Genomic DNA, 67177 nt, shown 5'->3' on the forward strand with positions numbered 1-67177 from the left:
TTCTCAAGTCTAAGTGAACCAAGGTTCTGCTACCTTATAGAAAGCCTTTGCTGAAATTTTCTGACTCAAGTGAGAAGGAAACACAGAACACGCAACAAACCCGCTTAGGAATTTATTATGGGGGGAATATGCAAACCTGGGGGGAGGCGGTGTGCAGAGAGAGGGCTTGAAGATGGCGAATCCAGCTTTTAAGTGTTGCCTAGCACATATGCACAGAGAGATGATGCAGGTATGTCATACGCAGATGACGGAGCTTAAGCATGTGCACAGGGGCTCATGCAGCTGCATCAGACATAGGTGATACTACCATGCTGCACATGGGGCACGCAGGGTCCTTTAAGATCCCTGGGGCTATTAGGCACATCTGCCTGAGGGCTTGTCTGCACTTGAGCATGGCCCTAGAACCAGAAAGTGTCAGCCATACTGTGTGGCTGAATCATTGCATTCGCCACAGTTCCTGGAGGGTAGATGCAGACGGGGAACAAAAGCTCTAGGGACTGCAAAGGGAAGCTGAGTCTCAGCTTGCTAGCTCAAGATGTGGGGAACCCTGGGAGTAACGAATTAAATAAAAATGCTGCAGGTTCCTGAGTGGGGTCAGGCAGCAGGCAGGGGTCTGGGAGCAGACAGTCCCATGCAAAGACAGCAGAGTTCCCCAAGTAGCTGCAGCACGCCACGAAGAGAGACAGACAGATGGGCATGCCATGAGACCATGACGTGGGACTCTGAAGGCAGCGGGTAAGAGACAGACAGATAGGCACGCCACGCAGAGTGAGGTTGGATATTTATTTAGTGGGTTATGGAGGGGAAAAGAAGGGGAGAAAAGCAGAGAGGCAGAGAGAAAGAGAGAGAGAGAGAGAGAGAGAGAGAGAGAGAAGGAGAGAGAGAAGGAAGAGACAGAAGCTGCCTGTTACGAGCTGGAAGACTTCAGCTCCAGGTTCTTCTCAAGTAATGCCTATGAGGACTCTGTGCTTTTCTCTCCAGAGAGCTATGAGTAACCAGACCAAACAAGAGGGTTGTTTTTATAATGATTCTTTACTGGCAACTTCAATATCCAAGGTATAAATGGGGTTTAAAATCTTAATAGGCATGGGAGATTAATAATGGGCTACACACAGGCCATTCAATATCACAATTATTAATCCTACTAAACCTAATACATAAAACCAATTCATAACCTTAATCTAACTTACCACTTATCCATAAAACACTCTTTAACCTTAATACAACTTATCCATTACCTATCTATAAAGCACTTCTTAAACTTAATACAACTTATCTATTACCTATCTATAAAACTTTTTAACCTTAATACAACTTATCCATTAACATTTCTCAATCTTATCAATTATCCATAAGATATCTCTTAACATTTCACACACTAAACTCACACATCTATGCTTTTCTCTTAACACCTTATACACACATTAAATAGCATATGACCTGGTATTCTTCAGCTGGGAACTGGATAGCGAGGCTCTACTCGTGACCCCGTAGTCTGCGCTCAGGAGATAAGATTCCGATGTCCTGTTCCAGGCTGGTATCGGGTGCTGGATCAATCCTTGACCACATAGTCTCTGGCCTGGTGCTAGTCTATCTCAGAATATAGGGCCTTTGGACTCGGCTTTTTGGGTGACCGAGTCTCGGGAGACAAGGCTTTTAGTTCTCTACTCTAGAGATAGCAAAGTGGTTGGTCTGCTTCTTGAGTCAGATGATGAAGCTTTGCTCTCGGGATGGGAAAGCGTTCTGTCTGCGTTTGGAAAGGCAGAGTATCTTGTCTGTTCTTGGGAGACAGACCTTCAGTGTCCACTCACAAGAAATGAGGCTTTGCATTTGGGATGCAAGGCGTTAAATGTTCTCTTAATACTTCACCTTAGTAATTTTCTACACCACACACAAGAAGAAATGCTGTTACATTACACCAAGTTGCATTCATTCTTATTCTATAAATTTCCTGTTCTATCTACACTGCAGATTCCCCTTTATTTATTCATTCAGAGGAATCTGTTTCCATGCTCATTACACTGCCTCTTCAAGAGGGAGATGGAAAAGGAAGAGACTCGGGGGGCTGCAAGCAGGAAGGAAAATCTACCTGCCTCAGCAGATGTGGGAGGGAGTGGGCAGGGCTTGTCACTTAAAGGGACAGGACAGATCATTACACTGGGGGCTCTCTGATATCAGGAACCTAACAATGATGTTGCCAAACTGAGTAAAATTTACTACTGAAGACTGATCTTCACTACTCTGAAGAGAGCATAGAGAGCAGTGACCTGAAGGGGCCTAAGCCCTTGGGGCCTCAGATTCCTAGTACACAGACTTCCTATATGTCAGGTTTGGGGCCAAGGGTAGTGAAAGAAAGTCTAGAAAATTTGGAAAAAGAAAAGATGTCTAACTGGACTTAACTCCCTAGGTCCAAACGAGAAGCAGAAGGAAAGAGCAAAGAAGGCAAGACCGTTGATGGATGGAGATTGAGACAGAGACCCACATTGGAGCACTGGACTGAGCCTCCAAGGTCTAAATGAGGAGCAGAAGGAGGGAGAACATGAACAAGAAAGGCAGGACCGTGAGGAGTGCGTTCACCCACTGATACAAGGGGACTGATCTAATGAGAGTTCACCAAGGCCAGTTGGACTGGGACTGAGCGAGCACGTGATCCAACCAGATTCTCTGAATGTGACCAGGTTCTCTGAATGTGGCTGGCCCGGAGCCTTTCTGAAAAGCCATTGACAATGACACTGGGACTTGTTTCCTCTGCATATACTGGATTTTTGGGATCCAGTCTGTTTGGATGCTCACCTTCCTGGACCTGGAGGGAGGGGGGAAGAACTTGAACTTCCCACAGGGCAGGAAACCCTGACCTGCTTTTAGGGATGGAGAGGGAGGAGGAGAGGGAGTGGGGGGAGTGGGAGGGTGTTGGGAGGAGGGGCAGAAATGGAAACTTTTATAAATTTATAAACTTAAAAAAATAAAATAAAATAAAAAAAGAAAAGATGTCTAATACATATAGGCATTTTTTGAATGGTGGGGCCCCCAAGCACACAGTTCTCAGGGTAACCTATCTCACTAATATGTACATCCCACTATGCAAATCTCTTTTTAAAAGAAGCAAATTGAAGTCAAAACCCCATCATTTCCTAGGTAGAACATCTCAAGTTTAGTAACCTTGCCATGTGACTGACTTAGCCCCTCAGGAGAAAATGCAAGATCGCAAAGAATACCGTAACTGAATCAGAGCTTTCTGAATACCAGCAAGTGACTTCTCATTGTGTGCCTCAGTGTTCCCATCTGTAAAGTAGGGATGCATAATCCAGGTACCTGCTGCACACAATTCAGCTTTCCGTGTGTGTTCAACAGGATCGTTGATGTGTGATGACACAATTAGAACAGAGCCTGGAGGATAGATGACCTTCCGATTATGATCATTTCTTGGAAGTGAGATACAAGGATTCAGATCATATAGTTCCAAGCATAGGCCAAGAAAGGAAATTCAGAAAATACACAAAGGATGGCATAGATGCCTAGCACTCATATCCTGAACTTTCCTTGCTGGTATCTATCAGTCTGCAGAGGCCTCACTGAGGTGGAAGAGGTGACAAGGTATCAGAACGCCGTCCTCAGTAAAAATTTAATATCAATGGTTCTCAGTATTGCACATATAGAATGAGCTTGACTCATTATTTCTAGACTACCTTGAAGCCGTATTAATAAAAACTCAAAGACAGAAATTAGTGTTCAACTTGAAGACCAAAAAAGCAAAACAGCCAGATACTGGCTCTTATCTTTATCTCAGTCCCAAATCGAATTCTGCCTCCAGGAATCTCAGAATGAGACTGTGTGTGAGAGCTGTCTGTCTCCTCCCATCTTATATTTCTCTCTAGTATTGGGATTAAAGATATGCATCACTACTGCCTGGTTTCTATGGCAAGCTACTGTGGCTACTGGGATTAAAGGTGTGTGTCACCACTGCCTGTCTGTAAGGCTGGCCAGTGTGGCTGTTTTAATTTTCTGATCTTCAGGCAAGCTTTATTTGTTAAAATACAAATGAAATCCTGCTATACTATCTTTTTTTTCTTAAAAAAAAAGTCTTATTAGTACACTTAACCATTAAATCATCTCTCCAGCCCCTAAATTCCTTTTTTCATTTAGGCTTTGATTCCATGGGGAGAAATTCTTGAAAAAGGTTTCAATTCAGCCAGAAATGCTTGTGGCAAAATGACCATTGTTGTAGGAATTTAGCAGAGTCACTGTACCTGGGGCAGATATTAGAGGCTGTCTGCTTCTATCGCTGAGTCCTGGAACTGAAGGTGTGTGCTAGCACTCTTTGGCCCCTAGAGGCTTAACTTTGCACTCTGATCTTCAAGCAAGCTTTATTTATTAAAATACAAATAAAATACCACTACATTAGGGACCATAGTATAAGGAAATATTTTGTGTAACTTTCAATAAGTCTTTGTATGGTTGTTCAGGATCTCTCCCTCAGAGAGGCTGAACCTTTCTGCTTCCACATAGGCCTTAAAATTTCAACTTGGAATGCCTTCTTTTGAAAGAACCCCGATTTGGGGAAGACTCTCACTCAAGCCTCGGGATAACGCGACCTCCTCAGTAACTCACAAGAGACCGTCCTTGCTGCAGTCACACGAGGTTTAATGACAAGACGACAAGACGGGAACCAGTGCACTGGGGCCGAGACTCATAACCCACGCAGGGGAAGAGTTTGACCCCGAGTGACCGGGAGAAGTAGTTTTTATAGGAAGAAATCACACAGCCCAGTAATCCGAAAAGGGGGGCAGGGAGGGTGTCACAGAAAATTCCAAAAATTCCAGTGATGATTGCAAGAGGGCAACTCCTTGCCTCTCAAGATCATTCTCAAGGTCATAATCAGCAAGTTCCTTTTCTAAAAATACCAATGATAATTACGAGGGGGTGATAATTACTAGGGGGAATCTCCCAGTTTCTCAAGATTACTCTCAAGATTACAATCTACCTTTATCTTCAGCTAGTTCCTGAAACCCTGAAACTGGCTAATCCTAGATTTCTGATTCTTCTCTTCCTGCTAGATTTTTGGCTCTATTTTCCTGCTAGGGGGATCTGGATTTATCCAGGTCTTTCACTTTCTTTAACCAACCTGCGCTACATAATGAACCCTGACAAACCACTGATTGTGGGACCCAGGGCAGTGTGGCCACACAGCTGCCACAGCAGGCAGCACCAGGTTCCAGGAAAAGCCATAAGCTGGCACCACCCAGGAATAGACCTTCCAAAGGAAACTCCTAACATTCCAGCCATTGTAGACAGGATCACCTGCCAGCACACATCCATCACTTTTTACCAGGACACCCCTAGACAAATGTCAGCCAATCAGGGGTCCTAAACCTTAGAAATCCCTCACCTCTACCTTTACTACTATAAAAATCCAACCCTGAATGAGCTCGGGCTCTCGAACTAATCCAATATGTTGGACACAAGGAGAACCCGAATTTTGCAAACTTGTATAAGAATAAGGCTTTTTGCTTTAACATACAGGACTTAGTCTCCTACTTTGTTTTGGGGGACTCTGTGATCTGGACATAATATGAGCTTTCTGTATGTTCAGATTTATAAATTTATTTTGTTGGATATGTTTTAAAAATCTGTTAAAATTAAAATAAAACTAGTTAAAAGTTAATTAGTAACACTGAGAATTGATAACCTAAGATCTAGGCATGGGTAACTTTAAGGAAACCATAAGATGTGATTCCATTTTGAGTTTTGGACTGCCATTTTGCTAGAGTTAAAAAAAAATAAAAAAGGATGCTTAAATTACCTGGCACCAGTGAGAAGAAAACACGGAACACGCAACAAACTCACTTAGGAGTTTATTGGGGTGTGTGTGTGTGTACAGTCCTGGTGAAGGTCCATGTGGAGAGAGAGAGAGCGAGAGAGAGAGAGAGAGAGAGAGAGAGAGAGAGAGAGAGCTGAAGATGGCTCGTCCAGCTATTAAGGGCCGCCTAGCGCATGCACACAAGGGATGAAGTGGTTACATCATGTGCAGATGATGGAGCTCACACCTGCATGCAAGGGCTCACGTAGCTGTGTCATAAGTCGGTGATGTAACCATGCTGCACATGGGTCACACCTGAGGGCTTGTCTGCACATGCATGGCCCTGGAAACGGGAAGTGTCAGTCATATTGTGGCTGAATCATGACATTCCACCCTTTTGTTTATTATAAAAATTTGGGGTCTTTAATAGATAGGAATGGAACGTTGTAAGGTCTTTTGTGACTGCTGATTTTGTGGGCGTCATTGGATCTCTCAAGACTGCTTTTTGCTGATTTTGTGTGCATTGGTGAATTGAGATGCTTGACCATGTCCTGGGGTGACTGATCTGTGGAACTGGCTGGCTGGCAGTTTAGACCTCACAAGATGTTGGAAAGGCAGAAAATTGTAACTGGAAAAAATTTTTAGATACTTGTAAGGCCCCGCCTTTTCTGTGGATACCCACACCCGATCCAGGTGCGCGCTTTCCCGAACTCAGGCCCACGAGAATGGACGACTGTCCTGAGGGTTAAAATAGACACACACAAAAGAGACCTTGCTCACTTACCAAAGAGTAAATGGCCACTTTATTAAACACAAGTCGGGTATTTATACCAGTGGGCAAGGGAGTTCAAAAGGGCAAGGCCTCCTCCCATCAGGAGCAGGAGGATAAGATTACAGGTGCCCGGCTCCCCAGGCAGAATCAGCTGGGAGGGGCAGGCATATGGGGCCCACTGCTAGAACCTTGTTTACAGGTGGAATCACCATAACAAAGAGAGCCAGGTTCTTTGTAAACTATACCCTCAAGCCAGTGCTAGTGCAGAATCTCCAGGGAGCCAGAGGTCAAACGGCCCTGCGAATCGCCAGGAAGAAGGGAAAAAGACCTTGGTTTCTACAGATACTAGTGTTTAAGGGAGGAGAGTCCCAAAATGGAAGATAAAAGATTTTTTTGGGAGGGTGGAGGAGAGAAATTCCCAGGGGTTCCCTAGACCAGGAATGATAAGGGAAGAATTAAATGATCCTTATTCTGGGTGAGTCTGGTCCATTTAGATAGGTCCAGTTTGCTTCCTGGAGCTTATGAAAAAAATATTTGAAAAGAAATACATTTCAGACATATTAAAAACTTATGATTATGATGGTATAATGTTGGTATAGAAGACGGTGGGGTGTAGGGAGGAAAAGAAGAGGAAATTATTAAAAAGGGGAATTGTTAGACCCCTAAGTGTTTTACCTGAAGCAAATCTTAAGACACTTGTTCTCTTAACATCCAGGAGACACTGCTGCAGTCAGTGATAAACCTGTTATGTTAAAGTCTGTTTTGTGAGTTTTGGGAGTCTGGGGTCATGAAAGTCCCCAAACTCGTTATTGGTTCTTACCACCTGGGCTTTTGGCAATCCTTGTACCTCTGACTCTGTGTTTAATGATGGTCCCTGTAATAACAGCTGAGTGGTTAACTGGAAATTGAAGCGTGATATTGGAGATATAGAGAAGTTGGTAAAGGAGGTAGGGGAAAGCAGAAGAGGGAGAGTATATGGAGTTTATGGCACAGGAGAATTGAGTATGGTGATGAGACTTTTATTTTTCTGGAACTGGAGAAAAAGTGGCTGATCTTGGTGTCCTCTGGAACTTAAGAGAACAGGGCCCCATTTGAGCTACCATATATGAGGGGGTATGTTAATCTGGAAGAGTAAAAGGTTTAAGGTGAAATAGGTGGATCCAATGAGAGAATCCCTCGACCTTGGCATCTGTGGGAGTTACAAGAATTACTTTAAAGGGGCCCTGCCATTTTGAGGAAAGAAATGAAGGGCATTGGTCTGAGGGAGAGAGAATAGTACCTGGTCTCCTATTTTAATTGGCAGTGGGCACGAATTGGCACATGGTTGAGGTAATAAGTAGTTGATAAAATTGTGTAGTAGGGAGCAAAGATGGAATAACAGTGGAGTAAGCAGGTGATCAGCAAGGAGAGAGGTTTTAGGTGAAAGGCTGGGGTTTAAAACCAGCCACCCACACATGAGTTCAAAGGGCAAGATGGAAAGGGGGCTTTGGGGGAGAGCCCTAAGTTTAAGAAGGGCCAGAGGCAAAAGTTTTACCTAGTCAAAGTGAAGCTCCTGTGGCATCTTAGCAAGAGCATTTTTTAAGGATCGGTTAGTTCATTCTACCTTCCCCGAAGACTGAGGCTGGTATGGGATATGAAAATGCCAGGGAATGTGAAAAGCCTTAGATAAAGTTAGAGAGGTCTGGGAGGTAAACTCTGGGCCATTATGTGACTGAAGAGAGGTTGGGATTCCAAACCGGGGGATAATTTCTCAGAGAAGAACATAGGAAACCGTCTGGGCCTTCTTGTTAGTGGTGGGAAACACTTCAATTCACCCAAACATGGTGTCCACCAAGACCAGGAGATATTTAACTCTTCTGACCATGGGTATATGAGTAAAATCAAGCTGCCAGTCAGTTTCTGGAAGGGAGCCCCTGGCCTAGGGGATGGGAAAAAGGGAAGCTATGATATTTGGTCTTGGGATCAGCTTTTGACAGATTTTACATGAGGCAGTGATAGCTTTTAAGAACTCTAAGTCCTCAGGGGTGGTTTGGAGATGAGTCTTGACAAAATGAAACAGAGCTTTGCTATTAGGATGAAAGAGCTGATGTAGGTAGGACAGAATTTGCTGGGTGTCAGTGGGTGTCTGCAAGAATGTGGGCAGTACTGTATGAACCCCCTGAGGTGATGAGGTAGGTTTTGGGCTCTGGAATGCTGCTGTTCTAGCTGCTTGGTCAGCCCAGTTATTTTCCTTGGAAATAATGGACCTGTTTGATGAGACCGACAGTGAATAATTTCTGTAGCTTTGGGGAGATGGGAGGCTTTTAACAAGTCCTTATTGTAACCTGAGTTAGTTATGGGTCCTCTTTTTGTTGTAAGAAGCCCACGCTCCTTCCAGATAGCTGCGTGGGACAGGACGATATGAAAGGCATATTTGGAGTCTGTGTAAACATTTAAAGATTGTCCCTTTGCTAACTGGAAGGCATGGGTAAGGGCTATTAATTCAGCCTGCTGATTAGTGGTATGGACAGGGAGGGCCTGTGCCTCCACCACCCCAGTATCTGACACTGTGTCGTAGCCTGCTCTACGGGTCCCTTCACATAAAAAGGAGCTGCCATCTGTGTACCGGGTACAAGTGACCTGGGACAGTTTGCCCTCCTGTATATGTGAGGGGTGGGGCAGTAGATCCTCTAAGGTTTCTATGCAGGAATGAGATGGGGAATAATTAATGCTAGATTGAGGTAGGAGATTTGAGGTATTAAGAGGTGGGCAGGATTGGAAAGTGAGTGTGGCATCTTCTAGTAGTGCCACCTGGAGGGAAAGAACTCGGGAAGGGGGTAGGGTTTGTAAGTCTTTGTAAGTTAAGAGATGGGACAGATTGTGGTGGGAGAAGACAGTGGTGGATGACCCAAAGGTTAGTTTCTTTGACTCATGAATAATAATCTCAGCTGCTGCTAAAGCATATATGCAGGGTGCTCAGCCCTGAGTGATGAGGTCCAGCTTCTTTGACAGGTATGCTACAGGTGCAAAGGAAGGTCCCAGCTGATGTCCTAGGACCCCAAGGGCATATTCCTCCTTCTCTGTTACATAGCGTGAGAAGGGACAAGGGACGGGTTAAATCTGGGAGCTGGAGAGGTGGAGCCTAGATAAGGGCTTGCTGGAGTCTCTGGAAAGGTTTAGTAATGAGATGGAGAAGGGACTCATGCAGAGAGCTGAGAGCTGCCTCGTATAAGGGGTGGGTGAGGAGAGAAAAAGAGGGGATTCAGGAATGCAGGAAGCCAGCTATTCCTAGGAACAATAAAACCTCTTCTTTTATAGATGTAACTGCAAGGGACCGAATTAGTTTTTTTTCTGTCTAGGGTAATAGCTTTTTGGGTTGGAGTAAAAGTTAATTCCAAGTAAATGACCCGAGAGGTAGACAGTTGGGCCTAAGAAGGTGAGATTCTATAGCCCCTTTTGGACAGGAAATTTAAAAGAGTGGAGGTATCAGTTTTGCTGATCTCTAAGGATGGACTGCAAAGTAAAATATCATCTACATACTGTCTGAGTTTAAGCTTAGCAGCAGCGAAAGCCTGACCAAACAGGTGTGGGCTGTCCAGGAATCCCTGGGGAAGGACGGTCCAGGTGAGCTGTGTTTAGAGGTGAGTGTCAGGGTCAGTCAAGGTGAAGGCAATGATGTTTTGAGATTGAGAGCTGAGAGGAATAGAGAAAACAGCTTCCTTGAGATCTAGAACTGAGAAGTGGGAGGTTCCTGGAGGAATAGTGGAAAGAAGAGTGTAAGGGTTAGGCACTACCAGATGAAGAGGGACCACTGCGGAGTTAATGAGCTGGAGGTCCTGAACCAGGTGATTAAGTTTTTTAACAGCGAGTATAGGGAGTTAAAGGGAGAAGAGGTGAGGCAAAATAGCTTTTTTCTTAGAAAGTCAGAGATAATAGGCTTAAGTCCCGTAAGGCTCTGAAGAGAGAGGGGGTACTGAGCTTGGGTAATGTACTTTGTAGGGTCTTGTAATTGGATAATGATGGGAAAATGGCATTTAGTAACAGAGGGGTTTTGGTTATCCTAGACTTGTGAGTCCACCTGGGAGGCTGATAGAGGAAAAGACACATTGGGGCTGGGAGGTTGGGAGGGGAGCTGCTGGTGAGTCTGGAGTAAGGTGAATGGAAGGAGCAAATGAAATGGAAGCTCCTATTTTTGCTAAAAATCTTTTCCCATAAGAGGTACCAGGCAGGTTGTCATGACTAAAAATGAATGAGTGAGATAAATACCCCTAAAAACACAGTTAAGTGGTGGGGTCTGCTGAGGTAGATAAGGCTGTCCCCCTACCCCTACAATAGGTAAGCTAAAAGGAGAGGTAGGTCTCTAGCATTCCCTGGGTACTGAGTATGTGGCTCCAGTGTCCAAGAGAAAGGAGATGGGTTGTCCTAATATCATGATGCTTACCCATGTCTCCCTGTTACAAATGATGGCTGTGGTTGGGTCAAAGGAGCCCGGGTAGCCTCACTTGTCTATGGCCAGACCTAGATGGTCAACTTGGGAATTTCCTGGGTTTGATGTCTCCATGCCACTATGTGAATGAGGACAATTGACTGCTCAATATCCTTCCCTATGGTATCTTGGACAAGGTCTCACAGGACCAAGATGAAAATTAGGGCGTGCTCGGGCCTAATTCTACCAGCTGGTCAAATATGGTGACCAGTTCTACCATATTTGAAATATGGGCCTGGCGTTTCTCGAGCCCCGGGGGGCAAGGGAGCAGCACAGACCAGTCCAACTGATGTGAATGCTCTCAGTCTCTTCAACAGAGTCTGCGAACCAGATGCTTCTGATGAGTACCCCATTGCATAATTCCCTCCTTACCTTTGGCTTGCCTTTAAGCCTTCTTGAACCCTGATAACCATGCCCCAATGTCAGCTAGAAGTAGTTACAGAAAAGAACACATTGTCCCATTCTCCCTCCCCAGAATAGGTTGAAATGCTGAGACGGGGGAAACTCCCTGGCATGCGGGACAAAATGACTACCTATAGTGCCCATTGATATACCAGAAAAATAGGCCCCAATTGTCAATTAATAGATTTATTAACTAAAATGGTTCTACAATAAGATAATACTCTTGACCTTTTGATGCAGAAACAAAAAGGTATTATGTGGTCTTTGAAAACTATTATTTCTATATAGATCATTCAGGATTATAATCTGGCTGTACTCAAAGATCAAAGCTACAGGGCTTTAAAAATGGCGATAGATGCCAAGGTCACTGCCCTAAGAAATCTGTAAGCTAATGAGTGGTACCAAGATCCCAATGCCACCCCCTTGAGCCCCTAGGCAAGCAGGGAGTGAACAGAAACAGAACAAACAGAAGAATGAGACATTTTGAGCACACGCATGAGATGCCTAGCAGGGTGGGAGACTCATTTTCTACATATGAAACAGAGCCGTTAGGGGAAGTTAAATGCTCCCAGGTGAAGGGAGGATCCTGCCCTGAGACAGGCTAAGCCTTAGCCGTGGTGAGAGGTGGTAGAGAAAATTGAAGGCATGGATGTAGGGAAAGGGGGAGTCTCTTTCCATCTGTTGAATCACTGGCAGAAGTTGTGTAGGTCCCATGAAATACTGGGAAATGTAGTGGCAGTAAGCAGCCATTTGGCTGATCGCTAAGAGGTAAGAAGTAGTTCTTATGAGTTTGGTAGAGAAGAGAGTCCAAAGGCCTATAATTTCCAGCGTCCCAGAAATTCAGGGAGGATTGGGTGAGAGGGCACAGGCTGCTCTGTGATTCTTCAAACTTACAGAGCAGGGGTCGAGGCTCTCAGCCCAAAACATGTGGCCGGCTGGTACCAGGACTTACAGGCAGGCTGAGAGACTAATTTGCATTCGTGGGAACAGGGTTAGAGTTGGGGAAGGCTTACTGATACTGTCAGTGTTGAATGGATGGGTACAGTGATGCTTTAGTTAGAAAAAGTGACTCACAGTTGAGGGTTCTGGCATGCAGGGTGGGCACCAGAAGGGGTATGTCTAGTTTCATGACACCAATGTTTTAATTTAAAAAATGGTGAGAGAGAGAGAGAGAGAGAGAGAGAGAGAGAGAGAAAGAGCAGATGCTAGAGCTTGCAGGTAGAGTTTTTATTGGGGGAGGGAAGGGAGAAGGGAAAGAAAAAGAAGAAAAAGAGAAAGAGAGAGGCAAAGAGAGAGAGAGAGAGAGAGAGAGAGAGAGAGAGAGAGAGAGCAGATGCCAGAGTTTGCAGGTAGAGTTTTTATTGGGGGAAGAAAAGGGAGAAGGGAAAGAGAAAGAAGAAAAAGAAAAAGAGAGAGGCAGAGAGCCAGAGAGAGAGAGAGAGAGAGGAAGAGAGAGAGAGAGAGGCCAGTGGGAAAGAGGAAGCAGAAGAGAGTGAGCAGGTGGTGTTCTGCCCTTTTAAAAGGAATAGCACAGTGCATGTGCACAGAGACCACCCGGCCTGCCAGGGATGTGTATGTACATTGGGACGACACACTCTGCCATGTCCCCAGGGGCAGGTCAGGTGTATCTGAATGGTAACACTGCTCCTTGATATTTAATGCTGTACAGGTTTCTCAAACGTATATCAAAACATAACTCTTAATCTGTGTTCTTCCATCATCTAAAGCTCAACTCCATTGTTTCCATTCCCTTAGCACCAATGTCATCAGCTGAGCAAGGGAAGCCAGCCTTGATTCTCCCTTCACCTCATTACTCATGTCTAAGCCACTGACGACTGATGTCACTATTCTCTCTGAAATAACTCTAGCTTCAATACTGCAACCATTCACCACCCACTGTTGTTTCTTGTCTAGACTTCTGTAATGGATATCTTCAGTGTCCATGCTTGCGGTTGTAACTAGAGACTACTCTTTTGTTTTCAGGGGCCCAGGCCTGAATAATTACACAGAAACTATATTAATTACAATACTGTTTGACCTATTAGCTCAGAGTTCTTACTAACTATCTCTTACATCTTAAATTAACCCATTTCTATTAATTTATATTTAACCACAAGACTCGTGGTTTGTTAACTCTTGCTTCTTGGGCAGTTCCATGGTGTCTGCCTCCTTTGGCAGCTACATGGAACCTCCTTGACTCTGCCTGCTCTCTACACTTCTTCCAGCCTGGCTATATTCTTTCCTGCTATAGGCCAAAGCAGCTTTATTTATCAACCAATAAAAGCAACACATGTACAGAAGGACATCCCACATCACGCAGTCTCATCTCCCTTCCATCCATTCTCGAATTAGCAGCCAAAGTAACCTGTGAAGGATGTACAAGTTGTACCAACTCATCTCACCCATTACTTTAAAACGTTCAGTGGCCTGGCAGTGGTGGTGCACACCTTTAATCCTAGTACATGGGAGGCAGAGGCAGGTGGAGCTCTATGAGTTCCATGGCCAGCCTGGTCTACATATCTAGTTCTAGGACAGCCAGGGCTACACACAGAGACTCTGTCACAAAACAAAATAAAACAATCAAAAACAATAACAACAACAACAACAAAACAATCCCCATTCCCTTCCCCAAAAAAGTAGAAAAAGAAAAAAAAACAAAAAAAAATCTTTTAATGGCCGTTCTTTCTAATAGGGGGGAGAAATCCAAATTTGCAGACATACTGAACAGTCTAGTGCTTACCTGCCCTAGATGCCTCTACTCAGTCCACATTCCAGAGCCAGTACCCTCCCTTTTTTTAGTCCTCCTACAAGCCAAGCTGTGCCCCTCTGTGTGGACTACACTTTCTAGCTCTTCAGTTCCTGATGTTCTCTGGATTTGCCAGGTCTCACCTCCTTTTCAGAGGGTCAGGATCAATACAGTGCAGAAGAAAGGGTTTATCAACTGGCTTCTGTGGTTAGGGGCACAGGCGTTCTGCAATGGCTACCTGTCAACCAGAGAGTTGAGGAAATCAGTAGGTGTTCAGCCCAAGATTCTGGAAACCTGGGCACAAGAGAGGCAATGATGCAGTCCTGACTTGTAAGCCCCCTGGAGTGCCATCAGTCTGCCTTCAAATGCTGGTGAATCTGGAGACAGATGCCCTTGTGCTATGGCAGTAACAAAATGATGCATGTGCTCACAAAGGGGCTGACAACTGCGTGATCCTGACATATGCATGACATACACGAGTTTCCCTCCAGGTCTTTAGCCTGTTTGATGAGTCCATACTCAGCGACCGTCTTTACGCTTTCATCTTGCTGACTGACCCCCATGCTCTCTGGAATCACTCTCAATGACATAACAGAAGTAGGTTTGTCTTAGTTGAAAGGACCGAGAGAGAAGACGCCACCACAGGTTGCTCAGCCTTCTCTCAGTGATCAGGCCTCAATTTCAGTTTCCTGAGACTGAACAAGCAGTTTCTGAAGAAGAGCCATGAATAAAGGACCATTCATCTCCAACACCCCTGACAGCAAGGACCAGAAGGCCTAGAACATGCAGTAGTAGGCCTGAGCCAGCCTCACAGTCAGTACCTACTAGGCCAGCCAGCCTCCACAGCAACTGAAGGACAGGGCCTGGGACTTGTCCCGGTCTGTCAAAAAATGGAAAACTGTAGCTCTGATCAACTCCTTACTAGCCCTACCAATTAGAACGTACTAGTATGACTGCCACTTGCTTAAGCCAATTATAGATAAAAATGACCAAACTGTCTTAGGATCTTCCTGTGCCTGTGAGCTCCGAGGGGTCATTGTCGTCATCTTGTATTCCTAGGAGATGTCAGGCCCCAGGATGCTGGAATAATAAACACTCGTGCTGATGGCATCTGTGGATGGTGGTCTTTTATGGAACTTCTCCAGGACCCTAACATTAGTCAGTTTTTCATTGTTGGGATGAAATACTTGACAAAAGCAACTTAGAGGAGGAAATGTTCGTTTTAGCTCTCATTCAGAGGATTCAGTCATGGTCAACTGCACCATTGCTATAACAGGCTTTGGCGAGGCCCAACATCTTGGTGAGGGGCTATGGCAAAAAAGTGCAGTGGGGCTGCAGGGCAGAAGTGAGAACAAGAGAAGATGTTTTCATCAAGAAAGGTACCTTCCTCATGATGTGGTTCTTCCCACATGGCTACACATCCTCCTTTCCACTGTCTCCCAAGAATGCTACCAATGTCTGAATCCAAATGCTAGAGAGATGACTCAGGAAAATAGACCCTGGACAGGGTGAGAAGCTCAATTTGATCCCTAGGACTGGTATTAAAAAAGTTGGCATGACAGTGCATGCTTGACATGGCAGAAACAAAAAGATTCTGGGCTGGCTGGCCAGTTAGGCTAGATGAATTGGCAAGCTTAAGAGTGAGTAAGAGACCTTGTCTCAAACAGAATAAATGGAGACAAAGGAATACACATGTGCGTGCGCACACACACACACACACGCAAACACACACACAAACACACACACACACACACACACACAATGAATCCATCATTGGATGAATCTACTGCTCAGATTAGAACCATCATAATCCAGCTATTTTCTAAGATCTTATTTGCTGACAATCCACCTTTCAACACAGGAACCTTCAGGATCCTTTCATATGCAAACATAGTAATAGCTCTTCACCTCTCTTCTAGGTGTTTCTCAATCAAGTTGACAACCAAATGCAGTCATGACATCTGTTAGGCCTCAAACTCAGGACAAATGGCTGAGATGCCCATATAACACTTCAAAAGTGGACTCTGGACCCCAGTCTCCTCCAGGTCCTATTTACTAGTCCCTGTTACAGAGTCATCCTGGCTGACATACCCGCCCCCTACCCTAAACTCTCTAGCCCATGGGCATCCCTTCCCTCTGTTTCTCTGACTCCTTTATGGCTGTATGTCCTGTTGGATCTCCTGGGTCCCTGCTTGCCCTCTTGCTTTCTTGGTCTCTTGGCCTCTGGGCTGCCAGGTAGTCTATTTGCTCCTGCTCTCCTCTCTTCTCTTCCTCTCTCACTCCCCACCCCACCTCATGGCCCAGCTCAGTCTGGACTCTTCCAGATGACTCTAGCTCTTTTCACCCCCATATCTACAACAAACCTTCCCTTCAGTCTGTACCTAGGAGCATCATGGCCTTCATTTTTTTTCATTCAACACCTTCTCAGTCTGATAATACTCTCCCACTTTCTCTGCCTTTGCATGTTTGCTTATGGTACTTAAAAAGTTGTAAATTTACATGTAAATGTTTTTTCTTGTTTATGGTCTGTACCCCACTGCCCCCCTTTCTGGACTGAAAGCTCAATTAAGTCAAGGCGAGGAGTGCCTTCTCTCTACCCGGTTGTTCCAGTCTTCTTTGTGTTGCTGTGCTACACTACTCAGACCAAAAGCGCTTCCAGGTCATAGTCCACTGCTGAGGGAAGTCAGGGTGGGAACTCAAGGCAGGAACCTGAAGGTGGGATAGCTTGCCATTCTATGCAGCATTAGCTCCAACCAGGGAACTCACTCACAGCCAAGGAAGGACAGCAGGAACCATGGACGGTGCTGCCTGGTGCTCTCACCTTTTTTTTTCTTATATAAGTCCAGGACCACCCTGCTTGGACTGGTGCCATCCACGCTGGGACTTCCTATATCAGTCTATAACAAAGATAGTCCCTCACAGTTATGCCCACAGACAGCCTGAGAAAGGCAACTTCTCAGTTGAGGCTTCTCTCAGATGGCTCTAGGCTGTGCCAAGGTGACAATCAAGGCTAACCAGAATGTTGGCCCAGCATAGCCCCCAACATATATTGGAAGAAAAACAGTAAGACTAATGGAAGTAAAGAAAGAAAAAGGGAAGGAAAGAAGGAAGAGAAAACTGTAGTGGAACTCTAGTAGAAGCATTGTGTGGAGGGTAAACATTAGGATGAAATAGCTGTTTACACTGTGTCTAGGGTTGACATCAGAATGAATCATTGTTTTCTTGAAGTACGTAGCCCAGGAAGAAATCATCCTAGAAAACAGTGATTGTTCTCTGTTGTTTACAGAGCTGTTTTTTCTCTGAAGCAGCTCTACAGCCTTAGCATGACGCTGGTCCCAAAACGGTCCTGGCACACCTGGAGTGTCCTGCACTACTAGGCACTGAAAACAGTGCACAGTAAGGACTAAAGTGGCAGGGGTGTGATGTTTTCCTTCATGGACCACATAGATTAGATCAGGAGCTTTGGTATAGGGAACTTGTTTTACCCAAAAACCAAGTTATCAATCAATAAAATGCCTTTGCTCAGCTGTTTGGGGTTCAGTTCCACAGAGCCTGAGTTCCATCTTGGAGTGACTCTCTTTCTTTGATCGTCCCCTGCAATACAGAACACTAACAAATAAAAAACAAGGGAAAAAAAGAGAGGAAGAAGACAGAGAGGGAGGGACAGAGGGACGGAGGAGTCTGAGATCAGCAGTGCCGGAGACTTGGTAGATGTTTGGGTAGAGCAGAGGGGACGAGGGGAAGGAAGGCCAGGAGAAAGCATGAAGAAATGTCCTTGTTTAAACATCTATCTTGCATCAAATGTTTTATAAATTACTTCGGCTATTTGTATTTAATAGTCAGAAGGGAAAAGATTAAAAATGTTTCCTTTCGACTGCAGTGGTGGCACAGGCCTTTACTCCCAGAATTATTCAGGAGGCAGAAGCAGGTGGATCTCTGTGAGTTCAGGACCAGCCTGGTCTACAGAGTGAGTTTCAGGATAGTGTGTTGTATGTGTGTGTGGGGGGAGAATACACAGAGAAAATCTGTCTTGAAAAACAAACAAACAAACAAATAAATAAACAAAATACTTCCTTTGAGTAGTGAGCAAAAAACCAAAACTCGAACCCCAGTAACATTAAGGAATTTACTCAGGATCTCACGGCTATTTCTGAAGGTGGGGGCCTGTGCTGTCCCTAGTAATCCAAGGTGGGCAGACATTCCTCAAGTCCCATGTGGCTACTAAGCAGCAGGTCTGCTTTACAGTCTCTTGTGGGTCGTGACCAGACGGCTGCTTTTCAATTTCAACTTGATTATTAAATGCTCTTAAAAGCCTACTGAGGACCATCCCAGTTAAACTAAAGGAGAAGATGAAATTCTTGAACAGTTGGGATGAGAAGCAGAGAGGCAGGCCTGCCCACCAGACTCCAAAGACCCGGAAGCTGAGGCTCATTTTTAGCTTGCCTGGGGAGGAGGAGGGATCAGTTTCCACGGTGCTAATAAACTAACACTCCAGCCAGCTAAGAAGGCCTGCAACACAGAGCTCCCAGGAAAGACAGTAAGTACTTTTAGTCTTAGTTCTTTATTTATTAGGTAAATCCTACTTAACTCAAGAATGTACTACTATTTTTAAGTCAAGGTACGTCTACCTGAAGGATTGGGGTTCAGATATACTTGATCAAATTCATAAACATTCATGCAAAGCAAAGTTTGCTAAATTTTAGTAGTTAGGTTAGTGGATTCGGGTCAATTTGCATACCAAAAGACTGGGTGTGTTTAAAGCTTCCAATTCCGTGGGTGTTAGAATTTCAGGGCTAGGAAACCATGGCTGCCACAGTTTGACTTTCAAGTGTGATGCTCAGGTCCCCAAATGAATTCATGGATTCTGATGCAAGTTACATGAGAGTTTTTAATATACAAACTCGAGTTTGGACTACACCTCCAGCACACCTACGTAGTGGATGAGAGAAGAGTAGCCCCGAGTCCAGGGAAGGAGAGAATTTTTAAAGGGGAAATGCCATAATCAGGGGACTCATGTCCTGTCGTCTTGGGATTGGGTAAGGAGGGCATAGGATAAGGGAGTTTCTGAAACCACTGGTCAGTTTTTGGGTGCAAAAACCCTAACAAAGGACCATTAATAACATCTTCAAGAACAGGATGCCTCCTAGGAACATCTGGACCTCATTAAATTTATGGCCCTGCTCCCTGACTTTTTAATTGGCTATTATTATTATCAGGGTATCTGTTCAAATTCCTGCTATCACTGTACATTTTGGGGGCTAAGATAAGTCCCCACTCATTATATGAGTTAAGATGAAGCCCCATCTTTAAACGGAGTTTGCAAAGTCGGGTCCTCCCACAAGGAGTCCGCCACTCTGCCCCCCACATGAAATCCTGTCTTTTGCCGGCACTCATTGCTCACGCCCACCTACCCCAAACTGGTCCTAGGCTGCTATTGATTTACATTTGACTCCAGAGATTTGCCTGCGCCCATAGAAACATGTGTCTGACTTTGTTCATATAGCATGTTTCATGATTTGCCCATAGAACATCTTATCACTCTTCATTTGTTCTGTGTATGTGGGAATATGTGTGTGGCAGACAGAGGTCAACCTTGAGTCTTGTTCCTCGGGAACCATGCACCATGTTTTTTGAGACACGGCGTCATTGGCCTGTAGCTCACTGAGTAGGTTAGCCTGGTTGGCTAGGGAGCCACAGAGATCTGCCTGTCTCCCCCTCTCCAGGTAGAATTAGAAGTGTGCTCCCACAGGGATGGAGGGTGGACACAGAAGGACTGGGAAATGAGTGGAATTGCGATGTGTGATGTGAAATCCCCAAAGAATCAATTAAAAAATTACGTTAAAAACAAAGAATAGGCCGGGCAGTGGTGGCACATGTCTTTAATCCCAGCACTCAGGAGGCAGAGGCAGGTGGATCTCTGTGAGTTCGAGGCCAGCCTTGTCTACAGTGAGTTTTAGGATAGCCAGGGTTTCATAGAGAAACCCTGTCAAAAAATATATATATATATGTTTGTGTATTTGTGTACGTGTGTGAAGCAAAGGTCCACGCTGGGTGTCTTCCTCAACTGTTTTCTACATAATCATTTTGATCCAGGTCTCTCACTGAACTTCTGGCCATCTGTTCTGCTAAATTAGCTCTCCAGAGATCTGCCTGCCTTCAGTTCCCCCACTTTGTGATTACAGTCACTGTTGCTGCAGGCTTCCTTTAACATGGGTTCTGGGGCTCTGAACTCAGGTCCTCATGCTTGTGCAGCAAGCATTGCAGCACCTGAGCCATCTCCCCTGACCCTAATAAGTCAAATTTAAAAAGTGAGATGCAAGGGCTCCAGGGATGACTCAGCAGGTACCGGTAAAATGCCTGATGTATGAGTTGAGGACCAGAATTGAATCTTGACACCCATGTAAGCGCTAGGTGTGAGTCTAGTGGTGTATTTGTAATTGCAGTTCTCAGAAGGCAGGGACTGGATATCCCAGGGAAAGCTGGCTAGCCGGACTAGCTGAATCAGGGAGCCATGGCTTCAAGTGAAACATGTTTCCTCAATATATAAGGTGGAAGAAGACACTCACCCTCTGGCCTCCACATGTAGTCTCATACACATGCATGCACCCTCACCACCTATGCATCCCCATACATTCCAAAAGGGGGGACATGCTGTGCATATGTCTTCTCTGTTACCCCACGAAGCGTATGCAGTACACGTTTCTTGTCACACTTAACCAGAGACTCTCTGATCTGCTCGGGTCAAGGTCAAGGATCTTTGTTCCCAGCATTCCACTGGTGACACTATGCATCCTTTCTAATGAGTCACCATCCTCTTCTTGCTGTGTCCTGAAAGTCCCCAATCTTGCTCCCTGCCCTCGGCTCCCTGCTTTTTATTCAGATAGAAGCTGCCATCCACTCTGGTAAGAACTCATTACAAAGGCAGAATCTGGGGCCTTATCCATTACCATATGAGCCAGAAACACAAACAATTTCCCTCCCTGCTCTGTGCAGACAGAGGCTGGCAATTTGTCACTTCTAAGCCAAATCCCATTCCTGTTTTGAAGGCTTATAAGTCATCTCTGGCCTTCTTAGGTTGGCTCTAGGAGACTTTGAGGGTGAGCCTTCAGAGCTCCACCCTGGTGGACCTTTTCACCCCAATCACCTGCTTGCCCAACCCCCACTATGCCTGGTCCCCTCTTCAGGTCCTGCTGATCGCAGTGGTGAAAGATCTGAAATGTTTGCGCATGGCACAGTAAAGAAACCAATGATTGGCCACTCCATGATTGGGGAGAAGGTTTTTAATTGAAGGATAAGAGAGAGAAAACACTCAGAAGCATCTGGGAGAGAGAGTCCAGAGCAGAGAGAAAAAGAAGCAGATTGAGCATCAGAGAACATCAAGAGAGAGAATAGCAAGTGTAGCTGGGTAGGGTGAAAAACCCTGCTGTTATAAAGAAAGCATGGTGTGTGGGTGCGTGTATACATGTGTGCCTATGTGCATGCCTGCATGTGTGCATGCGTTCATTCATGTGTGCTTGAGTATCTGTGTCTGGACCAGTTTGGGGAGGGAGGTGAGAAAGACAAGGATGCTCACTGGGCTTTGAGATCTATAACAAGCCTGCCTGAGTAGGGACTGAAGGAGCCTGAAGGCCACCATGGACTTTTATATGCAACCCCATGTCTGTCTCAACAGAAAGCCATTAATCCCTTCTGTCAGAGGCCAGGAAAATGACCCCTTTTGGCAGATGGGAACCAGTTTCACAAGTTCCTGAGGAATACTGGCTTTTATTTAACCAGAAGAAATTCTTCTATAGTCCAGGGTGGGCTGAGCCTAGATTCAGTTTTGGACCAGGTCAGTGGATTGATGCTTTTCAAAGAAAATGAAGTACCCTTTGACCTGACATTAAACTTGGGCATAGCCTTAAAGGTCTTGGATGGGGTTAAGGAGGGATGCTGAGTTGGATTGACGATGAGCAATTTTATTAGAAGAGGATTATTATTTCCATGGACAACAGATAGGTAGTAAACCTGGCAGTAGTCTGAGATCCAGCTTCAGCACATGACAGAGAGCATGGCCAGGTCTCTGAAGAAGAATCAGAACCCATGTGACAGAAGTAGGGTCTTTTCTTACACTCTTCTGAGGATGGAGGAGGTTTCACAGTGCAAGTCAGTAGCCAGACTCTCTTATTCTCAGGCAGGAGGCGGAGAAGGGCTGAGGGGCAGGGTGTGCATCCACCTTTGATGTAAACTCATTGCCCCAGTTGAGCGATCCAGACATCTGAAAATCTGCTAGCTAGGGACTCACAGACAGCACAGACAGCAGCTCAGCAGGGAGCCCGGAAGTGAAAGATGCTTCTGCGTAGTCTTGCGGCCTGAGCAGCAACAGCTACACTTGAACATCGCATTCTTATATAGCCCATCAGTGGTCCAGGTGCAGGTGGTTCTTTTCAGGTGGAAGAACAGCAACCTTTATTTTGCCCAGCAACCTTCTACACCTCTACTCCTTCTGTCCAGACCCACCGGCCAGAAAGAACACAAACATCCTTGTCAATTACAGACCACAAGGAAGTTCCGCTGTCAGTCAGGGGGAGTGAGGGCAGCTGGATCACAACAGGCTTGACCCTGGTCAGCTGTTAAGTGGAGATTGGCAAGCCCTGGGAGGAATGAGGTCTCTGGAGGACCTGCAGCTCTGGGCCCGAGAGAAGCCTGACCTCACTGACCAGCTGATTCCTCCTCACGCACGTCTTCTTTGCCCCGAGAATGCCGACAGCTGGCAGCTGCTGGATACCAAGTAGATGGCACATGCACCCCGGGTACACAGAGAAAAGGGTGCAGCAGGAATTCCCCCTCTTGTTATATAAGCAGCTTTTAAGTTCCTGTGAAGTTCCTCCACTTGGTCCCTCGGTGTAAAAGTGATTTGGTGTTTGGTCCTTTGTAGAAAAGGTGGTTGAGCCCCGGTCTACACACTGACGCTGGATGCCTGAGTGCCTCCTGGTCCCAGGATCCACCGCTGTCAGCCATGAAAATGACCGTTACGCTTCTCTTCAGGATCCAACCTAGGGCTCTGACAGGACAGCTCTGTTTACGTCCCACTCTTAGTAACTGGCTTTTTCTCCTGTTCCCTGATCAGTGCACTTTAATTATGTTTACTTCTATGGTCCTCGGGCTCTAGGGTTGTTCTCTCATGGGGTTATGCATCAGATACCTCACCAGGATCCTTGGTCCCCATCCCAGAGTTTCAGGCTCAGTAGGCAGATACTGAGCCCAGTAATTTGCATTTCTAACGAACCTCTGGGGCTGCTGCTGACCGCTCTCGGAAGGTAGACTGGGCTCTCCAGGTTCCAGCTTGACTCTTGAGATCTCCAGTGCATGCAAGTTCAAGACACTGCCCTCTCCGGCTCCCTACTCTACTCCTCACGTCTTCACGGCAGCATTTCTCCAGGCTTCAGATCTCAGAGTCTTTCATACTCTTCAATGTCACCCAAAGAGCTTTTATTGATTTGGATTATATCCCTTGACATTACCACCATACAAAGTTAAAAAGTAGCTTGCATTTTTTAAAGATTTATTTTATTTTTAATCCTTTGGAGAGGCTTGTGAGGCTTATAGCCAAATCTTAAAGGCATTTGATCCCCTAAGAGCTGAAATTATAGGTAGGTGGTTGTGAACCGTCTGATGTAGGTTCTGGGAGTGGAACTCTGGTCCCCTGCAGAAACAGTATGTCTCTTAGTCATTGACCCATTTCTCCGGCCCTCAGAGTATCTTAAAGTGTAGCTAAATTCATCAATGGGAAGTTCTAATAAATCCATCCCATAAGTGTCCTAGTTAGGTTTCTCTTGTGATAAAAAAACTCTGACCCAAAACAGCTTGTGGCAGGAAGTTTCAGTTTCCCTGTTAGAGCTCATCACTGAGGAGATCAGGGCAGGAACCCAAGGCAGGAACCTGGAAACAGGAACAGAAGCACTGATCTTTGAGGAAAGTTTATTGGCTTGCTTTCTTATACTACCTGTCCAGGGTGGCATTGCCCACGGTGGGCTGAGCCCTCCCACAGCAGAGGGCAAATCTGACGGAGGTAAATTCCTTAGTTGAGGCTCCTTCCTTTTGGGTCATTGGCAAAAATGGCACATTTAAAAACTTGTTAAAGCAGTTTCATGAATTACATTTCTCATGGAATTAAAGTAAACTGACAGCATAATAAATATTTTCATGAAAAGTAATCATGTTTTCCACAACAACTAAAAAGTGTGAAGAATGATGTTGGCTTGCTCTCTGTTCTCAGAATCCCTTTAATACCTAACTTGTTGCAGTCAGTTGGATCCTTTTAGCCATTTGGCATTAACTGTCATGTTTTGATGAGTGTGTGTGTGTGTGTGTGTGTGTGTGTGTGTGTGACTGTGTGGGAGGAAAGTTCTCTCTGTCTCTCTGTGTTTGTGTGTGTGTGTAGAGTTGTATGTGTGTATGTGTGCATGTGTGTGACTATGTGGGAGGAAAGTTCTCTCTCTCTCTCTCTCTCTCTCTCTCTCTCTGTGTGTGTGTGTGTGTGTGTGTGTAAGGAGTGGTGATTTCAGACATTTGTCAAATTGGAAAGGGGAAAGTGTTTACAGCCTCTTTGGATAATCGTGAGTTTTCTTCTTGGATCTATATCAGAACTGCACAAGTAGTGATCTCTCAAAGATTTGCAGCCATGTAGCATCTGCAATGATGTCCATGTAGCATCTGCAATGATGTCCATGTGTCTGCTGTACTCCATTAGAACCCACTGGCCTAGCTCCCACAGGTTAGCTCTCTCTTTGGGCTCCAGCTTGCAACATTCTATGCTTGTCATATGGAGAGACTGGTCCATGGGTGATGAAGATTTCCTCATGTTGGCCAATTTCATTGTACAATCACATTCACTGAGTCATATACTCAGGGGTGAAGGAGTCAATAAATGTAATCTGAATTGTACTATGCTCCCATGAATCCATGCTCTCCTGTTAAGTGTGGTGAATAGCAGTTTGCTGAGAGCATCTTTTTTGTATGTCCAGCCATCACCAGTTTTCTCTACCATCACCTTTAAACCACAGGGTAAGTGACAGCAGTGACAGCAGAGTGGACAAGGCTGGTGACATTTTAATACTAAAATAAAAAGCTTTCACTTCATAAATCCCCTAAATTAAAAATCAGGGGCTCCTAAGGGTTTGTGGATTACAGTATATAAGCACTGGTGTTTCGTGGCACAGGATTTTGTGTGTGTATGCATGTGTATGAGTGTGTGGAAGGAGAGGTGTGTGTGTGTGGATGTGAGTGTGTGGGAGGAGAGCTGTTTGTGTGTGGATGTGAGTGTGTGGGAGGAGAGTGTGGATGTGTGGATGTAAGTGTGTGGGAGGAGAGCTGTGTGTGTTTGTGTGAATGTGTGTGAGTGTGTGGGAGGAAAGCTGTGTGGTGTGTGCTTCTGTGTATAGAGTTCAGAGGACAACTTTGGGTCCTGGTTCTCACATCCTCCTGCCTTCTGTTTGAGATAGGGTCTTTCATTGACAGGAACATCACCACAGAATTCAGGCCACAAAACAGGAAAGCAAGTAACTGATGCAGAAACCTAGGGAGCCCTTGCTAGGGGTGAAGGGCTGTATGGAGTCTCCTAAATGGCCTGTATCTCAGGCAGATTCTGTCATGGAATTGTCGAAAATGTCAGACATGACGAAGCTCCACCAGGCCGTGGCAGCAGGCGACTACAATTCAGTGAAGAAGATTTTGAAGAAAGGTCTCTGTGACCCAAACTACAAGGATGTGGACTGGAACGACAGGACGCCGCTCCACTGGGCGGCAATCAGAGGTGAGTAGACAGTGCCTCTGCAGATTCTTCCCTCCTAGTCCACCTTCACGAGGCCCTCCGTCTGTGTCAGAGAGTGAGACGGACATTTCTTTAGTGCTGGATGGAGCGGTCCGACCCTGGCATTAACCCTTAGTAGTGATAGCACCTGGACCCTGTTATTTAATGCTTTGGGGGACTCATTCTTCTATATTATGGGGGCAGTAAGGCTGTACTGGAATTATTTGATGTGGAGTTAGTTAACCTGTACAATGATGAGTATGCTCTCGGTTCTCTGTCATCATGACTTCATGAACGGAGTATCATAAAGATCAATCCATCCCCACCCCCTCCCAGCATATCGCAGTTATACGACAGGAAGTTAGTGACAAAGCTCGGTCTTTGGAAATTGGGGCTGGACAGATGGCTCAGCAGTTAGGAGTGCTCGCTGCTCTTGTAAGGACCAAGTTCGCTTCCTAGCACCCACACCCGCCTCAAACTCCAGCTGCAAGAGAACCAACAGTTTCTGCCTCTGTGGAGCCTACACACATGTGCATGAGAACATGGACATACAAGCACACACATAAATTCAAATAAACTAAATTCTTTTAAGAAAAGTCTTTAGTGTCGGGCAGTGGTGGTGCACTCCTTTAATCCCAGCACTTGGGAGGCAGAGGCAGGTGGATCTCTGAGTTCAAAGCCAGCCTGATCTACAGAGTGAGTTCCAGGACAGACTCCAAAGCTACACAGAGAAACCCTGTCTCGAACCTCCCCCCCTAAAAGGAGAGTCTTTAGAAATAAACATCACAAAATAATGTTAAGCAAAGCAGTACTATAGGCATCTTTGGTTCCAATTATTTGCCTTTCTTGTGGGGAGAGGGATTAGGCAGAAAGTAAGACCAACTGCAAACAACTTTGCAAAAATCTATGTAGGGAGCATTGGTAACTATACCAGTTGACCACTGAGGGAACACTTGTGTGCTGGGCATTGTGCTGGGTGTTTCACATCTGGGAATTTGTCCTCCTCAAGGATTTACTGAGATTAATGGTACAGTCCTGATTTGCAAATGAGGGCACTGAGCATTGTTGTTTTTTTTTTTTTATCCGAGATATTACTTGTTGGTGAGTCTGTCTGATTAAAAAACCTGTGTTCTTGACCTGTGTCAGCTGTGTTCTAAAGATGCTCAAATTACTAATTGTAATGAAATTTGCTAGTGTGTGTCTGTACATGATGTGTATCGGTAGGGTGGTGTGAGGATGTGTGGATGTGATGGTGTGGAGGTCATGTGGAAGTCAGAGGAGTTGGATTTTCTCTACATTATTTTCAGGAGTTGGATTTCTTCTACATTATATAAACTCTGGCTCAGGTCATCAGGCTTGAATGATGAGCTATCTCACTGACCCAAGTCTTAAAGTATTTTTTATTAAAAAAATTAATTTATTTTAATGCTTACTAATATTTTTATTATTTAGCTGTATTTTGTTCATATTATTCCTTTTCCCCAAGTCCTGCCAGATCTTTTTCCCCCTCCCTCCTTTAATTCTAGCTCTTGGGAGACAGAGGCAAATAAATCTCTGAGTTAAAGGTCTGTAGAGCTAGTTCCAGAACAGCCAGGGCTACACAGAGAAACCCTGCCTGGAAAAACAAACAAACAAAACCAATACAACAGTGATTCCCCAAACCAAGAAAGTAAATACAACCACACCAAAAAGAAAACTTAAGAACACCAAACCATAAACAAATAAAAGTATACGTGCACGTGCATGCATGCGCATACACCACACACACACACACACACACACACACACACACACACACACACACACACACATACCCCTGTGGAATTCTTTATTTGTTGGTAAACCAGTCCTGGATACAAAGCTTATCCTGGAGTGGTTGATATACCCAGTATCACTCTTTTGGAGAAAACAAACTTTTCTCTCTCCCACAGGTATAAGTGACATTTGTTAACTTTTTTTCCTAGCTCCCTGGGCTATCTACTCTCAGGTTCTTGGGCACCCAGGCAGTGTTTGGTATGGGCTCATTCTCATGGTGTGGTCTTTAAATCAAATCAGATATTGGTTGGTTACTCCCACAAGCTTTGTGCCACCGTTGCCTTAGTGCATCTTTCAGACAGGACACTGTTGTAGATAACAGGCTTGTGGCTGCCTTGGTGTTCATGTCTCTCTTTTGAGAGCATAAAGAGCACCTTCCTGTACCAAAGAACATAGGGATGAAGGCTCTGTGTAGGCACTGGTTACATGTCTCCATCTTCAATGAGTTGTGTAGGTGCTGTCTTTACCAGTGGGGCCTTGCTGTCAGTTTGTGGAGAGCAACCTATATAGTCTTGGTAATAGCCTGGATTGTTTGGGGATTCCTGTGGACCTCCTTTGACCAACAACTCAATTAGATTAACCCAATACTGGTACTAAAAGCTTTGTCTGGTGATGAGATGGCCAATTAGAACTTTAACCCCCCCTTCATTATTTAGCAATTTCATCTAGATCACCTTCATAGATGTATTTATTTTAGGACATTTCTACCGTATTTAGGTTTTCAAACGCAGTAGTTTAAATGAAAATGGCCCCATGGGCTCATAGGGAGTGGCACTATTAGGAGATGTGGTGTTGGAATAGGTATTTGTTGGAGGAAGTGGGTTACTGATGGTGGGCTTTAAAGTCTCAGGAGCTCAAGCCAGGCCTAGTGACTCAATCATTTCATGCTGCCTGTGGGTCTCTCAGCTCCCTCACCAGCAACATGTCTGCCTGCATGCCACCATAATTCCCACCATGATTATAAAGGACTAAACCTCTGAACTGTAAGCTAGCCCAACTAAATGCTTGTTGGTTTTTTATTTTTTTATTTTATAAGAGTGGATCATGCTGTGGTTGCACCATTGCTGTGGTCATGGTGTGTCTTCGCAGCAATAACACCCAAACTAAGACACCATTCTATCCCTTAAGTGCCCCTTAATTGTAGCTCTCTCTCACTGTTTTCTTCCCACAACCCTTTCTCTTCTCTCCTCCCCACTTGTTCCTCCCATTCCAGCCCCCATATCCATCCATCCATAACTGCCTAATTTATTTCCCTTTCCTAATGAGAGCTACCTGTTCCCTCTCGTCCCTTACTCTACAGCTAACCCCTATGATTCTATGGATTGTAGCTTGATTATTCCTAAGTTCATAACTGATCACCACATATAAATGAATATATGCCATATTCATCTTTGTGAGTCTGGGACCTCTCACTCGAGATGATTTTCCTCTAGTTTCATCCTTTAGCCTGAACATTCCATGACGTCATTTTTAACAGCTGAGTAACAGTCCATTGTGTTGAAAGACCCCCGGTGTGGGGAGACTCTCACTCAAGTCTCAGGATAGCAGACCCCCCCTACCCCCGTAACTCATGAGAGACCGTCCTTGCTGCAATCACATGAGGTTTATTTGACAGGGCAGGAACCAGTGCACTGGGGTCGAGACTCATAACCCACGCAGGGGAGGAGTTCGACCCTGAGTAATTGGGAGAAGGGATTTTTAAGGGAAGAAACCACAGCCCAGTAATCTGAAGGGAGTAGAGAGGGCATCATAGAAAATTCTGAAAATAACCAGTGATGATCACAAGGGTGTAACTCCCTGTTTCTCAAGATTATTCTCAAGATTATAATCAGGTAGTTCCTGAAACAGAGTATTCAAGAAATACCAGTGATAATCACAAAGGGGCAACTCCCTGTTTCTCAAGATTATAATCTAACTTTATCTTCAGCTAGTTCCTGAAACAGAGTCACTGAACCTAGATTTTTGGCTCTATTTTTCCTGCTAGAGGGGTCTGGATTTATCCAGGTCTTTCATCTCCCCACTTCTTCTAGTACCTAGTTCTAATCATAGAACTAGATTTCAGGATCTTCTTGACCTTGTAAAGCACTATATTGGTGGCGTAACATCAAAATCTGAACAGCACTTATTCTTTCTCTAATGAAGGTAATTAGTTTATTTAATATACATGGACCTATAATCAGTAGCAGAAGCAAAATTAGGAATGGTCCCATAAGGGAAGATATCAGAGTAGTCATCCAAGATCTATTAAACCACTCTCAAACCATCCCTGATGTGCTTCTCTGTCTCTTTGTCTTTTGTCTGACCTTTCTCTAAGTTTACTCATGGAGTCTTTAATTACTCCTGAATGATCCACATAGAAACAACATTCCTCTTTAAGAGAGGTGCATAATCCTCTGTTTTTTAAGAATAACACATCTAATCCCCTTCTATTCTTTAAGACCAGTTCTGAGAGGGAAGTCAATGACTCTTCGAGTTTGGAAATAGATTGTTCTAGAGCCCTCAGATCTTCTTCCATGGCTCTTCTTAATTCATTAAAGTACTGAGGGGCCTGTATCAGGGCAGCAGTACCTATCCCAACACCGGCAGCTACCCCAAGGCCCAGGATTACTGCTAGTGTTAGAGAAATTGGTTCTCATCGAAAGAGAATTGAGTGCTTGTCAAACTCATCTTCAAGCATGTTAGCTGGATGATAAAAGACCCTAGGTACCAGTTGTAGAAGCACACAGTAATCTTTGGTATCATTAAAAACCGATGTCGACACGCAAGGTATCAGGCCTGTACTACAAGCCCACCATCTACCTAAACCAGGAACCAAGTACCTGGTGTCAGGAGTCTTAGGGCTCTTAAGAGTCTCATTACATAATCTCAGTAAGAGTCAGCATATGATTAGTCCCCCAAACACAAGCCTCCTGACTGGTGGTGTTGTCAAAAGCCCCAGATACTGCAATTTGGATAGTTCAGGAGCTCGCTTCACGTGGGAGGCATGAATCTAGGCAGAGATGCATACTTCTTTCAGTAGTTCCCAGATCTGGCGTCTCACCACTTCAAGGGCCTTTAGGTGGTCAAATAAAGGGTCTAGAAAGAATAGCATCAGGATTATACACTCCACCAGACTCAGCGAGCGGTGGTGGTTCCCCACATAGGATTTTGTAAGGGTGAGTTTCTGCCAAGTCAGAGAGTCCTATAACATAATAGCCGGGAGGACCTAATCACATCTTTTAGTTTCTTGGCTCCCAAGTGGGTCAGGTAATGTAAGTTGGTAACATACTTTTGCCCTTTTTTATATTTAGGTTTTCATATGTGGTAGTTTAAGTGAAAATGGCCCCATAGTGCTCATAGGGAGTGGCACTATTAGGAGATGTGGTGTTGGAATAGGTATTTGTTTGAGGAAGAGCGTTACTGATGGTGGGCTTTAAAGTCTCAGGGGATCAAGCCAGGCCTAGTGACTCAATCATTTCATGCTGCCTGTGGGTCTCTCAGCTCCCTCACCAGCAACATGTCTGCCTGCATGCCACCATAATTCCCACCATGATTATAAAGGACTAAACCTCTGAACTGTAAGCTAGCCCAACTAAATGCTTGTTGGTTTTTTATTTTTTTTTATTTTTTAAGAGTGGATCATGCTGTGGTTACACCATTGCTGTGGTCATGGTGTGTCTTCGCAGCAATAACACCCAAACTAAGACACCATTCTATCCCTTAAGTGCCCCTTAATTTTAGCTCTCTCTCACTGTTTTCTTCCCACAACCCTTTCTCTTCTCTCCTCCCCTCTTGATCCTCCCATTCTAGCCCCCATATCCATCCATCCATAACTGCCTAATTTATTTCCCTTTCCTAATGAGAGCTACCTGTTCCCTCTCGTCCCTTACTCTATAGCTAACCCCTGTGGTTCTATGGATTGTAGCTTGGTTATTCCTAAGTTCATAACTGATCACCACATATAAATGAATATATGCCATATTCATCTTTGTGAGTCTGGGATCTCTCATTCGAGATGATTTTCCTCTAGTTTCATCCTTTAGCCTGAACATTCCATGATGTCATTTTTAACAGCTGAGTAACAATTTTTAACAGCTGAGTAAAGAATTGTCTCGCATTTCTTTTATCCTTTCTTCTGTTGAGGGACATCTAGGTTGTTTCCGATTTTTGACCATTTATGAATGAAGCAGAACATTCAAGACCCATTTGGGGTACAGAATAAGTTCAAGGCCAGTCTCGGCAACTTAACTTACTCTCTCTCAAAATAAAAAGTAAGGAGAGTTCTAAGGACTATAACTCAGTGATAGAGACCTTGTATATGGCACTTGGGGCCCTATTCAATCGCAGAAAAAATATACAAAATAAATAATTAAAACAAACAAAGAATCTATTGTAGCTGTAGAAGTAGTGAGGTTTGCCATTGCATAGATGGGAAGAACTCAAGTAAGACCTGGGACAGTAGACAGAAGGAAGGACTGTTCTAGAAAGAATAGAGGAGGTTCTTAGAGGGCTCCATAGAAGGAGGATGGGAAACTGTCTCCCAGGAAGAAGAATGAAAAGGAAGGGGAATGTTGATAACAAGGCAGAGGTACCTCAAAGACCCACCTCCTCCTGCATCTGTACTGTAGGCTGCTCTTGGTCTCAGGCCACGGAGGACATTTGTATCTTAACTCCACATCCTTTCTCTATGGTGTGTCTAAGGCCAAATGGAGGTGCTACATCTCCTGATACAATATGGAGCCAGACCCTGCTTGGTCACTGACGTGGGCTGGACCGCAGCTCACTTTGCGGCTGAGTCCGGCCATCTGAATGTCCTCAAGACTCTCCATGCACTGCCCGCTGCCATTGATGCTGCTGACTTCTTCGGAGACACACCCAAGAGGATCGCACAGATCTATGGGCAGAAAGCCTGTGTGGACTTCCTGGAGAGGTGAGTACTGTTTCCCAGCTGTAGACAGGAGCCTGTGATCTGAGCTTTCGTCTTTTGTTCTTTTAAAAAGAATATGATGATGGGATGTCCCGGGCAGCTCGTGGAGTCCAGCAAGGATGGCTGTGAGACCCTGCAATGCCATGTGGCCGGGGGAGTCAGGCGGGCGGTTACGGCGGATAAAAGGCTCATAGGACATAGTATTATTTAAAGAAGAGGGAGACATTTAGTGCTTAAAAAAGAGAAAACAGAGAGAAAACAAAGACACATGTACACACACACACACACACACACAGGCACCAGAGAGAGAGAGAAGATGGCTGCGGGGGGAGGTCCAAAAGTGGCTGGGGTGGGCGTGGTTCTTAAAGTGGCAGCAGAAGACTAACATTCCCGGATCCTTTTTATAATAAAAAGTAGAAGGTTAGACACTACAGGTTGAAGGAATTGGGGCGGCGAATTCTCAAGACTGCTTCCAGCTGATTTGTGGGTGTCGTCTTTGGGGGGGTGTGGGGGTGAGGGAGATCCGAGAGAAGCTGGGTGTTGGTCACATTCTGGCATAGCTGGTCTCTGCTCCTGACAGGACAGGTGTCTGTGGCATGGAAATGTCCCTTGTACCTGGTTAGGGTATTGGCAGAACAGAGGACAAAGTTAAATTGAGAAAAAATTTTAGGACCAGGGAATTAAGAGGTTTGTATCTGACCTGTTTACGGTGGGTTTTTTAATTTGGCTCCCTGGAACTTCTAAGAAAAACAGAAGTTTTAGACATATATATTGTATTAAGAACTCCTTGGGTTTGTAAAAACAGAAATTATAATAAAAAGTATTTTTACTTGGTGAGACAACCTGGCAAAACCTCTCAGCTATCAGACTGTCAGAGATTTTTGAGAAGGATAAGATTTTATTTGAGTTACTGATTAAAAAATGACAGAGAACTTACTTGGTTGGCACCTAGAGCTACCCTTTGGTCCTCCCTGGTCGCTGAAGGTTGCATTTGACCTTTGTTGTTTAATGTAGAGCCTGCCAGGCTTTTGAAGACTCTGTGGACTAAGAAATCTTTAGGAAGACAGGCCTACCTTGACCCTGGGCAGCTAGGCTATCAATTCCAGTGATCCTGTCCACGTTTGGAGGTCTCCAGTTTAGGGGATAGGCAGTTTTTGCCCAATGGTCAGCGCTAGGCAGTCGAAGCAAACTGCAGATGGACGTTGGTCTTCTGTCTTCTCGGAGGAAACAGTGTGCTTGCTAGGAGCCAACCTGTCTCTTTTTGTTATGAAAAGTTTTTTTAAACATTTAAATATCGCATTCCCCAGATCTCTGAGCAATTGAGGGCTGATTATTAGGTATAGCTGCAGTATAGAATCTGTCTGGAAGATTGGGTTTGAGTTTGACTGTATTGACTCTTAATAGGTAAGATCCACATTTGTAAAAAGACAGACAGAAAGAAAAAAAAAACTAACATTAAGATTAGTGACAGAACTGACAATGGTAGAAAACATCTTAAAAGTACATACCAGTTTATGATTTTGTAGTCTGAAACGAGATGAAATGAACAATTATTATACACAGAGAACAGGAATTAGGCAAAGTGTATGTTTCTGATGGGCCCTATCAGAAAGCACGTCACTATGCAAAACACCTGTAATCACAGCTAAGGAGAGGATTTCAGTGAACACTGAGGAGGGGGAGGGGAAAGCGGGACATACATAACAGTGGGAGGGCCTGGTCGCGTGATCTGGCTCTCAGTGAATCTAGTGATAAAGTCACCTGACCCCAATGAACATGGCGGCGGTCACATGTTGTGGCTTGAATGAAAAGACCGTGGGAATTTTAAAAGCCGGGGGCTGCCTGGTTGTTATCCAGAGTCTGAATCGTGAAAAATCCATATAAACAGACAATTTAAGGCATATTTAGGCTGGTACGACTTGCTTTCCCAGGTCAAGACCGTGAAAAACCCGCAAAAAACCGTGGCATCTCGAGCCTATGGGGAACAGCTCCCTGTTTAGGTGAGATGCAAATCGAGTATCCAAAACCATGTGCCCAGGCGTCCGAGTGCCCATGTGGGATGCTAAAGGCCGAACCGGATCAGCCAATTATGTCCACGAGAAAGGTTGGAAGGAAGAAAAGACTGAAATAAAGAGGAAGAAGCCTGGGAACCCCGGGTCCCCAGGTGGGGGAATGCACGGGCTTAACAGAGGACATAAGCCGTAATGGATGCCAGCGACGGGGCGGAGAAGTAACCCCTGAGCCCAGAAACACCGGGAGGACCGGTCAATCCCGGGTTAAAAAGGCTCAGATAAGCTGGCTGGAGTGAGGAAACTTACGATTAGAAGCCGGTGTTGTTTGTAGGAATGAGTTCAGGCAGTTGGTGGTGTTGAGAAGGCCCTCAGTTCGATTCAATCCCGGAAGTTGTCAGAGTCCCGGACGAAAGGTGAAGCTGGAACTCTGGCCTTTGGTGGGTGAATCTCTCAAGTCCACGGCACCAAATTTTGTTCTTTTAAAAAGAATATGATGATGGGATGTCCTGGGCGACTTGCGGAGTCCGGCAAGGATGGCTGTGAGACCCTGCAACGCCATGCGGCCGGGGGAGTCAGGCAGGCGGTTACGGCGGATAAAAGGCTCATAGGACACAGTATTATTTAAAGAAGAGGGAGACATTTATTGCTTAAAGAAGAGAAAACAGAGAGAAAACAAAGACACACGTACACACACACACACAGGCACCAGAGAGAGAGAGAAGATGGCTGCGGGGGGGAGGTCCAAAAGTGGCTGGCGTGGGGGTGGTTCTTAAAGTGGCAGCAGAAGACTAACATCGTCAATTGGTCAATTTCAGGTAAATGAAAACGAAACAAAGAGATCTAACTCAGGGGTTCTCAACCTTCCTAATACTTTGACCCTTTAATACAGTTCCTCATGTTGCGGTGACCCCCAACTATAAAATTCTTTCACTATTACTTCATAACTATAACTTTGCAACTATTATGAACTGTAGTATAAATATCTAATATGCAGGATGCATGACCCTGAAAGAGTCATGATGGACAGCTTGAGAATCTCTGAACCAATTGACCAGTATCATAATTTTTTAGAGGATGATATACTTTTATGTGAATGAGTGTTTTACCTGGGTGTATGTATGTATACTGTGTGAAGTCAAAAGGGGGTGCCAGATCCCCTGGAACTGGAGCTATCAACTGCTATAAGCAGCCATATGGGCTAGAGGCATTGATTGCTTTTAACAGGATGAGCCATCTTTCTAGTGCCTATAGTAAGTTTCAAAATCGATTTTTTTTGATCATTTTTGCAAGAATGACAACTTGAAAGTGAAAAGTACATTGACTTGTTTTTTTTGCTTTAGGTCATATAAAAATTATCTCTAATAAGGACTGGACGTTAAGTCTGGGACACGGCCTAAGCTTCATGGTCACTCTCAGGCGTTTGTAAGGTACTCCAGCTAGCTGCGTGATTCTGTAGAGGTCAACCAGCCTCCTGACCCTCAGTTTCTTCATACTGAAAGCGCAGCAGGGGCTGTGGAGATGGTTCAGGTAGGGAGGTGCTTACCACACAAACAAGAGGACCTGAGATCGGATCATCAGGACCCAGGTAAAACTAGTCAAGGTGGCCTCATCGGTAGCTCCAGTGTGAGCATTCAGAGACCAAAGGATCCCAGGACAGCCAATCTAAGCAGAACTGCAATTTGCAAATGCAGTGAGACGTCCTATATCAAAACCCAGAGAGACGATTCACTTCATTGGCCTCCTGCCTCTATATGCACATACACACATAAGCACACAAACACACGCAGATATCACACACACACACACATATACACACACCATGAGTCAAATGAATTTAGACTTCTGTTTTTAACCCCTGTCTCCATTCATGTATGCCTCCCCTGGCATGACTAGACCTTGTCAAACATTTGTTCATTTATTTATTAAGTTAAGCAGTTGAATATAATTAACTGCTAATTCTGTTCTCTGCAGTTATAGCCTTGAGAGGAATGGAAATGAGATGTATGGATCTATAATTTGGGTCAAGTGATTCATACAAGAAGACGTTGGATAGCCTGGTCTGACCGTGGTTGCACGGGAAGGAGATGGGAGGGACAGAAGCCCTAGAAGTAATGCCAGTTTATGGTGGAGAGCAGTGGCAGTGGGCTGTCTCCAGTGAGCTTCAAATGCAGTTATCATCGAAATGTTAAATTAGCACAGGATGGTGGCTTAGGCCTACAGTGCCAGCTGTTCAAGAGGCTCAGCCATGGAAATTGCCAATGTGGGGTCTGCCTGAGCTACAGAGAGTTCAAGGTCAGTCTGAACAAATTAGTGAGACTGTCTCAAAAGGAAAAATAAATTAGGAGCTGAAGGATGTAGCTTCCGAGAGGAAAGCTCGCTCAGCCCATGTGAAGCCCTGGGTTCAGTCCCCGACACTGCCATCCCCCCCAAAGTTAAACTAATAAAACTGTTGCCGGGGATGAGATTGGAAATCCATAGAAATTCCTCAAGAGACCCTGCCTTAGACATTGTGTCACTATTTAAAAATATCACAAGTCACAAATGAGGAGCTGGAAAGAGCAAGCTGACGAGAGTCCTGCACAGACTCTTCTCCCCAGTTCTACGCATCCTCCAGGTGTCTCCTCTAGGTGCTCGGGACCTCTGTGTTCCATGGCCCTGAGCACCAGGAGCCACGCTTCGCTGAGTTTCCTGCAATTCTAATGCCCACTGTGTGACGCGGCTCCCTCCATCTTATTACTCCTCGGGTCCTCACATAGGACCTGAAACCTCTTGACATTCAACATTTTTCTTTCCCAACCTACCTCCTGTCTGCAGGGCTCGCTAATTTTCCTGCCATCTGGATGCCATGGTATGGCATTCCACACCTTCCTTGCCTCTACTCATGACTTTTAGACCCTTTGCTCTCTGTACCTTATGACCTAGCATCCCCAGCCATTCATGGATCCCTTGATTAAACCGGGTTTCAGCACCAGATCTACAAAGTGAGGACATGACCACTCCAAGGTATGGATGGAGAGAGGTTTTTATTGTAGATCTGAGGGAGAGTATAGCCAGAGGCATTCCAGTGCAAAGGAGTAGACTAAACATGGCCAGGAGAGTGGACTGGGCCATGAGAGGAAAGTGAGAGAAGAGGAGAAGGGAGAGAAACAGTAAAGAGGAGAGAGGTTCAAGAGGACCAAGAGCCAGGAGTGAGCCAAGAGAGAACACGGCTGGAATCGCAGGTTATATAGGAATGAGAAACGAAGTGAAAGGGTGTCCATGAGCTGGAGAAGTTTAGGGTAGGGGTGGGGTGAGAAGGGCTGAGAAGCTTCAGAATACCAGCACACACTTTGTAACAGTATTTGTAATGTTGAGAGAACCTGGAGGCCTTGCTCTTTGGGATGCTAACCACAGTTAGCCATTTGTCCCAGTTTGATTTTTTCCTTTGTTCATTTTTGTTTGTTTGTTTTGGTTTTCTTTTGTGGGGCTGCCATTTCTGCACTCTCTACTCCTGGGCTTTGACTCTCTACTTCTAGGCTTTTCATAAATATCCAGAAACAAGTAGATGAGCGTTGGCAGGGAACTAGAGACATCTACTTCTATCTAAGCCAACCTCAGCTGTCTCTGAAACGTCTGGAGGGAGCACGCTTTTTAACAACTCCCCATCCTTGTACTTCCGGGTCTTACAAATCCCCACACCAGCTCACTCTGGCGTTCCCATCTCTCTGTGTCATGGTGTTCCTCCAGCTAGAGCAGTGGTTCTTAACCTTCCTAATGCTGTGGCCTTTAAATGTTGCTCCTCATGTTGTGGTGACCCAACTGTAAGATTATTTTTGTTGCTACTTCATAACTGTAATTTTGCTACGTTTTAAATTATATATAAACATCTTAGGTCTTAGGCCACCCCTGTGAAAGAGTTGTTCGACCCCTAAAGGGGACATAACCCACAGATTGAGAACCACTGATCTAGAATCTTCACACCTTCTATAAGAAAGCCATCCCTGTGTTATTCTTTGCTTAGTCTTCACTTCCTCCTGTATTGTTAGTTGTTTCTACCCCTCCCCCACTCCTTTCTGCTCTTAAGGCCTTCTTTTTTTTTATTAAGATCTATTTTTTATTAGTTTTTCTTTTTTTATTTACTTATTAATTTATTTATAAAAATTTCCACTTCCTCCCCTCCTCCCAGTACCCTCCCACTCCCCCCACTCCCTCTCCTCCTTGGGACTGAACAAGCAAGTGATCAAACTGGATTCTCTGAATGTGGCTGACATGGGGGCTGACTGAGAAGCCATTGATAATGGCACTGGGTCTTGTTTCATCTGCATGTACTGGCTTTTTGGGATCCTAGTCTGTTTGGATGCTCACCTTCCTAGACCTGGAGGGAGGGGGGAGGAACTTGAACTTCCCACAGGGCAGGAATCCCTGACTGCTCATAAGACCTTCTTAAACAAATGAACAGAGCTAGAGGACCCTCCCACTGCTTTTGTTCTCCCCTAGGGCCCTGAACTACTCCGGTGTTCATCTATGGAACCGATCCTCCTTCCTCATCTCTCGCTCCCCCTTTGGAGATCTTCCCCATCTTTGTATGGATACGTTTCTCATACGAGTAACCATAAAGGTCCTGTTGCTAACACAATGTTCCCTTCTCCATTCGTAATCTTTCATGTACTTCCCTTCCTCTTCTTCCCTCCCTCTCTCCCTCCTTCCCTCCCTTCCTCCCTTCCATCTTGTCACAGCCTCCCTCAGCTTGGTGTCCCTTTCCCAGGAGCTAGTATTACAGCCAGGCACCATCATGCCCAGGTTCTCAGTATTTATCCTTATGTGCCTTTCAAATGCTAGAATTCCCCAGAGTCTTGTCCTTGACTTTCTATGTTTTTTTTTTTTTTCTGAGCAATCTTAGTCCCTCCTTAGTGACCAGATGCACATGACATCTGGTCCAGCATAATGAAAATGCAGTGGGCACTGCTGTGGACATCAGGCAGGCAATGCTGAGCGGACAAAAATGTCAGCTGCATTATTTGTGAATCCCATCTTCTTATCATTTCCCACCAGAAACTTACTCCCCTTCCGATGTTAGAGGAGTTAGAGGGAAGAATTCAGGATGTAGGTATAATTAATCTGGTCCTGCAAATACAGCGAAGCCCTGGCAGAGGGAGGAGAGAAAACCTGCTGGTCTGGGTGCAGCTACCATGTTGGAAATGTGCATAGGTAGAATGTGCATGAGAAGAAGGGGAGGGAGTGTGGAGGGAGAAGTATCCTGGCTGACTGGGTGATCACAGCCAGGACTTGTAGGCTAAAGCGGGCAGGCAGAGGACCATAGTTGGACAAGAAGCCAATGCTGAACTCATTGTGGGATGTATGAACTGAAACACATGGGCTCCAAAGTTGCTCACACAATAGAGGATGTGGCAGTGAGTATCCTGTAGTGGGATTAGAGGTTTAGTGTGTTATTCCTTTGGGACACTTTAAGAAGTAACCACGCCCACCCCAGCCACTTCTGACCTCCCCCCACCGCCATCTTGTGTGTGTGCATATGCGTGTGTGTGTGTGTTTTTGTTTCGTGTCGTGTGTACGTGTGTCTTTGTTCTCTCTATGTTTGTCTATGTCTCCCTTTCTTTAAGTAATAAATGTCTAGCTTTATGTATAGCCTATGTCCATTTACTCTGTCATCCACCGCATCCAGCCACCTGACTCTGCCGCTCGCCCGGGGACTCTACACTGCTTTGGCGGCCGCAGCCTCTGCCTGGCTCGCATGCCACCCGGGGCATCCCATCATCATATTATTTTAAAAAAGAACAATATAGTGGGATTAGACAAGACCACTGGGTTCCTTCACAGTTCACATTGTGAGGAGGTGCGCTCTTAGGCTATGTTTCCTTAATTTACCTAGACATACAGTCTATACAATTAGTATTTTTCTTCTTGCACTTCCAATTTACTTGATTGATTGATTGATTGATTGATTGATTGAGACAGGGTTAACTCTGAAGCCCAGACTGGAACTCATAGAGGCTGACCTTGAACCTGCAGCAATCCTGTTGAATCATTCTCTTGGGTGCTGGAACTGCACATGCGCCAAGCTACACTTTAAAATTTCAAACAATGAGCATGTGTGTTGCTTTTATAGTCGGGAAAATAGAATTAAAAGGAACAGCTTTCCCGTGTCATGAAGACTGTTCTGGAAATGTGGCACTTTAACAGTGAGCAGCCCCTCCTTCTAGCTGTCTTTGAGTCAGAGATTTACCACACTCAGGCCCGTACCAACCTTTTCCATCTTCGGGTAGTTCCTCTGGGGCCTGAGACCTGACCTTTAGAAGGTTTAGAATGTAGAGTGTGCACTTGGACATATGTGAACTTGGCCTCCTTCCATCTCAATTAGACAATGAATGACCTGCTCTATGTGTGGCACTCAGGAAAAAGGGTCAGTGCCAACACTGGCCAGGTTCCTTCTCCCACACTCACAGGCTGTTCTTTTTGTAGGGCAGAACCAGAATGCCGGGACTACCGCCAGAGAGGGCTATTGCTTGATGAACAGGACCCAGAATGGGACCTCAAGAAAAGGGAGCTAGAGCTGTCTCTTCCTGCCCCGGATCCAAACACCAACAAAAAGAATAAGAGAATCCGAGGCTCCACCAGGCTCAGCCATTCCAAGGCCTGGAGGTTATGAGAAGAGAAGCCTCAGGCAGACCTAGGACCCAGCACAGAGCCAGAGGGGTTGCTAGGCTTCTTCGGCTTCCTCGTCTACATGGGATTTGACTCAGTCACCCTTACCCAGGCTTCTACAGAACATCACAGCAAACCATTCAGTTGGAAAGTCTTTCTGCGGTGTTCTATCAGAGCCAGTGTCTCTGTGCCAAAACCTGAAAGCATGAAGCTAAACCCAGAAGTTTGACCCTGAGTGGACAGAGCAGCCTACAGCCAACAGCTGCTTGCATTTTGTTTTTAGTGACTTGGAGTGTCAGCATGCCCCGCCCCTCACCTACCAACATATCCCACATAGTTACAGAATGTTCAAGATCAAAGAAAGAGCTCTTCAATGTGATTGATTAGTCTGGGGCAGAAAAAAAAGTGAAATAAAAAGCAAAACAAAACTCTTAAATGACGATTCAATCCATGAATAATAAAATTTGTTTTGGACACAAAGACTAAGCAAAAGCAAATGCTGAAGCTTTTTTCTATTTCTTTTTTGTGGGAGCCCACAGTCCCAGCATTGACAAATTTCCCTATCATCCGACCCACCTAGGAGCAATGGTATGTGCGATGTACCCACTCAGTGTGAGACAACTGGAAAGCCTGGTATGAAGGGACTCTGCCCCACCTAACCGAGCGTTGGCAGAAAATGGCGAAACATGGCTTTGTTGGTCTAGTTTTTCAGTTGTAGATTTTACAAAAGTTAGACCAGATATTTCCAAGGAAAGTATAGCATCTATCGAAGTTTTGAAGACAGTACAAGAAAAAGTTAATTGCCTTGTTATCAATTTTTAATATTGATTGCTGAAATATGTCGGATGTTTTAATGCTAAGTAAAGATACTATTAAAATTAACTTTACTATCTACTTTTTATTTTTACCTGTTTTTAAGTATGAGATTATATGGTGTGTTGCTAGCTGTTGGGTTTCAGCTAAAGGATCTTTGTGAGTAGTGCTAAGAGGACTCAGTGCCCTTCTCCCCAGAGAGCGATGTGTTACCAGACCAAGCAAGAGAATTGTCTTTATAATGATTCTTTGCTAACAACTTCAATATCCAGTGCATCAATGGGGTTTACAATCTTAACACACAAGGGAGGACTGTGTTGGGCAATACACAAACAATTCAATATCACAATTATTAATCTTACTAATCCTAATACATAAAACCAATTTCTAACTTCCATTTGACTTATCAGTTACCTATTGAAGGACCCCTCGTTTTAACCACAGCTATACCGTTTTGCAAAGGTTCACAGATAACTAGCTCAGGACCTCCGGAATGCTGAGCAAATAACAGGCTTAATTAAGGGCCTCCGGAATTCAGGGCCTCCGGAATGCTAAGCAAAGATACATGAGAATTAGAGCAAGGACAGCCTTATCTGGCTGCAAGACAGGGATTTATGGACTGGCCATAGAAACAAAGAAAGAGGATTGCGAGGCCTGAGTCACGTATAAAGCGGGGCTCGTCACAAGTCAGAGGCTGTGCAATCAGACATCTGGTCGCCAGCCGGGAAGGCAGAAAGAGATAAGAAAAACAGGTAGCACAACCCCCTCCTTGGTATCCAGGTGGGTCTGGACAACCCCCTCCTTGGTATTTAGGTAAAAGGTCAAAAATGTGCCACTCAGCTTAGCCTTATTTAAATTGACCAATGAAATGAATCCCCGTAACTACCCTGCATCTTGCTTCTGTAAACCTCGCTTTTTGCTCTCCTATAAAAACCCCTCACCCCCAACCTGCTGGCGCACAAGTCCTCCGAGAGACTTGGTCGCCCCAGGTACCTGGTATCCAATAAACCTCTTGCTGCTTGCATCCAGCTGCGTGTTTTCGACTGGTCTTTGGGCACGGGGTCTCTCCCGAGGGAAGACGCCCACGGGAGTCTTTCACTATAAAACATTTCTTAACCTCAGTACAACTTATCAATTAACATTTTCTAATATTATCTATTATCCATAAAACACTTCGTAACCTTAATACAACTTATCAATTAACAATTCCTTATCAATTATCCATAAAATATCTTTTAACATTTCACCCACTAAACACACGCATAGCATTTCACACATCAAACATACGTATTAACACATCTATGTTCTCTTAACATTCACATACGCATTAAATAGCATCATACTATTGTTCTTTAAAAAGGATATGATGATGGGATGCCCTGGGCGGCCTGCGAGCCAGGCAGAGGCTGCCGCCAGAGCAATGCAGGGTCCACGGGCGAGCAGCAGAGTCAGGCGGCTGGATGCGGTGGACAGCAGAGTAAATGGACATAAGGCTATACATAAAGCTATTTAGAGGAGAGGGAGATATTTATTACTTAAAAAGAGGAAATCAGAGAGACGTAAAGAGAAACATAGGGAGAGACACGTGTGTACACACCAAGAGAAGGGGGGACAGAGAGAGAGTGTGTTAAGATGGCAGCGAGGAGGTCAGAAGTGGCTGGAGTGGGCGTGGTTAGTCCTTAAAGTCACCGCAAAGGAATAACACATACAACCTGATATTCTTTTGCAGTCCTGAAAAGGACTTTTGGATTTCTTCAGGCTGGATGCCTGATTGCACTCCCTGTAGTCTGCATTTGGGAGATAAGACATTTGATGTCCTCTCAGGCTGGTACCAGGTGCTGGATCAACTCTTGACTGCTTAGTCTGTGTTCTGGTGCTAGGAATGCAGGGCCTTTGAACTCTGCTTTCAGGTGATTGAGTCTCAGGAGACAAGGCTTTAGCTCTCAGGTAGCGAGACTCTACCCTTGGGGTGACAGAGTCTTGGGAGACGAGGCTTTTGGAGGGTCTGCTAAGAGGCTACAGCAGTGTACCAGAGCCATCTTGATATGTTAGTAAACAACTTGTTTACTTGACTTCCGATAGCCAGATGTCCTAGGCTATCGATATCAACTGGGCACAGAGGGGTGAGGTCCCTCTTGTGTCCATGTTTCTGGTAAACATGTTTACCCCAAGTCTGTATCGACTGGATACAGAAGGGTGAGCCCCTCTTATGTCTTACTGGAAAACATGTTTACCTCAAAATGACAAGGGTGTTTTTTCTACATGTCTTTCTTAACATTTTCTCTTAGTAATTTTCCACATCACACACAAGAAGAAATGCTTTTACACTACACCAAGTTGCCCCTCATTCTTATTCTATAAATTTCTTGCTCTATCTACACTACAGATTTCCCTTTTTATTCATTCATTCAGAGGGATCTGTTTCCATGCTCATTATAATGGTGGGGGTTTTTTGCATTTATCACATTGATTTTGAGGGGGAGCATTGCACATGCCAGTGTGTGTGTGTGTGTGTGTGTGTGTGTGTGTGTGTGTGTGTACATGCTCTTGGGCGCCAGAAAACAACTTGTAGGAGTCCATCTTCTCTCTCCATCATCTGAGTCCTGGGAATTGTGGAGGCCAGCCATGATAAGCTAAGTCTGGGCAGGTCACCCAAAAAAAGGCTCTTTACTTCCAGCCATTATTACCTGGGACTCTGACCATCAATGAATTTAAATGGAGTCTGGAGTCTCAAGAGTTTACCCTGAGACAATGCCTGGCTGCAGGAGGAACCGCAGGCTGAGATTGCCTGACCCCCCTCCATTTAAAGGAAATGCCTGGCATTCCAAGGTGTAGATAGAGACACCTGCCAGCATGCCTCAACAGGACACCCCTAGACAAATGTCAGTCAATCAGGGATCCTAAACTTCAGAGACCATCTCTACTACTATAAAAACCCTTTCTAATTGAGCTTGGGGATCTCCGAATATTCCAGTATGTTGAGCATGCGGAGAAACCGAGTTTGCAAACTTGATTAAAATAAAGGCTCTTTGCTTTTACATACAAGACTCTTGATTTTCTTTGATTGGCTTTTGTGGGGACCTCATGGATATGGGCATAACAGGAATCAAACTCAGTGGTCAGGTTTGGTGGCCAGCACCGTGTGTTACCCATAGTCACATTGAAGGGCCCACAGGTCTACCCCTCCTCTCAGGGTTCATCTTGAGGACAGTTTCTGGCCAGACATCTTGTTGCGATTTCTGGCTAAACATCCTGTTTGTTCCTGTGCTCCCTCTGCTCCCCTGGTGGTTAGCTACAGGGACATTGTTTATTCCATTTTGGGTTTGGTAATTTCCCACCTGCCTGAGGGGAATTCCCTTGTGCAGCAGCTAGGTATATAAGGTTGTTCCTAAACTTGAAAAAAACGGCACTAACTGTACCATAGAGAGTAACGCAGGCGTTACACACATCACCAACTCTGCCTTACTTTTTCAAGCTTATTGAAATGTTTTTACGGCCCAACAAACCTCTCCACCAACTGCAATAATCCAAATCAGATAAAATCAAACCAAATTAGAAAAAGCCCAGGTTTAATGGATGCCAGCACTCCCAGGCAGCCTTCCAGACCCCCCAGGGATGGAGGCAGGAAGGAAGACCGGAAACCACAGAGTGGGGAAGGAGAACCATAAATAGCCTGTGGTCATGGTCTTGACCCTCTCTGGGGAGGGGTCACTGTTTGGCAGGCTTTTTCAGAGTCTGGACTGCAGCAACTCCCAGCAGGAGGAGGCTTAGGGTGGAATTTTCCACTCAAACATTCCAGACCCCTTGGGTATAAGAACGTCAGTGGCTGGGGTGAAGCTTCCATCCAAAAACTTAGGTCTACTAGAATGTTTAAAAACCCCTATGTGGCTCGCATTTAATTTCTGTTGGCACTGCTATAGAATTCAGACATTTGCAGCTTTCCTTAAGAGATGATGCTGGCATATTTTGTACTAATGGTCAGCTCCACAGTCTTTTAGGTCAATTAATTTATTTGCATGAATCGGTAGCCTTAGCTATTACTACACAATCTTCAGTTAATTTTCTATTGATTTGGGTCAGGTTTGGTTTGAATTTTCCAAACTTAAAAAAGGAAAGCTTCAGTCCTTTATAGGAAAGTGATGTAGCTATAGAAAAACTTACCCAATGTTTCCATCTCTAAAGAAAAGTGATACCCCCATAATGCCAGCAGTCATCAATTGGCAATGGCTCCTCAGCTAGGGGTGGGGAGCCTCATGAGGCCTTCTCCCATCTGTTGATTAGCTTGATCTTGTGTCAGCCTTCTGCAGGTAACCATAGTTGCTATGAATGTATAAGTTCAAAGGTCATCATATCTTACAGACAGAACTTCAGTGGCACTTGTCTCCATCCTCTGATTCTTATTTCTTTTCTCCCTTCCATCATGTTCCCTGAATTCTCTCTCTCTCTCTCTTTCTGACACACACACAAACACACACATACACATGTACTTACAGGGGCACACTTGACAGTCTAGTTCCTTTACCTGAATGTCCTATGTATACACATCCCTTTCCAACCAATTCACCTAGCTTTTGAAAACATGTGCAAGCCTTATTTTCAAATCTTTGAGGCCAAAACTCAAGAATATGGAAACATCTGATCCAGACCCTGATGACTCATAGAAAGAACATAAAATGTCTGGTTTCTAGGTATTGTGAAATGGTGAGCGCAATATTGTTAGTCATTGTCACTTTACTGTATGAAAACCCTCCAGATATATTCTTGCTGTTTATGTATCATTGTCCTCCTTACCTAAACTCTGCCAGGACACCTTATCCTTATTCCCCAGGGAAAGGTGAGTGAACTATCTGCCTGTTCCACAGCCTCACAAAGCAGGACAATCAGATGTGATACTGAGTCAAGTCAAAGCAGCAACTCAGTTTATTACTGTGAGTGTCAGCGTATATAGGTTAAGTGACATCGTGTGATGTGGGGATACCCTCAGCTAATGGGAGACAGCCAAGCTCTCCCCCTGGCTGGAAGGACGTCTACCTAGATTTTACTGTCTCATTCTCACTCAGTAGCTTTGAGACTATCCTTCAAACTCGAGCCAGCCTTTTCTCTGTCGTACAGGTCTCAAGGTACAGGCCCTAAGATAATTTTGGCGCAACAATCTCCATCTTCCATGCCCTCTATCTTCCGGAGTCTCAGCTAACCACTTTTCAGCTAGCACCAGCCTCATGAATGTGGGTATTATAGGTTGCCTCACCACCCCCAAACCAAAAATAGCTTCTTTAGAATAGACATGATAAATATATGTGAAACTTTCACCATAAGCATAGATTGAATGTAGTAGTCAGAGGTTTTCTAGTCCTTAGGCTACAAGAAAGAGGTGTCAGGAAAAAAATACCAACAAGATTTCACTTGATTTAATTTGATGACAGTAATATTTTGTTGATATTTTTATTCAAAATATTTAAAATCCCAGAAATCTTCGCAATACGACACGATATTCTTACCCTAATATTCTAGACTGAAGATACGTTGGCATGTTCCTTTTTCACTGGAAAGGATTTGGTGAGAGGAAAGAGTATTTAAGACCTGAAACTGATTTAGCACCACATTTCCATCAATGGTCCTGCCAAGGAAGTTACAAGCCTCTGGAGCCACAAACTTCTGAAGAAGTTCATGAGAAACACATCAACTGAGGTCTGGAACCTTACAGTGCATTCCTGGTTACAAACAAGTACAATTCCATAATGATACTGACTTCTGAAACACTGTTTTGACAAATTCAGCCCCAACAGATATTATCATTAATGTTATATATTTTAAATTCTTTTTATTCAGAACTTGATTGACTATTTAGACAACCAATTTTCTCCCCTGCCTGAAGAAATTGAAACAAAGTTACCTTGGGAGTGGGAGGAAACACACCCCCTCATGAGAAATAAAAAGATGAACTCATATCCTAGACTTGAGGCCTCAGTTTGGATGTGGATTATTGTCTATTTATTGGTTTGCTTGTATGTTTGCTGTGGTAATTTGTTCAGCCAATAGCCTTTAAGATACAAGCCCACTTGGGCATGGTCTCTTATACTATAAATTCTGCCATAAAGCATACATACTCTCTTCTGGCTGCTGAATTTGGTTCCTGTTCCCCGTTCATGATCTATTATCTATGAGTCTACCACTAAATAAAGAACCCTTTATTGTATTCAATTCTGAGCTAGTGTGCAGCTACTTTTCTGCATTCATTTACGTCTGGCACCCATGTGAATCCCAACTCTATGCCTACCAGGACTGGCCTAAAAGGACCAAAAGTTCCATGGCCCAGAGGGTTTCCCACCCCCACTTGCCAAGATTTATTGCACCACTAAGCAGGTTTTTTTTTTGTCAAAACACTGCCACAACTTGGCTATTTCACGGGCTCACAGATGATTCCTCTATACCTGCCACTTTCCCTGCCATGCATTGACTTGTGTAGCTACCAGTTTGTGTTGCCAGCCCACGAGCTCTGGGTTCCTTGATATTCTGGCCACAAAATAACTGTCTCTGTGTACATAATTGATTTAATTGCCCTTAATTTGTCAAGCAAGGCATATTTGTCAGTATTTATGCAAGTGCCAATGTGGAACAGAGAGGCATTGATCATATCACCACTGGTCACATCTCTTCACCCCCAGTTGAGTCTCTACACCATGCAACTGCAACACCTGCTGGCTAATGTACTTACAACTATTTATTGAAATCTCCTAACAGAAGTAAGTATAAATAAATTAATAAATTAGAAAGTTATGTGATTGTAGACAATATCACCATCCAGAATTTTAATATCCTTTTTGCTTATACCATGGATGGTATTCTGCAAGGCTTAGGTGATTTTTTGTGATACATTCATTTATTAGTTTTGTTTCTCATTTTGTATTCTTAAGAAAATGGTTTGAAAACAGAGCCAAGAATCAGGCACTTTTAGAAATGGTACAGTCTTTATAGACTAATAATGAACAATTAGCTGACAGGATTAATACCATTGAGAAACAAAAAGTTGTTGAAAAAATTAATACAATTGAAAATGATAGCATTAATTTGATAAACAGTGTTCAATCCATGTCAAAGGATACTGAGAAATTATCAGAAAGAATTCACACTGTTGAATTTGACAATCAAATCTGTTAAAAAGAGATGATAGGTTAGCAGATAGGGTATTGCTCCAGGACAGCAATCTCCATGCAATCCTAACAATATCCAAGGAGGAGACGTTATCTTTACTAGAAAATTGTCATACCCTTGAATCATATATGCAGAATAAGAACCAGAGGCTAAGTGACTCAGTGAATGCATTAGAATTATACACAGGTGAAAAGATTCAGGCTTTACAAAAGGCAGTGGTAAAAGGATTTGAAATGATTGAGCAAATTATCAGAGCAAGGAGAAAAAGTACAAAGAAAAGATTTAACATTGCCAGTACCTATCTGTGTCAGAAATGACTTACTAAGGATTTTAGATTCCTACCCTGTAATAACCTCTGAAAAAGCCTCAAGTTCTAAATGCCCAAAGGGATCCACAGATTGTAGATAGAAACCTATAGGTATGAACAATCTAAAAGAATTTAAGCAAGCAAGAGTATCTTATGACTTGCATTCACCATTTGTTTGGGAGATGGCAAAGACATGGGCTTCCAGCAATAAAGCTACTACACATTATTGGCTTCAATTATTTTCAATGATCCTGGAAGACAGGACGCAACCACTGTGGAAATGCTGTTAGTGAAAAAATGCAAAAATTTTAGAAAAACATGGAGAAGCAAAATGATTTGGGGCTTCCAAGACCAAATTCTTGGCTAGTGCATTTATGCTAATCCTCAGGCTCAAGCTCTTTACAATGAACAAATCTTGTCTCTGTGCCACAAAGCAGCCCTAAATGCTTGGGACCAGATCCAAGAACTAGAGAACAAATTATATTAGGGTTAAACAAAGCCGAAGAGAACCTTTCAGTGATTTTTCACGAAGATTAACTAAGGCTATACAAATAGGAGTAACAGACATAGATAAAAATTTATTGAAATTTATTGAATCTTTGGCTTTTAAAATTTCCAAGTCAGAATGCAAAAAGATACTTGGGCCTTTGAAGGTTAGATCAGCACCAATGGATAAATGGACCCTGCAAGCAGTGAATGTTGAGACATTTGACTATAATACTGAAGCTTGGGAAGGAAAAGTGATTTTCAAAGGTATGAGGAGACATCAAAATGCCAAATGTTTTAATTGTGGTAAAATAGGTCATCTAAGAAGGGGATTGTAGACAAGGAATACATAGTAATAATGTTTCCTCTGGGAATAGCAAAAATAGAAGGCCTCAATTTTCTGGACTATGTAGAAGATATGGAATAGGTCAATATTAGACCAACGAATGTAGATCAACAAAACACAGACAAACCTACCTGATAACATCAGGAAACTCATTGAGGGATCTCTCACAGGCCCCCATGTCAAATGTGGTCCAGTCATTCCCAGTCACTGTGGAGGAGGACCTGTCTCACCAGAAAAATTAAAAGTCCAGTGTCTACTGCAAAAACCATACTCTTCTGGATGATGGAATAGACATGGAGGATGAAACAAAAACTCTAGAATGAAATAGGAAACATATTTTAGCAGACTTCTATAAATGATCAAAGACCAAAGCTAAGAGTGTATATAAACATTGTAATCGAGGGATTACTGAACACAGGTGCGGATGTGACTATCATTACTTCAGAATTTTTGCATCTGAATTTACCTCTTCAAGAGGCAGATGTTAATTTCCTAGGAATTGTAACCCTATCTCAAGTGAAACAAAACCCAAGATGGGTTGAATTCATAGGGCCAGAAGGACAGAGAGGAAAGCTGAGGTCATATGTTACTAATATCACAGTGATTTTATGGGATCATGACTTGCTGCAGCAATGAAATACCCAGATTAACATTCATGCCATCCTATAAACTCATGGATCTGGAAAGGATATTATAATACACTATAAACAAAGGTCACCAGCTGTTCAGGCTGTACAAGAATACAAAGCAACTTGCAAACTTTAAAGGTACCAATGACCCTACCTTCCAAATGGTTAATTGAGAAAACAATATGGGTTAAACAGTAGCCTTTAACAGAAGAGAAACCGAAGGCTTTAGAACAGCAGGTACAGGAGCAACTAGATTCTCACCATATTGAAGAATCAACCAGCCCTTGTAAGTCTCCTGTATTTGTTGTAAAAAAGAAATCTAGAAAATGGAGAATGGTGATATATCTAAGAGCTATTAAGAAGGTAATTCATCCTATGGGCCCTCTACAATTGGGAATTCTTTTGCCTTCCTTATTATCTAAATGATGGTCTCTTATAGTTATTGATTTAAAAGATTGTTTCTTTACTATACCTTTATAAGAAAAAGACAGAAAAATTTGCTTTCACAGTGCCTGCTTATAATAATTCTCAGCCCACTAGGAGGTATCAATGGACTATCCTCCTACAGGGAGTGTTCAATAGTCCCACCCTGTACAAATACTTTGTAAGTCAGCCATTGGAAATAATATATAAACAATTTACTAAATCTATAACGGAGACAAGGATGACATTTTTTATCTTATTCAAATGCAGATAACTTAGAAAGAAAGTTGAAGTAAAGAAAGTTTTGGCTAAATGGGATTACAAATTGTTCCTGAAAAAAAGAGAAAGGGGAGATTCTATCAGTTACCTAGGTTATTGTTGTCGTAGTCCCCTCTGTGTGCTGTGATTACCATTAATGAACTAAAGCATAAAAAAACTGCTTTGGACCTATAGCAAGGGAGAACTTAGGTAGGCAGGGAAAGCTAGGCTGTATGCTGTGAGGAAGAATGGGTGGAGTCAGAGAGATGCTGTGGAGCTGCCACCAGAGACAAATGCTGGAAATTTTACCCAGTAAGCCACAGCCTCATGGCAATACACAGAATAATAGAAATGGGTTAAATTAATATGTAAGAGTTAGCCAATAAGAAGCTAGAGATAATGGGCCAAGCAGTGATTTAATGAATGCAATTTTGTGTGATTATTTGGGGGCTGAGCAGCCAGGAATAAACAAGTGGCCCTCCCTGCAGCAGGTTTATAAATAGGTTTACAGAAATTAGAGCACAAATGGTTCAAAATAGGAAAGACCAATTGTGGAGTCCTAATGACTTTCAAAGATTGTTAGGTGACATTTCCAATCTATGATCAGCTTTTGGGATAATACCTGATTTAATAATTCATTTAAACAAAGTCTTAGATGTTGACAAAGACTTAAAAGAATTAACTTTGGTAAAAGATAAATTACAGAAAGCACATATGGATTGGTTGGATCCAAATCTTAATTGCATTCTACTCCAGAATTTCCCCTGTAAGGATTTTAATGCAGAGGGAAGATATTATTTTAGAATGGATCTATTCACTACATAAATTGAATAAATAATTAAAAACTAATGTGAGAAGGTATCTGAATTAATTATAAAAGGAAAATTGAGACTTTCTCAGCTAGTAAGAGTAGACTGAGCAGAAATTATAGTGCCTTTTACTACTGGAATGGAAAAGCGAGAGTAAGTTACCAGCCAGATGCAGAGGAAGGAAAATGAGAATGTTGCACTGATGAAAGGTCTCAGACCATGTGGCTAAACATATACAAGAGTTCTTGGTTAAGTTGTAAGAGCTAGTTAACAATTATTTAGTTAGTAGTTAATAATTTGATAGTTAGTTAATAATAAGCCTGAACTTATAGGTCAAATAGCTTATACTTAATATAAGCCTCTGTGTATTTCTTTGGGACTGAAAGGCTATGGAACCAGGCAGGATAGAAACTTCCATCTACAAGCAGAAGAAAAGCAAACTAAAGCATTGGAGACAATTCAACTTTTCATTCTAACCATTAGACAGTTCATCCAGATGAGGTGGTTAGTACTTAGCGTAAATAGCAACATAAACCAGATGAATGAAAAAGACATCTATATAACATTGCACTCATACCCCCAAAGCATATACATACTTAGCAGCCCATATGACTTTCTGTAAAATAGATCGCATAAGTTTCACAAATACAAAACAATTAAAACCACTCCTCACATTTTATCTGATCACATATAATAAAAATAAAAGTCAACAACTAAACAATATACATAAATTTGAGGAATTTAAAAAACACACCATTCAATTATTAAAGCATCATTGAATGAATAAATAAGAAAACAAAAAGTATATCCTAGAACGGTGTCTTAGGGTTACTATTGCTGTGATGAAACATGATGACCAAAGCAAATTAGTGATGAAAGGGTTTATTCAACTTATGCTTCCATATCACAGATCATCATTGAAGAAACTCAGGGCAGGAAACTGGAGCCAGGAGTTGATGCAGAGACCATGGAGGGGTGCTGCTTACTGGTTTGTTCCCTATAGCTTTGTCAGCTTACTTTCTTATAGAACCCATGACCTCCAGCCCAGATATGGGACCATCCACAAAAGGCTGGGCTGTCCCCCATCAATCACTAATCAAAATTATTACAGCCGGATCATGGAGGCATTTTCTCAACAAAAGTTCCTTCCTTTGTGATAACTCTAGAATGTGTCAAGTTGTCATAAAACTATACAACATGAATGGAACAAAAATTAAAATGTAACACCCCCAAATTGTTGGTAGATAATTAAAGTAGTCCTAAGGGCAAAATTCATTTTAGTATCCTACATTTAAAAATCAGAAAAAATAGCTATCATAATGAATTGCATTAAGTCATTAGAGAAATCAGAAACTGAACTCAAAATAGTAGATATGGAGAACTAACAACAGTGCATAAATTCATAAAGTAAAAAGATACAAATAATCAATAAAATGGGTGTCATCTTGAAAAGATAAACAAAATTAGCAAGTTTCTCAACAAGTTAGACAAATTCATGATAGAGAAAAATCGAATTAATAATATTAAATATTAAAGGAAAGATATCTTAACACATACCTATGAAATTTGGAAAATTGTAAGAATGTACTTTACAAAGCTATAACCAGAATTCATAAAAGAAATAGATAAATTTCCAAATGCTTGTGCCCTGCCAAAAATATCAGAATGTGAAAATACTTTAAAGGCATCTATAACATTTAATGAATTAGAAAAGCAGTAATCAAAATTTTTTCACCAAAAATTTAAACCCAGGTATATTTACTGCAGAACTAACTCATCAGAACTTCAAAGTATCAATACCAACACACCAATGACTCAAGTTATTCCATAAATTAGAAAAGAGAAGATGCTTAAAACTATCCCCATTCCCATGGTCACACTGTGCTACCCTGACTGGCCTGGAACACATAGATCAAGCTAGAACCTCAAACTCACAGAATCCACTTGCTGGGTGAAGTGCAGGGATTAAATCATATGCCACCATGCTTAGTTTTCAATGTTTTTGAAGCCAGTATTATCTTGATAGTGAGCCAGATAAACACAAAGGAAAACTATAGACCATTGTCCACACAGGTGGAAAAATCTCAGCAATATACTGGCAAACCAAACTGAAACTCATATTAAATAACTCAGTCACCATGATCAAGCTAGTCTTACTGTATGAATACAGGAATGCTTCAACATATATAAATCAGTAAATGTCATTAATCACATAGCAGTTATGTAAGTGAACTCACATAATAATCTCAATGATGAAAAAAAAGGCTTTTGATGCTTTTTAACATCACTTCATGATAAAAAGCCTTGGAGTCAATCCAGATAGAGAGAGCATACCTCTACATGACAAAGGTCATGTATGGTAGACTTATACCCAACATCAGGCTAAATAGAAAAAAAAAACCAAGGAAATTTCCAGTAATATCAGGGATAAGGCAAGGGTGTCCACTCTGTCTTTTCCTATTCAACATGGCGCTTGTAGTTTTAGTTTAAACCATAGTCAAGAGAAAGAAATAAAAGAGATATATAATCAGAAAGTAAGGAACAAATGTATTCCTGTTAGTAGATGATGAGATTATACATGAGTCCCTAAATACTCAACCAGAAATCTTCTAGAACGGATTAAAATTTTTAGCACAGTGGCAAGAAAAAAGTAAATATTCAAAGCATCAGTAACTTTCTTGTAGATCAATGACAAGCAGACTGTAAATAAGAAAAACAATCCCATTCTCTCTCGTGCACACACACACACACACACACACACACACACACACACACACACACACACAATCCCAGGGTATAATTTAAAATAGGAAAGGGTGAGACCTCCAGCAGATATTTTATTGTTTAGGTTTGGGGGAGCATTCGGTATCTCTTTATTGTCATATGAATTTTATGTCTATATACTGCAGAATATCCTCCACTTTTTCTTTTAGTATTCTGAGAGTTTCAGATCTTTCAGTGAAGTCTTTGATATATTTGGGGTCAGGCCCATCATGAGAACACAGTAAATATTCAGTGAACGTTCCTCAGTCAAATATCAATAAGCAACTAATTCTTAACTACTTTTGAACTGGATCCATGTAGCCTGATCTTTCTTCATGTTATGGCAGGTTTTTCACTCCTTCTTAAAGCAGACTTGACCTTTGTACGACAATAGAGCTAAGATACTTGGGAAGATGCACAGAGAACATCTGAAGGAAGGGGAGTCACTCACAAACTTTTCTGGGCCATTTATTTGAGGCTCGTTTGCTCTCAAATTAGAAAAAGAATCATTTAAATTTTTCTTCAATTATATTTTATTCTGAATCCTCATAAAAGGTACATCATGTATGGTGCAAATCTACATACATTTCAAGGCCCTTTGTCCCTATGGTCATGACTGCCAACTTTGTTCTACTGAATTCAGTTGATTTTGACCACAATACTCTATCTAATTTGTACCTCTGCAAGGTCGGCTTTATACCACTTTCCTTTGCTTTTGTTTCCATTCTTCTGCAGTTTTTCTTACTGCCTAGATTCACTTGATACTATGGAACAGACCTGGAATGTTCAGAATGAGGACATAATAAGAAATACTTATTATTTTCCAGAGACACACAATTCCTGGGTATCTTTACTATGGCTGGATATTTAATTTTTATTAATGAGCATATTTGCTTGATTTCATTATCTCAAATAAATTCTTCTGAGAGTTATTTTGGTGGGAAGGAGCAGTTGAAGAAAGGGCATCAGTATTAAAACCTGTAAAAGTGAGACTGGTGGTAGGTTTATGATGATGAAAAGATGTCAATGAATAGAAGGATAAATGACCAAAAATGGATGGGTTTGCAAAACATTTATCAAACTTGGGAAAATATCCATGTTAAGCACAGAATTTTATTAACACAGCTTAGAAAAAAAATAAGAAGTTCACAGCCTACAAACAATGCAAAAAATACATTTTTCTTTTATATTTTATTTTTCTAAGGTTTATGTTATATTGAACAAATTTTATAGAATAATTTTTTTTCAATAGGCCAAACCAATCACAAGAAAGTTAGAAGTAGTTTCTGGATCTTTTAAGTCAGTGCCTAGAATATTTTAAAATTTTATTTACATTTCAAATACCTCCACCATGTATCAGAAAAAAAAATACCCAGTTTAAAAATACAATCAAGATTTGTTTAGTAAACAAAATTTATTAAATAACATTCCACAGATTGGGAAACTCCTTTCTAGATTGCAAAACCCAACTAGATACAATGAACCTGAGAGTTTAGGGCTCAGAGTTTGATGGGAAAAAAGTCACATATTTTTGCATCAGGGACTCTCCTGTTTTTGTTTTGTTTTGTTATTTCAGTTTTCCCAGGCATTCATGGTATTTTACTTACACAGCCTCTGATACAATGTCATTTGTCCCCTTCTCTAACTAATAAACCAGGATCGGAATCAAATGACTACATTCCACGTCTTCTGAGACTTCAAAGCTACATATGATGTATATATATTAGATACTGCTATCTCAGAAGTTTTTATTTCAAATTAGTCTATGTTCATTCAAGGAGACTGGCCACACAAAAGAAACTCCGGAACAAATGTTTCCTGTTCTTATCACTTGTTTCTCAGAGGTTCCCATTCCTTCCTGCTATATTCTCAAGTCAAGGTGAATTGATTTAATAGTAACTGGTAAACCTAAGAGCATCTTTAATTGCTGGGGCTTCAGTATCCTCTTCTGAATCATGATAAGAAAGTTTGCTCCATGGTCCAGAAATGTGCTCAGGAGTACACTCAGTTTGTGGCAAGTAAAATATTCATAAAAGTTTGAAATATAAAATACAAATTTTAAAATATGAATGTATTTTGTTCTCTCAAGGTCTGTGAAGAAGTTTGGTGGGATTTTGATGGGGATTGCATTGAATCAATAGATTGCTTTTGGTAGAATTGCCATTTTTACTATGTTGATCCTCCCAATCCAAGAGCATGGGAGATCCTTCCATTTTCTGGTATCCTCTTCCATTTCTTTCTTCAAAGACTTAAAGTTCTAGTCAAATACATCTTTCACCTCCTTGGTTAGAGTTACCCCAAGATATTTTATTCTATTTGTGGCTATCGTGAAAGGTGATGCTTCTCTAATTTCCCTCTCTGCTTCTTTATTCTTTGTGTATAGAAGGGCAACTGATTTTTTGGAGTGGATCTTGTATCCTGTCACATTACTAAAGGTGTTTATCAGCTGTAGGAATTCTTTGGTAGAGTTTTTGGGGTCGCTTATGTACACTATCATATCATCTGCAAATAACGAAAGTTTAACTTCTTCCTTTTCAATTCGAAACCCCTTGATTCCCTTATGTTGTCTTATTGCTATTGCTAGAACTTCAAGCACTATATTGAAGAGATATGGTGAGAGTGGACAGCCTTGTCGTGTTCCCGATTTTAGTGGAATGGCTTTGAGTTTCTCTCCATTTAATTTGATGTTAACTGTCGGCTTGCTGTAAATAGCTTTTATTATATTTGGGTATGAACCTTGTATCCCTAATCTCTCCAACACCTTTATCATAAAGGGGTGTTGAATTTTGTCAAATGTTTTTTCAGTATCCAATGAAATGATCATATGGTTTTTTCTTTCAGTTTATTTATATGATGGATTACATTGATAGATTTGCGTATGTTGAACCAGCCCTGCATCTCTGGGATAAAGCCTACTTGATCATAATGGATAATTTTTCTAAGGTGTTCTTGGATTCGGTTTGCCAGTATTTTATTGAGAATTTTTGCGTCGATGTTCATGAGTGAGATTGGCCTGTAATTCTCTTTCTTGGTTGTGTCTTTGTGTGGTTTTGGTATCAGGGTAGCTGTAGCTTCATAAAAAGAATTTGGCAATGACTCTTCTGTTTCTATATTGTGAAATACATTAAGGAGTATAGGTATTAGCTCTTCTTGGAAGTTCTGGTAGAATTCTGCATTGAAACCGTCTGGTCCTGGGCTTTTTTTTGGTAGGGAAGTTTTTGATAACAGCTTCTAATTCTTCACGACTAACAGATCTATTTAGATTGTTCACCTGGTCTTGGTTCAACTTTGGTATGTGGTACTTATCTAAAAAAATGTCCATTTCTTTTACATTTTCCAATTTTGTGGCATACAAACTTTTGTAGTAAGATCTAATGATTCTCTGAATTTCCTCTGTGTCTGTGGTTATGTCCCCCTTTTCATTTCTGATCTTATTAATTTGTGTGTTCTCTCTCTGCCGTTTGATTAGTTTGAATAGGTGTTTGTCAATCTTGTTGATTTTCTCCAAGAACCAGCTTTTTGTTTCATTGATTCTTTGAATTGTTTTCTGTGTTTCTATTTTGTTGATTTCAGCCCTCAGTTTGATTATTTCTAGTCTTCTACTCCTCCTGGTTGAGTCTGCTTCTTTTTTTCTAGAGCTTTCAGGTGTGCTGTTAAGTCTCCAATATATGCTCTCTCCATTTTCTTTAATTGGGCACTTAGTGCTATGAACTTTCCTCTTAGCACTGCTTTCATAGTGTCCCATAGGTTTGAGTATGTTGGGTCTTTATTTTTATTAAATTCAAGGAAGACTTTAATTTCTTTCTTTATTTCTTCCTTGACCCAGGAGTGATTCAGTACTTTACTGTTCAGCTTCCATGAGTTTGCAGGCTTTCTGGGGATAGCACTGTTGTTGAATTCAAGCTTTAACCCATGGTGATCCTACAGGACACAGACCTTGAGAGAACAATAATCAACTTTATATGGAAAAACAAAAAACCCAGGATAGACAAAACAACCTTATACAATAAAGGAACTTCTGCAGGCATTACTATCCCTGACTTCAAACTCTATTACAGAGCTACAGTATCGAAAACAGCTTAGTATTGGCATAAAAACAGAGAAATCGACCTATGGAATTGAATAGAAGACCCAGATGTTAACCCACAAACCTATGAACACCTGATTTTTGACAAGGGAGCTGAAAGTATACAATGGAAGAAAGAAAGCATCTTTAACAAATGGTGCTGTCATAACTGGATGTCAACCTGTAGAAGAATGAAAGTAGATCCATATCTATCAGCATGCACAAAACTCAAGTCCAAATGGATTAAAGACCTCAATATTAATCTGACCACATTGAACCTGATAGAAGAGAAAGTGGGAAGTAGTCTGCAAGACACAGGAACAGGAGACTACTTCCTTGGTAGAACCCCAGTAGCACAGACAATAAGAGCAACAATGAATAAATGGGACCTCCTGAAACTGAGAAGCTTCTGTAAAGCAAAGGACACTGTCAGTAAGACAAAAAGGCTACCTTCTGACTGGGAGAAGATCTTCACCAACCCCTCATCAGACAAAGGTCTGATCTCCAAAATCTGATCTACAAGAAACTAGACACTAAAACTCTAATTAACCCAATATAAAAAATGGAGTACTGAACTGAACAGAGAATTCGCAACAGAAGAACTTCGAATGGCCAAAAGACACTTAAGGTCATGTTCAACCTCTTTAGCAATCAGGGAAATGCAAATCAAAACAACTTTGAGATACCATCTTACACCTGTCAGAATAGCTAAAATAAAAAACACCAATGATAGCCTGTGCTGGATGGGATGTGGAGTAAGAGGAACACTCATCCATTGTTGGTGGGAATGCAAACTTGTGCAGCCACTGTGGAAATCAGTGTGGCGGTTTCTGAGGAAACTGGGAGTCAACCTACCTCAGGACCCAACAATTCCACTCTTGGGAATATACCCAAGAGATGCCCTATCATACTACAAAAGCATTTGTTCAACTATGTTCATAGCAGCACTATTTGTAATAGCCAGAACCTGGAAACAACCTAGGTGCCCCTCAATAGAAGAATGGTTAAAGAAGGTGTGGAAAATATAGACATTGGAGTTTTACTCAGTGGTAAAAAATAATGACGTCTTGAATTTTGTATGCAAATGGATGGAAATAGAAAATGCTTTACTGAGTGAGGCAACCCAGACCCAAAAAGAGGAATATGGTATGTACTCACTCATAAGTGGATTCTAGCCATAATTAAAGGACATTGAGCCTATAATTCGTGATCCTAGAGAAGCCAAATAAGAAGGTGAATCTAAAGAAAATCATATAGTTATCCTCCTGGATATTGGAAGTAGACAAGATTGCCAGGCAAAACTTGGGTGCAAAGGGAGTTGGGGGGGTGGATGTAAGGGGAGATGGGTAGAGAGAAGGGAGAAGGGGAGGATACGGGAAAGGTTGGGTGGGATGGAGGAAGGGTGGATATGGGAGCAGGGAAGTAAATATCTTAATTAAGGGAACCGTTTTAGGGTTTTCAAGAGACTTGATTCTAGAGGGGTTCTCAGGTCCAAGGGGAGGTCCCCAGATTGCTCCTTGGGTAGCAGAGGAGAGGGTGCCTGAACTGGCCTTATCCTATAACCACACTGATGAATATCTTGCATATCACCATAGAATCTTCATCTGTCGATGGATGGAGATAGAGACAGAGACCCACATTGGAACACTGAACATAGCTCTCAAAGTCCAAATGAAGAGCAGAAGGAGGGAGAACATGAGCAAGGAAGTCAGGACTACAAGGGGTGTGTCCACCCACTGAGACAGTGGGACTGATCTAATGGGAGCTCACCAAAGTCAGTTGAACTGGGAGTGATGGAGCATGTGATCAAACCGGACTCTCTGAATGTGACTGGCAGTGAAGATTGACTGAGAAGCCAAGGACAACGGCACTGGGGTTAGATTCTACTGCATGGACTGACTTTGTGCGAGCCTGGTTTGTTTGGATGCTCACCTTTATAGACCTGGATGGAGTTGGGAGGACCTTGGATTTCCCACGGGGCAGGGAACCCTGACTGCTCTTAGGACTAGAGAGGGAGGGGGAGTGGGAAAGGGGAGGGAAAAGGGAGGCGGGGAGGAGGTGGAAATTTTTAATAAATAAATAAATATATTTTTAAAAATATGAATGTATATCATTTGTTTACAAACCATCACACTTACTGGGGACTTTGTCCCCCACCCCAAATAAGGAAATTGCTTATTTTAGTGCTTTGAGCACTTTCTGCTTACCAGAATCTATGCAAAACGTTTCATCTGATAACTCACCTTTCACAAAGCTCAAAAGCACCTTGAAGAACTTAATAATTTATCAGAAGAAGTTAATTGAGTATCATAGAACAAGCTCTTTCTCTTATTTACTTAGAATATAGTCTCCCTTTGTCTTTGACATACTATCCTATATGTGATAGTCTAAAAATACATAATTAATGACTCAGTCTTTTCTGTTACCTTTCTGATTCTAACCCTTTATTTTAATTAAATACATTCAATACATGGAAAAAACCAAAGTGGACCATTTAACATTATGTTAACAGTGCTTAGAGGTGTGTGTGTGTGTGTGTGTGTGTGAGAGAGAGAGAAAGAGAGAGAGAGAGAGAGAGAGAGAGAGAGAGAGAGAGAAACTGCATTTCAAACCATAGGAAATTTCACCGATTTAATATATTTTTTTTATTTTAGGATATGGTTGTATGCCAAGCACCCAAGTCATAAACAACAGAATTATTATAGCATTAAAGAAAATTTTGTTGACAATAAATATTTTGCTAGAATAGATTTCTTCAATGAATGAGTGAAGCAGTTTGGCTTTCTCAACAATAAGATGGTCATTATCGGGTGTTTATTACAAACCAGGCATAATTATAGGACATTTGAACAGCATGGGAATTATTAAATGGCCATTTTGTTACAAATAACATATAAAGACCAAAACTTAGTATAACATTTCAGATACATATTAAGCATAACTTATTTTTACAAAAAATTATATAGGAATATCCGATAGTAATATAGTAGCTTCTCTGAGAGAGGCTAGGTATATGCTTCATTCTTCTCTGTGTAGCCTAGGTTTGCCTTAGTACCTTGCTGGGACACAATATCTTTTTAGACAGGGTCTCATGTGTTCACCTTGATCTTCTGATCTTCCTCCCTCCACCACTCAAGTGCTCTGTTTAAGGTACGTGCTAGTATGCCCACATTTCTCATTTTCTACTTTATTTTGAGGCAGCACCAGTGTGGTTATTATTTAGATTAGACTTACACATGAGGGTTAAATAAAAGAGGCTCTCAGAAGGTAAACCACAACTGAGAGCCTGAAAAAAAAAAAACACAGAAAGTAAACATGTCCAAATGTAGGTACAGGTTCCTAAAGGGAGAACTGGTGACATTTTATTTTTGAATAAAAAATAAATATGAGATCAGAAGTAACAGTAATGATTTCAGAACAAAAGGATGCAAAAGAGTCCCTTTAAAAAAATATGAAACCATATCACTAGAGGAAATATACAAAAACAATCCCCATATTTTTGCATTTTATTTATTTTGTGAGTAAGTACACATGCCATGGTGCACATGTGGAGGTCAGAGGACCGCTTTCAACTCTTCCCACCACATGAGTCCCACAGAGATGGAATTCAAATTTCCAGGATTGGTAGTTTTTACCCTCTGAGTTCTTTGACCAGCCCAGTCCCAACTCTTGACAAGTATACCTGGAAATCAAAGGGGCCAAACCTAGTTACCTGCTAGTGCGTGGGTGGCATAGTGGATAGAGACACAAGATCAACTGAGGAGCTGCCTAGAGTGAAGCACTCTGATGAGGTACAGGAAATGAAAACTACCAAAAGAAATATATGTGTTTCCATTTAGGGACATATTTCCTGCTGTTTAATACCAAAGCCACCCAAGAGAGGAAATAATTTTTCCCATAAAAAAGATTCATATAAGTTAGTTTTCAAGGAAACACAGACTCTGCAGCCCCATGACCAGATGCATCTGAATTTCAACCCAACTCTCATACTAAATATGGTCTAATCCCTGAACATAGCAATGGCAATTCATGTGGGGCAGTTGTTCTGTAGGATAAGTCTCCTTCCTCCCTCTCAAGACGAAGAGAAAAGCTTCAGCTCATGGCTGTTCTCCTAGGACATTACTTTTAACTCTCTAGGCTCAGACTGAAATCTTAAATTTGTAGACAGAAACTGTTTGTTCATTTCCTGGGGGCATGAACGCGAATAATGACATAAAAACTATACTAATTACAACACTGTTTGGCCAGTGGCTTATGTCTATTTCTAGCTAACTCTGACATCTTAAAAAAAAAACATTTCTATTCATCTGTGAATCACCATGAGACTGTGACCTACTTTTAGGTCCTGGCTTGCAGGTGGTGTATTTCTCCTACCTCAGCTATATGGTATCACTTAGACTCTGCCTACTTTCTCTCTATATCTCTGTTCAGATTTCCCACCTGGCTTTACTCTACTAAGCCATAGTTCAAAATATTTTCTTTAATAACCATTGGCAATAAAACACCTTTATAACCTACAGGGGGAATCTCACATCATAAATCCACAAACCACTCAATAAGCCCACCCTGCTTAAATGTCTAAAACTACCAACCGGCCAAATTATCACCTTTCGTCCAACCTTTGGAAGAGAGAACAGGTTAAAGATGTTTTTGTAACAGCAGGGTGAGGCTGGGTAGCATAGAAGAGGTAGTATTGTATCTGTGTTTGAGGGATATAATGAGAAAGAAAGAGAATTATGAATAACCCTCTAGCGAAACCTGGAGGAACATTTTACTAAGTAGAAAGCCAGGAGTTAAGGATTAGACAAAAATTACCACCTAGTATGGTTCAACGGTTTGGGGATGGGACTTAACAGAAGGACCAAAAGCTCTACAACTAAATTTAATCAGCTCAGAGACCTAGGCTCTCTCACCCTCAGCTGAGAAACCAAGATGAGTGGTCCTAAACTTGCTTATGGCAGTCCTGTTTGGAAGTCTGAGGATTCAATTTTAAAATAAATATAAACAGCATTAAAATGCAAGTGGCACAGACTACCTTCACAGTCGTTACAGAAAGTCTCATGGAGGAGGGGGAGTGTTAGAATATGGCATAAAAAAGTGCCCTGAAGATTGCTTTGCAAATCTAAGCTTTCATAATTATAAAGCAAAACAAAAACTAGAGCCTAGAAGTTGTGCATAACAGTTCAGAATGATCACATTTGTAAGTTTTGCAACTGGTTCTCAGAAGATCCTGAAGTTTTTCATTCTTAGAATTATGGTGAAATTTATCCTTTAAAAGCACAGGAGGACACAGCTTGACGGCATCGTTATAGAAGACCTGGGCTATGTTTACTTCAGCCAGCTTAAGTCTTTATTCTCTGCTGCAGAGAAGAGAGACCAAAGCCCACAGGGACAAAAGTCACTGTTAATGCTTTTTCACTGAGGCTGGGTTTCCTTCCCTTCCCTTCTTTGTCAATTACTCAGCAACCTATACCTGCCTATTCTTTAGTAAGGTTTAAATTGTTTACTCAGGAGTAAGTGAAAATGTTTTAAAGAGTATTCATGTTAGCCTTGGCAACAGAGTGAAACTCTTAATCCTCCTCATGATATGTATCGATTGAGTCTGATTAATGTGTTTATTTTTATTGTATTTATTTACTTAGGGGGTGGCCAGGAGAATACCTATGTCATGGTACATATGTGGGGATCAGAGGACAACTTGGGAATTCATTTCTGTCCGTCTCCCATACATGTCCTAGGGACCTGACTTAGGTCATCATGCTTGACAGCAAGTGTTTTTATCACATTGCCAGCCCTATTCTTTTCTCTTTTATGATGGGGGAATCCCCTCTGTGTGTTGCTTCTCTTGGTTAATGAATAAAGAACCTTCCTTGGTCTGTTGATAGGGCAGGACGTAGGTAGGTGGGGAAGACAGAACTGAATGCTGGGAGAAGGAAAGAGTGAGAGACACCATGGATCGGCCAGAGACAGACACTGGGAATTTTACCCGGTAAGCCACTGCAACATGGTGATACACAGATTAATAGAACTGAGTTAAGTTAAAATAACAGTTATTCAATAAAAAGCTAGAGCTAATGGGCCAAGCAGTGTTCTAATTAAGAGAGTTTCTGTGTGATTATTTCGGAGCTAAGCTAGCAGGGCAGCTGGGACAAAAAAGTGGCCCTCTCCTTGCAACAATTGGCACTCCAATGTGTGCTAGCTAAATCCATGTAAAACGTGAAAAAGCTTGAAAAGGAACAGAGTTAACACAGCTTTTTGCTGTTTGCTGGCAGCATGCTGCAGCTCCTTTAGGAGAGATTTTTCCAACTCAGCAGAAGCAGCAACAGCAGAAAAAAAAAAGTTATGCCATTTTGAAAAGCAGGCTTTCTGGGCTATACTTCCAGCATGACTTCTGACTCTTTCAGGCAGGAGGTCCTGCTGAAGAGCAATTCAGTGGGGTTTGTGAGCAGACTGCGGCACCTTGCTTAATGGTGGCATGGACTGACTATGTGCCTAGAAGTGGGTGGTGAACATGGCTCAGAGGTGTGAGTGGCTCTGCCATGCTGAACTGGGCAGGGCAAGAAGGCACTGACGTATTACTCGAACACTTAGCATTTTAAGAAGTACTCCTCGACAGTAAAGAATTACAGATATACAGTAGGAGAGATTCAGATATAGAAGACCTATAAATAGGTCATAGTGTTGGATAAATATTCATAGGCTTGAAAGAGAGAAGAAAAAGAGTATAGAGAGTTATAAAATAAAGTTAAATGCTTTAACAATAAAAAGATAGAGTACAGACAGTAAAATCATAAAGTAAAAACAAGCCACATAAAGATGGAAAATTCACAGAGAGTCTGGATTATGTATATCATTGTGTTTTCTTTGAATTTTTTGACTGTGAAGGAACTAATTACAGAGAGACATTTTATTGTATGGGCTGCTAAGCTAAACCAGCATGTATATTATAAAGGTATCATGACTTACAAATTTGGGTCTAAGAACATATTGCTTTGGAAAAGAGGTTTTTCTTTTGTTTCCACAAGAGATGAAAACCTATGGATTGCTTCAAGACCAATATGGTTTTATGGACCGAGACCAACTGAAAGGTCACTGTGAACACCCTCAAAAAATGCTTTATGCAACTGCTGACTGAGATGAACCTGGCACACAGGATACACCATAAAAGACCTGATTAAAAGTGGCCCCAATCAGCAGGAAGTAATATGGACATCCGCTACCCAAAATGCTCAGAGATTACTGTGAAAAAGAAAGCAGAAAGATTGTAAGAGCCAGAGGTCTGAAAGGTGTCTGTATAGCACGTACAACATATATTTATTACATTGTGCATTTTCCTCTAATAAATAATCATTATTTAGTATATTAAAAATATAGGCATATCTATATATGATATATAGATATATATATGATATATATATGATATATTTAGTATATTAAAAATATAGGCATATCTATATATGATATAGAGAGAGAGAGAGGGAGAGAGAGAGAGGGAGAGAGAGAGAGGGAAGGAGAGTCAGAGGGAGAGAACATGTTCTATTTTCTATTTTTGAATAAAATACATTCTGAATCTGTGTTGAAGCTTCCTTCCTCTGTCTATCTCTTTTTCCAGTAATACTTTTATCATAACTAAAAATGTATCTACGTATATTAAACATATTTTTAGACTTGTCCACATCTTGTTTGAAACTATTTTTCCAAGAATTCTCTTCGATTCCATGTTGATTTGCACACCCTGAAGGAATTAAGAATTGCTTCATTAAAGTTATGGGGTGAC

At 42.5% G+C, this 67177-nt stretch overlaps 1 protein-coding gene across 4 annotated transcripts; it reads left to right on the top strand.

Annotated features, from left to right (window-relative positions):
- The first annotated feature begins 18668 nt into the window (after positions 1–18668).
- Positions 18669–43185, top strand: Ankrd66 (ankyrin repeat domain 66). Of its 4 annotated transcripts, none has more exons than XM_087897984.1 (4): positions 18669–18719; positions 25802–25976; positions 32469–32697; positions 41166–43185. In XM_087897984.1, exons 2-4 carry the CDS (start codon positions 25814–25816, stop codon positions 41350–41352), a joined length of 579 nt encoding a protein of 192 aa, XP_087754110.1. In that variant the 5' UTR covers positions 18669–18719; positions 25802–25813; the 3' UTR covers positions 41353–43185. The 4 variants fall into 4 exon arrangements, with proteins under 4 accessions (XP_087754110.1, XP_087754111.1, XP_087754112.1 ...); XM_087897985.1 differs by lacking the exon at positions 18669–18719 and adding an exon at positions 21013–21084; XM_087897986.1 differs by lacking the exon at positions 18669–18719 and adding an exon at positions 21019–21084 and having other exon boundaries at positions 25806–25976.
- Positions 43186–67177: the final 23992 nt, after the last annotated feature.

Source organism: Myodes glareolus, chromosome 18, assembly GCF_982192425.1.
Source record: "Myodes glareolus chromosome 18, mMyoGla1.1, whole genome shotgun sequence".
Lineage (NCBI taxonomy): Eukaryota > Metazoa > Chordata > Mammalia > Rodentia > Cricetidae > Myodes > Myodes glareolus.

What these genes read in the sequence shown, in the direction of transcription:
- Ankrd66 (XM_087897983.1), top strand. Translation starts at nt 25,730, where the DNA reads ATGCAGAAACCTAGGGAGCCCTTGCTAGGGGTGAAGGGCTGTATGGAG. An exon ending in CCACTGGGCGGCAATCAGAG is followed by an intron (nt 25,977 to 32,468) that starts GTGAGTAGACAG and finishes GGTGTGTCTAAG; the next exon opens with GCCAAATGGAGGTGCTACAT. An exon ending in TGTGTGGACTTCCTGGAGAG is followed by an intron (nt 32,698 to 41,165) that starts GTGAGTACTGTT and finishes TTCTTTTTGTAG; the next exon opens with GGCAGAACCAGAATGCCGGG.